Below are 60,948 nucleotides of genomic sequence, written 5' to 3'. Positions count from 1 at the left end.
CTTGCGGAGACGTTGCAGTCAGGAATTTCAAGTCTTCAAAAGAATTTCCAGATGCCAGGTACCTCAGTGTGATGGACAAGCGTTCACTTGGTGGTATAGATGAACGCATCACAGTGTCTTCTTTCAATATCAATGGCTTGACAAGGTCCAATAATTCATCGAAGGATGGGGCATCCATCCTAAGGAAATTACAGAAGTCCTCTGGTTCTTTGAGACGAAGTTCTCTGAGGAGGTTGACGTGACCGTACGTTCGCCGTTTCAAAAATCAGTCTTTCGACCATTTCCGTCGATGCCGAGGCGGTTCATTGTCCAAAGCGAACACAAGTGCTACGGCCACTGCTGCGTCCATGTCAAAGTTTTTGACAGTACTGAATTTTTGATAGAAAAAACATTGAATCGTGTGTGGACATTTTACATCAAAATTTTATCAAAATTTTGATATCAAAATTTTGACGACTTTTTTGAACGTGTATGGGGCCCTTAACCGCTCTGAACCAGGGAGGGCGAAGATGATCACATGCTTCCTCTGAGTCACATGACACAAACCCACCACATCTTTTCGAACTGCTGCTTATGCTGCAGTGAGTGGGCGGAGTAACACACTTGGAAGGAGGTGTTAGTTCTGTATGCATGAACTCGCAGATGTCCATGCTCTTTGTTTTTGCTGCGGCATCATCAGGATTTGAACTTGCACCCTCCCGCTGACTGAGCGAACGCTTTTCTGTTGCGCAACTCTGGAGCAAATTCGTGTGAAAGTGTGTGCGCATGGTGTCCTGCTTTGTGAGGCCAGTGTTCCCAGGATAAGCTTCAGCTCCACAGTGACTCTCGAACCATTAAAATGTTGGTGTGAACGCTCAGGGACGAAAAAAAAACCAACCCAAAACACCCTCGATACTCTCTCTCTCTCTGTATGTAATCCAAACCATGCACAATTGTCCTGCATGTCTCATCTCTAGTATACATGTCGAATTCGTCACATTAACACACAGAGATATTTCTGGTCTTGAAGAAATTTTATTAAGACTTTACATGGGAGCTGGTCTTCCTGTTCGAGTGACACTTTCAGCCTCCTCGACAATGGAAAAACGGCCAAAGGACACACCTTTCTCTCCATTATAATTACAATTGATATTTATCTCGGAGTTTGAAAAATAAATATTTGAATTTTGCATAAACAGACACTCTTTTTGTTGTCTGACACAAATTTACTGTCTCTGCATCCAGATTGAACAGGCAAGTCCGTAAAATGAATCAGTGATGCAACATGAACTGATGAATTCATAGTCAGGCAGTTTGTGTTTCTTTAATGGGCCATAAAAAAACAAACAAAAAAAATTATGGTCGTGGAACAAATCATAAAACCATCGGTTTGTGTAAGCAACAGAAACTTTCATTCACTCTGATCATGAAAGCTTTCTTCACTTAATTATTCATTGTAAAAGGAGTTTTTAAAGGACACAACGAGTGGATGTGAGGGTTTAAAAACTTGAAGAGGAAAAAAAAAAAAATCCCTGGGTCAGTTTTCTGTTTCTACACATCATCTGTCTGATCTCTCCTTGGATATTTTGTGAGTCGTCACTCCCCTCAGCTTGTGTTTCAAAGCTCCAAAGATGGACAGAATGAAGGAGGGAAGGACTCTGGACCTCAGCCTTGTCTACCACGCGCCTCCTTTTCCTCCCTTCTTCTTCTTCTGCTGGGTTTTTTTGCGCGTTGCTCCAGGAGCGGCAGGTTTCTGCTGCCGTGGTGGCACGATGTTGGGGTTGGAGCTGGTGCCAGACCCGGGACGAGGGGACGTCGGGGGGCTGCTTGCTGTTTTGCTGGCGTCTCTGAGTTACAGAAAATGGACAGTGAGGAAACGGAGAGTGCAACAAAACGCTGATGAAGCACAGTGGAATTTACATGATTAAAAATGAACAAATGGATTTGATGTCTGGTTCCGACTGAGATTAATTTTACTGGATCGGGCCTTCAGAGGTGCTGAAGTGACTCAGATCAGTCTTACGGTGTAGTGAATTGTTCCTTGTTTCACTCTACTCATGATATCCGCACACCACACATCCCTGCTTTCATGACTCAAGTATGGACATGGTCCAAACCTCACATACACACCATGATCTCTTTTCTCTCAGTGAAACAAGATGTGTTTAAGATTTTAAAAATCTAATATTTTCCACTGCGCTTTGTATTTGTGGCTGCGTTTAAACTCACAGTTCTGCCGTAGCTCCCGCCGTCGCTCCCTGAGTTCCTCTTCCCACCTGCTCCTTCTTCTTGCCCTTCTTCCTGCCGCGGTAATATGCTCGCTCTCGCATCGGCAGCCAGCGCTCGGGGTCAGGGGTCGATTTCGGGTCGTAGTTCTTGGGGAGTTTCCCTGTGAAAAGAAAAACGCAACATCGATACTGAACTCACCCTTTACAATCAATCCATAAACACCGAACAATTCTGATATACGACATGGAAACGTACCTTTCTTCTTTTTCTTCTTCTTCTTGACGTCCACTTGGCTAAAACAAATTTGAAAATCAATTCAGTTTAACTCAATATTTTGTCAACAATAACAAATGCCTGTTTGCGGCAGTATCTGAAAGATCACACTACGTACCCCTGCTCCTTCGGCGGGTTTTCCCCGACAACCTTGAGGGCTTTCTTTCTGACGTTTGTGGCTCCGTGAGAGTTCTCCAGCTCGTCCACGTCGATATTAAAGGACATGGTGTCAGGAGACGGCAAATGCTTGCTAAGCCTGAGAGACAAAGCAGTTCAGGAAAACCTGAGTGCACACTTGGAATTTAAAAACAAATAAAAAAAACAAAAAAACCCAGACCTTGAGAAAGACAAAAATATCACAAGACATACGATATGTATAATAATATGAGGTGAGATTATAGAGAAAAATATTTTTAGTGACCTTTAATAAATTGAGCTTCAGAGACATGGTGTCTCATGTCTCTATAACAGTGTTTCCCAACCTTTCTTGAGCCACGGCACATATTTTACATTGGAAAAATCCCACGGCACACCACCAAACAAAATTGTCACAAAAAGTATATGTAATGAAATATAATGACCATCTAGTCTCAATTTACTCACAATTTACTTACTCAGGTGTGAAACCTGGGCCTGTTTAGCTGAACACAAAGCTGATAAACTCGCAGGAATTGAAGAAAGACACACATGAAGATCTTCCTCAACAGCTCTGAGTCACTCTCCGTTTTAAGTTTTTATAGCAGTCATGCTTGAAAAGCCCAGCTCGCATAGATAGGTTGTGGAAAATCACTTTTTTTGCTTTCTTCTGACCTCTACTCATACTAGGGCCTTCATCTGCGTCAGAATTTTCTCCAGGACCCAGTTTGGATTGTGTACTTTTTCTTTTCAAATATTTATCCATCGCTATCACCGCTGTCACACCCGAAGCATTACTAATTCTATTGTTTGAATGGCAACAGGTAGATACACAGGTTAATTAGCTACCTGCTGCCATCTAGTGGAAGAGTATTTAATTGTTCTGCCTGTCACTATATGTCGCTGGCATAGACGAACAAAGACAAATTATTTGCAGTAAATAAATAATAATTTTCGGAACAATTAAGTGAAATTGGATAATTTCCCACGGTACACCTGATGATCTCTCATGGCACACTAATGTGCCGCGGCACAGTGGTTGGGAAACACTGCTCTATAAGATGAACAATGTTGTTTTGGGTTACACCGTTTTATCCTATGAAGCTATCCTAAGTGTGTCTACGTACAGAGATAGAACAGAAGATGCCCCCGACTGTGAAATGAGATAACAGGGGAACATCTGATGCGCCAGTTCTGCAAAACTGTATAAAACAGGGTGCATGAAAAAAGAGAATGCTTCTCTGGGTGGAACGTTTTTTCTTTTTGAAACCCTTTCACTGGGAAGCCTGCTTTTGCAAAGGTATAATAAACCCAGTTCTGTCTGCTTTTCCCTGACAAGTCTCGAGATTATTACGCTTCTCCACCACAGCCATTAAAAAAGTTCCAACACTGTTCCTGGTGTCAACGAACAGGATCCAAGTATGCACGTCCAGCAGGAGCAAGCAGTCACTCTCATGAATTGGTTATACCACGTGATGTCATCAGCGGGACCCGTGTTTTTTTTTTTTTCTGATCATGTGCAGGTGTGCATTTGCAATTTTAATTAGGACCAGAGAGTAAAACATCAAATTCCATGCCATGCATGTTTCAAGAGGGGCAGGACGTCACTGGAGGACGACGCTGTGCCCCTCTTGACGCGCCACGACAAACAAAAACACCTCACCGAGCTCATCGCGTCATTGCTTCAGGCAGTGGCATTTGACGTTTGCTCTCTGGTCCATCTTAAAAATTGGACACGTGCACATGAACGTCGTGACAAAAACCGACGTCCTGATGTTGACGCCGTGACATCACATGACATCCTGACTTGCTGCTCACTCCTGTTGCACGAGCATGACCTTTCTACGCAACATTCATAGTCCCAGAACCTTTTGATCGTATCTAGGGTTTGCTCCAAAACTGCCCATGTCAGAATAGCGTTGCAATTCTGAAAAAAAAAAAAAATGGTGAAAGACTGACCGAGTTCGATGCTCGTTTTAATTTCTGATGACAAAAATTTAATCCATTAAAATGGTTTGCCTGATGCTAGAGAGACTCATGTTTATATGCAGCGTCACAGTTTGTCTCAAAGGTGATGCGATCTGCCACCATGCAAGCACGATGATTTCTCTTTCTCTCCCTGAAAATACAATGTCCTTGATGTAAAGCATTATTTGCTCCCTTCCCCACCAGTACTCGTGGCATAAATATTGGTAAGGTGACAATTGGTAAATTGGACATGGTAAGGATACGCTTTGGCCTTGTCCTGATTCACCAGCGAGTAAGCGGAGATGAGCTGCGCCAGTGTGTGCACATCTTTAGGGTTTTGCTTCCACAGCTGCTCCAGGTCACTGATGCATTCTTTCTTTCGGCCATAACGGAGCTTAAAATTCGCCGCTTCACGGACAAGGGAAAGATGTAGCAGAGAGCCGGGCTGGGAAGAGAAGAGAGAAACCTTTTTCTTCATTCTGAAACGTCCAAATCTGAGTCCACAGGCAAGAAACAGGTTCCCCCCCATGCACGAGTTGTTCAATTTCATCAAGGATACAAAACTAGTTTTACTTGACTGAGAAATGATCACATCAAACCAAAGTTGATATTATAATTGCATTATATTTTCACCTAATTTCAGTCTGTCCGTTTGAGATACAACAATCCAATGTGACACAGAGGCCAGAACTGTCAACCGGAGTCCATTGCCATGTCAAATGAACAAGGTTTAAAGATACTGGTTGTTTTACAATCAGGGTACAAAGTTTGTGTCACAGGGGTCCAAAATTCAAATTGATTCAAACTGGTTCTTGTACCAGTTTTTAAGTGAAGGACAAGTTAAAGAACAGATTTCAGGTAATTTTTTGACATAATGTGTATGGTAGTTTTGTGTAATCTGCTATAAGATGGGAAAAACAAATGAAGTGATTCTCGGAGAGGACTTTTTTTTTGACAATTCAGAATCCGCTACTTCCATAGTGCTTTTAAATATAAGGCTGTAAGCTTTGTGTTAGTTGTCTCTAATATTTATGTCCCAATATCTTGACCACATTTTAGGATGAAAATAATCATTTTAGATATATGTTATTCATACCTGCAAACTCATGAGGGTTGAAAAAGGTGACAAACTACCGGTAACCCCCCGGCCCCCTTAAATAGCGCGCGATCAAGGAAAATAAAGGGAAAAGACAACATTTAAAACAAAGACAAGATTTATTCATTTTTAGCTTTGCAATTTTCAGTTTTGCATCTGACACCTCATTACATTACCATTAAGGAAGGAAAAGTATAAAAAGTAAAATTTGAATTTAAAAAAGTAATTTTTGAAGTGTGACACTGGAAACTTTCTTCAGCAGACCAGTTCATCATTTTTTAGACCTTTTGGCCCGAACAAGCTGTTCAAGGGCACGTTTATGCTGCTCTGCCATGTGCCTCTTTCGCGCCATGCTATCCTTCTTCACCACCTCTGCCCTATTACCAGCAGCACTGGTAGATGGCTGGACACCAAATTCAGCCCTCCTTTCCTTCAGTGCTGCCAAATTCATGGTGTGAGAGTGTGTGTGTGTGTGTGTGTGTGTGTGTGTGTGTGTGTGTGTGTAAGAGAGAAAGAGAGTGTGTGTGAGTGAGAGAGAGAATCTCTCTCTCTCACTCACACTCTCACACGCACAACTAACTGGTTCTCTGAATACAACCGAGATCAACACATATTACGTTATAATTTTGACAATCCCACCAATAGTTTCACATAAAAATGATTTCTCTTACCCAAAACACGCGTTTATAGATCCTTATGTTCAACAAAAAATGACTTTATTCAAACTGATTTGACATTTCTTTGTTTTTTTTCAGCCCACAGAAACATCTTCCGTGTCGCGCGTTCGGTTCAAACGTAACAGCCCCGCCCCTTGCGTCTTACGTCATAAAAACGCGACTCACAGACCACCAAATCACAGGTACCAAAAAAACCACCCTAAAGCCTCTTTAAATCGCACTCATCGTAACACAGCTTTCTCCGCATACTAAAAATGTTTTTCCGTCTCCAGATGTAATATAGAGTTCCGGAAAAAAATCAGAAAATATGATTCCGTGAGCTGTTTTCAAGACTCAGTGTCCCGTTCTGCATTGCGTTTGGATGATCTCTGCCATCCTCCTATACACACCCATATTCAAGAAAACCCCGCCTCTATTCAGTTACAATTCGCGGATACTGTCCAGCGTTCTGTAACACTATTGGCTCGTTGGAATGTCATCCAATCAGAGAGACGTTTGAAGTATGAAGAAGGCAGAAATGGTCTGAATGTGGGTGTGAGGAGAAAAGTAGTAGTACATTGAAACCAAATGTTCGGCAACGTAGCCTCGCGCGCACCCCCCCCCCAAAAAAAACCTTCGGATCTACACGATTCACACAAGTGACCTATTTTGGGATCAAAACGGCGAATTTCGCCGAAAGGTAACTAGTTTGCAGGTATGGTTATTTTATATTGAAAAATTAGCTGTCTCGGAGAGGACTTTTTTTTTTTGACACAATTACATACTAATTTGATCAAAATAGTCTGAAAACTTACTGCCATTCAACATTAAAACTTAACTATGTTTCCAATGATATGGAACCAAATATTTGTTTTATGGTATAAAGAATGATTTAAGTGCATCCCTTTTGGAGCCACCTGTGGTCAAAAAAGCACTTTTTCTAAATGACATGAGTAATTTTGCTAAAATATGACACATATTGCCATACATTCACCAAAAATAACGTTATCACCAAATTTTTTTTTGCATGGTAAATAGAGCTATCACAGGGCTACAATAAACAACCAAGTTTATTTAGTCAAGCCTTTTGATATTGAAGATAATAAGTGTTAAATGTGATTTTTAGCTTGCGTACCCTGATTGTAAAACAACCCATACATTTGTGAAAACAATGCATTTTTCCGAGAATCGGAGGAGTGGTCGTGACTGAGTGGACTGGGTATAACGTCAGGTCCTCAGTCTTACCTGTTCTGACTGATAATACTGGATGGCTTGAGTGAAGACATCAATAGCACTGTCAATGTCCTCCTCATGTGTGTACATTGTCACCAGGGCAGAAACCTGTATCACAGACACATGCATATACAACTTCACCCAAAAAAAAAAACCCCTGCCGCATTTGTACTGGAGCACAAAATTGGACTATTTCATCCAGCAGATCGTACCATTCCTTGTTTGTGCTTAAAATCTTCTATTGACCTCAGAATGTCACAGGCTTTAGTCACATGACCTGCAAGATGACAAAAGAATGGTAGAAACATCATAAAGTGCTTCATATGATTGTTTTTCAAAAAAAAAAATCCAACAAAACAAACACACCTTGAGTCAGATAGAGTTGTGCCATGGTCAGTTTGATTCCAGATGCACTTTCCGGATGCTTTTCTGAAAAACACTAGAGAGGGAGCGCGAGACTTACTGGCACTGCAATCTGACAATTATTTTTTAAGCCCATCGTTGGTTGGGTTGAGACAAAATAACACTTAAAAAAATTTAAACAGTTACATGTGATTGACCAATTACACCATTCTCAAAATCAACCAACATTGTGGGTAATTCTGGCAACGAACTGTACTCCCCGTGATTAAAACAGCTTGCCTCGTGTTCTCTAACTCGTTAGGGAGATAACCAAAATGTCCAAAACATTATGTACCATGTCAAGCAGAGGAAAATAAACAAACAAACAGATTTGCTCTCGCGTCAAATGATCGTGTGACACGACTTGTCATTTCAGCAAAATAAAGGACACGACAGTCAATTTATTCCGCCACACGGTGAAATAGAACGCTAGCTGGTCAGACGCATTTTCATTTACTGCCTTTCAAACTGCTCCTGTTGCAACTGTGATGCGCTACCGTTCAAAAGTTTGGGGTCACCCAGACAATTTTGTGTTTTCCATGAAAAGTCACACTTTTATTTACCACCATAAGTTGTAAAATGAATAGAAAATATAGTCAAGACATTTTTCTGGCCATTTAATCGACCCCACAAATGTGATGCTCCAGAAACTCAATCTGCTCAAAGGAAGGTCAGTTTTATAGCTTCTCTAAAGAGCTCAACTGTTTTCAGCTGTGCTAACATGATTGTACAAGGGTTTTCTAATCATCCATTAGCCTTCTGAGGCAATGAGCAAACACATTGTACCATTAGAACACTGGAGTGAGAGTTGCTGGAAATGGGCCTCTATACACCTATGGAGATATTGCACCAAAAACCAGACATTTGCAGCTAGAATAGTCATTTACCACATTAGCAATGTATAGAGTGGATTTCTGATTAGTTTAAAGCAGTGATTCTCAAACTGTGGTACGCGGGCTCCGTTCTAGTGGTACACCAAAGAATCACTTAATTAAATATAAATAAAATTTAAAAAATAAAATAAAACGTGAAATACTATCCATAATATTCGAATGGATGAAAATATCTTATCAACCGATGACAAGAAAATGAAAGGAGATACAAATTAAGTTAATAATTTTACAAAGTTTGCAAGTGCTTCTGGGTAGCCATACTTAGCGTACGTACGCATTCCCGTCGGTTTCGCTGACAGACAGTTATCCGCCATTGGTAGACTAGGCTGTGACGGGAAAAGGTGGAGGTGGCTTTGCTAATTATGACTAGTACGACCAGGGGCGCCGCTAGGGGGGGAAAGTTAGGACGATTCTAAGGGCCTGGCACTGACAGGGGGGAAATGGGCCTCTATACACCTATGGAGATATTGCACCAAAAACCAGACATTTGCAGCTAGAATAGTCATTTACCACATTAGCAATGTATAGAGTGGATTTCTGATTAGTTTAAAGTGATCTTCATTGAAAAGAACAGTGATTTTCTTTCAAAAATAAGAACATTTCAAAGTGACCCCAAACTTTTGAACGGTAGTGTATATTTGCAACCTTTGTTTTCGAAGGTGAAGTGAAAAAATGTTTGAGCGCAGAGAGACATGGTGATGTGATGCATGCATTTGTACCTGCAGCAGCTCCAAGGCCTTGCCGTGCTGTTTCTCTCGACAGAGCTGAGCCACCTGGATGAGAACTGGCCGTGGGTGTCCAGGGTTCTGTGACTGCAGAGCTGCTGACAACTTTCTGCACTGATCAGCCTACAAAAAAAAAACCCCGCACAACAGCCACAATTACAGATAATTACTGTGATAATTATAATAAATCATCACTATTTTTGTTTCTGTAGGTGTATGAAAAGACGTGGTGCGCATTGTGGGCAGACATGACCTGAAGGTTAGAGAAACGGCCTTGGGCCCAAAGGGTCTCCGGTTCGATTCCTGGAACCGGCAGGAAAAACGTGACGGGAGTTGACTGAATGAATAGCAGGCTTTTGTCTAAACCGGGGAACAGGGGCGCTGCGCCCTCTTACTCTCGGTGTGCACCCCCTTACCGAAATGCCGATTGAACCCCAAGTCACACTTAGGCCATGCACTTATATGCTACTGCACAACATGCAATCTTTCTCAAAATGATCGTTTCTCCGTGAAAACATCCCAGCAACACCACGTGACAATAGCCTGGGCCCGCCCATACTAAGCGTGACGCAACACGAGGGCCTGTTCCGAGCTTAGTCTGGCCAGGCAGGCTATCTACAGCATTTCCAAGCTCCCGAAAAATCGGGAACCAATCAACTTTGAGCATCTCCAACGGCCCTGGGTAGAGGCATGTTCAAGGCAGTGACGTAGTAGAACTGCGACGGGAAGCCATAGATTGTTTACAGAATCTATGCCGGAAGCGCTTCATTCACATCACGAACATGGAGCAGCGGCAAGCCTTTAACACAGCGGTAGATGCTGTATTGAAAGCATTCAACGGGAAGTTCTCATTGAAAACGGAGCAAAGAGCAGCCCTGGAGGTATTTATTGAAAGGAAGGACGTTTTCGCCTTGCTCCCGACCAGCTTCGGTAAGAGTTTAATCTACCAGTTAGCCCCGTCGCGTCGCATACGTCAGAGGAAAGAGTGATGCGATTGGTTTAAGCTTCATCACAGCCTTTTCTGGCTTCGACCAGTAGCAAACTGAGGCATTTCAGGGAGGCGGGTCAACCATGGGATCTGGGAAACGGTTTGGCTTAATAGCTTGGCCAGACCAAATGCTCGCAGAGCTTTGAAGTCGCGTTAGCCAGGCTAATGTGACAATGTGTCTGATCATCAAATACGTTATAATTACTCCAAAAATATTCCAATCATAGTAGATACACTGCCAGACGGTGCAAAAACAATCCGAATTGGCGTTTTCCAGACTGAGGCGCCATGTTGTTTAGTTGTTTACTTGTTGCGGCTGCTCTCGCAAGATTTGACATGGGTTACATACAAGGTCAGCTGACTTGTAGAGCGAGATTTCTCGAGACTGAATGACCTTTCACCCACCGGCGTGGGAGCTTTTGACAGAAGTAGTTCGCGAGTTGTTTTTGTTGACACTTCGGCATTTAAAGATGTCATCCTGCGGCACGAAACGGAAGAAAGCCAAAGACTGTCCGGGGCAAAAGAAGATTACTTCTTTCTTTTTCAATGTTGACAGACAATGTTACAATTTCCCTCTCAGATAGCCTCAGAATGTCCCATTGTAGCCTCAATTTTTCAAAGGCTTCGCATGGCGGGGGGGGACAGACAACCGGCACCATCCCCCTGCCCCCCATCGCTTTGCTCCCTCACCATGGTGAGCGCCCTCATACTAAATTTTTCTAGAAAAAACCCTGAATAGCACTTTCCCCTTCCTCTGCATCATGGCTGAAGTGCCCTTGAGCAAGGCACCTAACCCCCGACTGCTCCCCGGGTACTGGAGTGCAGCTGCCCACTGCTCTGGGTGTGTGTGTGTGCTCATGTGTGTTCAGAGGGGTTCAATGCAGAGGAGGAATTTCATTGTGCTCGAGTGTACATGTGACAAAGGCTTCTTGTGCGCTCAATGGGACACTGAAACACCTGCTGAAAGCTGATTGTCTGGCAACGGCCATCTCCCCCCCCAATAAGCCCTACATCCTTCGAAAACCACTTACAAATTAGCACAAGATGCCACACACACACACACACACACACTAAACGTCAGCTTCAGGAAACCATCGTTCCTGAGAAATAACTCTTTCGACTTCTTCATCCTGGATGTAATTTAGCAGCTCCAACACTGGCCCCATCTTCTATCCCAGTACAGGAAGTTTAAACCCCACTCCTATCAATTGAAAATTCAAGCGTTTTATCTGCACGTCACTTTGAGTCGTGTCAACACAGTGTGTGTACCTGGTTCGTATACATTGCCAGCAGTGCTTTGTTAAACTCGATGGCTTGCAGCTGCTTCTTGGCCAGTTTGTGTTCCACGCCCTCTGCGCTCATCAGCTTCACCTTCTTCTTGGAGTCGAACACGTTTTGGTCCTGTCGGATCACAGAGAACACACAGAAGCCATGAGTCTGACAATATCGTGATGGCGTCCAGACACGAACGGCGTTTAAATAAGACGTGTTTGTGCTTCGTTGTTTTCTGCAAAAAGGTTGATACTTTTGAGAAAGTTCTTCTCTCAAAGCCAGAGCGACAATATGGAGAACACTGGGAAACTCGAGAACCCACACGCACAGCCACAGGAGTGCATAATTAAACATCTCAGACGTATTACCTTGTTGATGGTGATGATGTTATTGGCAGTGACTGCTAGCAGACCCACATCAGATGGCCTGAGGAGGAGGAGAGTTATCACAACGGTTATAAAAACCGGCTTTTTGATGTTCATGTTTTGTTTGATTTATTTATTTATCTTTTAAATATACCATAGCATTCTTAGAATTACTGATTCTGATTGGTTACAACACAACGGCTAAATTGTTGTGGTGTAAAAACACTTCAAGAAATGCTGCTTCCCAGCAGCATGACCCCAGGGGCGCAGACATGTTTTTTGAACTGGGGGGGACAAAGCTGCCAGCAAACCAACCCCCCCCCCACGTGCTGACTTTCTAACTATGCCTGTGTGTTGCGTGAGCGGCAGTCAGTCAACAACTCTTTGCAAAGTTTCCTTATGAAACAATATGCTCGCTGAAATTATGGCAGGGAACGTCAGATTAAACATTAAAACTGCCTTCTGAGCACTGTATCTACAGGCTACCACCGAAAGAAGGAGGCTACCAGAAAGGCATCTCTACTCCGTACGATTTTACTTTCACTACGACATTACTTTGAACAGACTATCAAAAAATTGCAAGGTGATATGATAAAGTAAGGCACAGTTTACTTACACTCTTTGTTTTTTGAAAAAACGATGCAATCGTTTTCTGCCTTTTCGGTTTGGCACCCTTCATCATGCCATGTTGGGGTCCTGAACTAGGAGCTGTCCCCGATATGCCTGTCAAACTTGTTGTGGGTAACCATAGCAACCAAGCTCGAGCTCGCAACCTGTGCAGTCTGTGCAGTTCAACCAACCGAATATCAGTCTTTGTTTTGTTTTATGTGAGTTGTTGCAACTATGTATGTACTGCTGTGCACCTCAATAAACCGAATGGTAATTAGTCTTTTGATTTTTCCGTGAGGTTTGCCTTATGCAAAGAAAGACAGCATAGACGTTTTTTCCTCCCTATAAGTGGGGGGGACCGAACGAGGTGAATTTAAATCTGGGTGGCACGAATCCCACCCGTCCAACCCTCTATCTGCGCCCGTGCATGACCCGTTACATAAATAAGCCTCTTCAAAACAGTGAGGATGCATCTTCCTTTAAAAACGAAAACCGCTCAACAGTTCGTGTCCTTACTTCAGTTTGATGACTTGGTTATAAAGCTGCAGTGCGTCTTCTGTCCTGCCTTGGAGCTGCATGATGTAGGCCATCTGAGAGTGGATCACTGCCAGCTCAGCGTCGACATCCTCCTCCGTCACGTCCTGCGCAACACACAGTTACCGGTAAATCCAAACCACACATCCGTAACGTTCTTATCCATCATATGTTTTCCATTTCTTTGGGGTGCACTTGGAACTTCAACAGGCTTAGAACAGATTCTACCTTAAAATTGTGTTGTAAATTGTCTTGGATTCAAGCGTGAAAAGCCAAATGAAGAACCGCAAAATGGGGAAAAAAAAGTGCTGTGTTTGAAAGGAACATGAAACAAAGAAAAAAAAAAAAAAGAGACACTCACTGAGTCTTCTGCCAGAGAGATCCTGCAGAGCTCTGGAATTCAAGAAAAGACAGAATCAGACAGGGGAGAGGAAAAAAAATAATCACCATAATCAAATCCATAGTCTTACAAGGCCTTGAACAGAGACATTCCAGTTATTCTCGCCACATTCACTGGATATGAGCAACTGTGCGTTACTCTACTGCTAGGCTATCAGCTCATATACCTTGAGAAAATGGTGCAGCGTGTTGCTGAACCAACCGAGGACGAGATAAAAACTACTTGAAAGCAAACCCCCCCCCCCAAAAAAAGCAACAAACTTTGCAAGAAAAGTATTTGATGATAAGAACACATTTTTTTTTCAAGAATTATTATAGCATTTTTCATAAACTGCGACTATCGTTTCGCCGCTTTGTGTACATTCCAAGCGGAAATGACTGTCAGATGTTTTGTATCTTGTTTTTATTGATCCAAATTTCAAAAAGAAAAATGCTCCGTTTATCAAAATCCAGCGAACGTGGAGAGAAACAGTCATTCCACTCAATTTCATCGTACATGGCTTACACGCCGTGATCAGCTCCTGCACGACTCAATTTTGTGGAATAACTGTGAAACGTACACCTTGTAGAACTTTCTTCAAGTGTCATGAATGTGCTCTTAAGCATCCAAGATGGTGCCGCAGACGGCTGCCATGGGACTTTGCTCTCTCGTACTTTCTATGTTTTTGTGTAATTGTTGTGTTAATTCTTCTCCGTGCTTCATGGAATGCTGCGCTGAGGGTTTTTTTAATGCCCACGCATTCCGGTCCTGATAGGAGCGAAATGTGTGAGTGTTTTTTCCTCTCATCTCTCAGCCTCTCCCTTCCTGACAAGCCTCTCTCCTGCTTTGCTTCTGCGGACTCGTCTTGTCTGAGAGACCCTTCCTGCACTGTTCTCCGAATCGAAATTATGGATTTGATCAACTGGTCACTTCACGCAATTGACACACGACCTGGGTTCAGGGGAACCTGCCTGTCCTGCTGGAACGTTTACAGCCGGATACACCATGGATGCCTGGGAGAAGTGGCATGTGGTGTGCTTGGCGATGCTGATTGGACTTGGCATTGCCCTGGTGTATCGAGGAAATCAGATAACGGTGGCAGCTGTTCAAAGCCCCACAAAGCTGCCCGACATGATTGAGGTGGTGGGCAGAGCTGTTGGCACTCAGACTGTGGCTGTTAGAACTTGAGTCGCAACATTGATAACATCATGGAGAAGTTGATGGCTTTGCAGAGAGAAATGGATCATTTTGGTGGCCAGAATGGACAAGCGGGTTAAGCGAAAAAGGACACGTCTACCCATCTTAAGTCTAAACAAATTCCAATCTTATCTTGGCTCTCCCAGCCAGCACTGCCTTCAAGGCCGTCACTGTAGAAACGCAATTCTCCCCCTGGAGTTCACTGCAGTGAGACTCTCTCTGTGTGTGTGGTTTTTTTTCTTTTTTTTCTATACTTTCTGTCTGTACTATGAAAGCTAAGTCAAACCGGAGTCAAATTCCTCGTGTGTGTAACATACCTGGCAATAAAGTGCTTCTGATTCTGATTAATAAAAAAAAAAAAGCGATAATCCACGGGATGTGGGGGGGGGGGCAAAAAAAGTGGACAGGAACAATATCAGTCAGACACTCAGGATAAACATGGGATGCTCTCTTCTATCTTTTCTCTTTATAAAACAAGTATACATTATAAATGTTTTCTAAAGGCTCACGAATGCGACTGATACAACACATTATATGGATGTGTCATATTGTGCTGTATAAGAAACGAATTATATATATAAAAAGTCAACTTAATATTTACAAATACTGACACCTGAAAATACACAGGAAAAAAGTGTGTTATGAAGAATCTTTATCCTTCCAAAACCCGAATCTCATCACATGCATGAAACCCATCACTGCTGGAGGGTCAGAGCAGAGACTTTTCTCTTTCAGTGCACCACTATAAAGGCCTCAGTGATGAGCTGAGATGTGAAAGTCTGCACTGTGTGGTCCTCCAGCTCTGGAGTCCGACACCCTGTTCGAAATTAAATCACATGACCCACGTGACCCCTGACCTTCAGCTTCTTGAAGTTTTTTCATCGCTTGAGCGAGCTGGCCTCCACCGATCAGACTGCATGCTGTGTTGTAGCAAAGCTCATACGTGCTCTCGGGCAGCCCCAGGTCCTCCTGCACACAGTGACCAAGGGAGGAAAGTCAAGTGCAAGTGAAAGTACAGCCATCACTGCTGATTTTTAAAATGCATTGTGACCTCAAAGTCCTCTTGCTTGTGTGTTTTGAGTTTTGACTCATGTGATGTGAAGGATTCTAACTGGTACATGTGTGTGTTGTCATGCTCTCAAAATTGCAGGTGTTTGGACTCACAGGTGTTGCTCTTTCCCAGGTGCTCCGTGCAGCCTGCACTGCGGCGAGGTTCGTCTTTCTCTCCTCCTCGTATTCATCTTGGGAGTTTCTGATCAGGTCTTTATACACAACTTCACACTCGGTGTACCGCTCCAGCCTGTAGAGCTACACACACACACACACACAGTGAGCACTAAATTATTGACTCATTTTCCTCGTTTGTGCCCCATGAACTTCGAGCGAACCTGTCTGAACAAAAAGTGACTTTGAATCTTAACCATGTTGCGTAATTACAAACCGGTCGTTATCGCATACTCGACGCATTTCCAAGCCTGTCAGGACGTACCCAAGGCTGCAATTTTATCGTGCGAGAGTACAAGCGTTCTCACCACTTGGCCGTAGAGCTCTTTGAGTTTGTCGGTCTGTTCGGAGATTCCCTCGATGGTCTTCAGTGCGCTCTCCACTCGGTTCAGCCGGTACTCGCAGTATGCCTTCTCGAACCCGATCATGTCACTGTGTACATATGGGGGGGGTTTAAAAAAAAAAAAAAGAGGCGTGATAAAATCTTTCAGTGCTGCTGAATTTTTGCCCACAACAACGCCAACATACAGTAATTGGTTCACTTCCTGCCGTTAAGTCAATTCAGGATCAGGTGGTTTGCCTCCTGTAATCTAACCCCGCAAGGGATCACCAGAGCTCCAGCTGGAACAATGACGACATGCTGTTTACCTTGTGAGCGACTTGGTGTGGGTGTTGATGACATTGAGAGCCTCCTTGAAACCGCCAGTCTGGATGAGACACACGATTTTACAGCGGAGTGCTGTCACGTCATCCTTATTCTCATGAAGAACTGGAGAGGGGAAAAAAAAAAAACACAAACCGTGAAGAACTGAAGTAGCACTGATCCTCTGTGAAAGAAAAGGAAAATCCATTCGTCTTTATCAGGAGCACGTGATACGATATCCAGGGCTCGACATTAAGGACTGCCCGAATGCCCGGGGCAAGTAAAACATGCATTCGGGCAAGTTGGAATGAGCACATATTACGAACGAGCACCACAAAAATTAGGCTTTTTGATCTTTTATTTAAGTTCCTAAAAGCGTCCCTCACGACGTATCCGCCATTACGTCTTGGTTCTTTTCTTGGTCTCTGTTTCATTTACTGCTTTGCTAGTTATTTTCTATACCCCCGCTGTTGTAGTATGGTACGCGTACTGCTGATAGACCCCTTGTACATGACGTCACGCACCACGTAATAATTACAGCTGGGGTCAGACAGACTCCGTCTTTCATGTAAGCAAGGCTTAATCTGTCTTCAATATGGTTAATTTTTGTGCCGTTTTTGCTTGTTCAAACAGAGAAATGGATAAAAGGCGTTACCGTCTCCCCACTATCAAGAAAAATGGTAACAAATAGAAGCAAATGCTTCCAGAACAACCAGGAAATGAGCGGTTAAAGAACATGGAGAGGACCTCAGCCTGAAAACGCCAGAGAAATTCACGATTATATTTAAAATGTATTTTACAAAAACAGAAAGTCAGAAGTGAGGACGGAAGAGTTTGCTTCAGAATCTCGTTTTTATTTTTATTTTTTCAGCTTGCATTTGAGTTAGCGCCTTCATGAAAGTGTTTGATTTTCTAAAAGGTGAAGCCGCTTCATTATTCAACACAGAAAACCCAGACTGGTTTCAAACAACTCGGGCATAAAAAACTCAAAGAGCGACATGCGCGATAAATCCTGAAAGAACAGAACAGATTAAGAGCAGAGAGAGCTGGAGCTTTGTTTCTGTTATCAGAGGAACACAGTCCTGTGCAAAATATCTTTTTTTTTTTATCATATCATCCACCTCCAGATAGATATAGAAAAGCACTCGGAGAGTGCAGACCTTCGCCAAGAATCCTTTAAAAAAATCCGGGATCCAGAAGGTGATCCGGATCAGCGCCAAAATTTAATGGATTGTTACTTGTGCCCAGTCACACCTCTGGAAAAAATTTCAGAGCAATCCCAGGCTTTCGTCTAAACAGGGGAACAGGGGCGCTGCGCCCTCTTACCCTCGGCGTGCGCCCCCTTACCGACTCCGTGAAAACATCCCAGCAACACTACGTGACAATGTGTCTGATCATCAAATACGTTATAATTGCTCCAAAAATATTCCAATCATAGTAGATACACCGCCAGACGGTGCAAAAACAATCCGAATTGGCGTTTTCCAGACTGAGGCGCCATGTTGTTTAGTTGTTTACTTGTCGCGGCTGCTCTCGCGAGATTTGACATGGGTTGCATACAAGGTCAGCTGACTTGTAGAGCAAGATTTCTCGAGACTGAATGACCTTTCACCCACCGGCACGGGAGTTTTTGACAGAAGTAGTTCGCGAGTTGTTTTTGTTGACACTTGGGCATTTAAAGATGTCATCCCGCGGCACGAAACGGAAGAAAGCCAAAGACTGTCCAGGACAGAAGAAGATTACTTCTTTCTTTTTCAATGTTGACAGACAATTTGTTACAATTTCCCTCTCAGATAGCCTCAGAATGTCCCATTGGAGCATTTTTCAAAGGCTTTGCACAGTGGGGGGGACAACCGGCACAACCCCCCGCTTCGCTCCCTCGCCATGGTGAGCGCCCTCATACTAAATTTTTCTAGAAAAAACCCTGAATCCCGTTCATAACTTTTTCCGTAATGTTGCTAACAGACAAACCAACAAACAAACCAATGCTACCGAAAACATAACCTCCTTGGCAGAGGTTAAAAAAAAAAAAAACGGCTGCACTAATTCAGTTACAGGTTGCCAGATCTGTATAAAAACACCCACAACCTCCACACTAAACTATAATTTTAAACTCTAACATTACCCTGTCTGTCATGATGCAGCGCATTTTTTTTTAAAACCTAGAGGTGGATGATAACAAAAAAAACAATATAGAAATATTCTCAAACACAGTCCTATTCAAAAGTCTTGGCACCCTATTTTCTTCATACAAACTTTGTTAAAAATTTATATTTTATGATTTCTACATTATCGAGTCATGAACCTACAGTCTCAGAGTTCTACACAAACACACTGAACTTGACAACAGCTGCATGCATGTGAAATGGAAATAAACTGACTAAGGCAGGAAAAACTATTTTGGATAAAATTGTTTTTATGTCCGTTACAAGGAAAAAGTAACCAATAACCAAACTTAATAATAAACTTAACCAATAACCAAACTTGAACTCAATGTGTGATCTTCATTTTATGTTGCAATTCACAACCATTCTATGGTTTTCCTCAAAAAAAAAAAGTAGTACTTGCAAAATAGGGGGCAAGTGGAAATTTGTCCCCCAAGGGCAAGTGGGTTTAAAAGTTAACGTCGAGCCCTGATATCCATCTTCATCTTGGGTTTAAACTTCTTTCATGGACATGATGGTCTATTTTCACATCTCCTTTAAATCTCAAGGATGAAACGTAACCAAAACCAGTAGCACTGTGAGAGCACAGTGGAGCAGTGGTCATCACTGTCACCTCACAGCAAGAAGGTTCCAGGTTTGAACCTCACGGCCGACAAGGGGCTTTCGGTGTGGAATTTGCATGTTCTCCCCATGTCTGTGTGGGTTTCCTCCAGAGTCCAAAGACATGCAGGTTAGATAAAATATCCAGTCACTGGGGTTGCACAAGCCAGTATGTACTTAGTGCCAGTCCCAAGCCCGGATGGACAGGGGAGGGTTGCGTCAGGAAGGGCATCTGGTGTAAAACCGATGCCAAATCAAATACGCAGAACAGATCTGCTGTGGCGACCCCAAACGGGAGCAGCCAGAAGAAGAAAACCAGTAGCAAATCAGACCAGCCTTTATCAGTTCCAAGCATGCCAAACATACATTTCGACCACTACAACTCCTCACTCACAACTTCAGTTCCTTTCAGCAATTATTTCCCATCTAATATTTGATGCAGACAAGTTGAAGATACCACTGTTTGAACCTATAACCTCTTGTTATGCAGAAATAGATTACAAAGAAATTAAAATAATAAAGCTGGTAAAGCCAGTATCTCACTGGGCTGCGACAACCTGTGACTAGTTGGAGACACAACAATTGCGATAAAATATGCGAATTAGCAAACAATTTTCACTTGGAATCACACTGAATTGATATTCGCATATTTCACCGCAATTGTTGTGTCTCCAACTAGTCGCAGGCTGTCGCAGCCCGGCTTTCCCTCGGCAGGAAGGGAAGTAGAGGAAGCCTCACGGAAACCGACTTGAGAAGGGTTCGCGACGGCTTTGCGACGCGTTTGCAGCTATTTTGAGAGAAATTTTGTCGCACAAATTTTTTGAACACGTTCAGAATTTCAGCGACGAAGGAGCGACACTTTGCGACTCATGCGAGGAAATTGAGAAGCCCGGCGAATGTTTCAAGACACTTTTGAAACTCTCTCGCGAATGACGTTCGCAAGCTGTCGCAGCCCAGTGAGATACTGGCTTAACAGAGACAAACTACAAGCGATAGGGGTTGTTTTACAATCAGGGTACGCAAGCTAAAAATCACATTTAACACTTATTACTATCTTCAATATCAAAAGGCTTGACTAAATAAACTTGGTTGTTTATTGTAGCCCTGTGATAGCTCTATTTACTATGCAAAAAAAAAATTTGGTGATAACGTTATTTTTGGTGAATGTATGGCAATATGTGTCATATTTAGCACAATTACTCGTGTCATTTAGAAAAAGTGCTTTTTTGGAGCAGGTAGCTCCAAAAGGGATGCACTTACATCATTCTTTATACCATAAAACAAATATTTGGTTCCATATCATTGGAAACATAGTTAAGTTTTAATGTTGAATGCCAGTAAGTTTTCAGACTATTTTGATCAAATTAGTATGTAATTGTGTAAAAAAAAAAAAAACCATCCTCTCCAAGACAGCTAATTTTTCAATATAAAATAACATATCTAAAATGATTATTTTCATCCTAAAATGTGGTCAAGATATTGGGACATAAATATTAGAGACAACTAACACAAAGCTTACAGCCTTATATTTAAAAGCACTATGGAAGTAGCGGATTCTGAATTGTCAAAAAAAAGTCCTCTCTGAGAATCACTTCATTTGTTTTTCCCATCTTATAGCAGATTACACAAAACTACCATACACATTATGTCAAAAAATTACCTGAAATCTGTTCTTTAACTTGTCCTTCACTTAAAAACTGGTACAAGAACCAGTTTGAATCAATTTGAATTTTGGACCCCTGTGACACAAACTTTGTACCCTGATTGTAAAACAACCCATAACATGTTTCTTCATGTGTCTGTAGGACTCTCTTACCCTGTCCACACTAGGGATTTTGTACCGATACGATACTACTTTCGTACCGCAACACCTGTCCCAGCGGTCTCAAAAGTAGCCGGTCACCGGCGGCAAATCGCCGGCTATGGCTTGTTATGCTGCCGGCTATTGTCAGTCGAGTCACAAAATTTAATATTAAATATTTCTGACAGCAAAAAAAAAGTTGTGAACGTAAATTACATCGACTATGCAGGGGCTTCAAAGTTTGGGAGAATAGCAGGGTACAAATAATTTACAGCAGGGTGCAAAATGGTAAAATGTCTGCCAGCGGCAGACATAATGCACGCAAAGCGTGCAGGGATGGATGGATGGATGGATAGATGCAAGTATGAATTTTTCATGGGGCGGGATGGTTTGGAACAGGCCATCGAAAATTGGGATAACATTTACCCGGGACGGATATTTGAGGCGGGTCGTCTAGCTTAAGCTTGATTAGCGTTGTTACGCACGCCAGTGTTTCCCACAGAAATTTTGGAGACTATGGGGGCAGCCCATGGGGGGGGGTTAAAATTGAGTGGCATGTTAAATATTAAGTTATTACTGAAAAACTCTTGATTAAAAAAACAGACACTGAGAAATGGTCCTATAAACAACTTTACCAATATAAAAGATTACCAGGACTACAAAAATGCAGAAAAATAGGCTTTACTTATCCAAATGCTCCTGTTGGTTCAAAAGTTAAAGTGCAGAGAACCTCACAGCACAACATGAAGTTACCTTAAAATATAATATAAATGCCTCAGCTTTCATGTAAGAAAAAAAAACTATTAATACTAGTACTGTGTGCAGGCAGTCTCTCCTGAAGACTAAATTAAACAATAATTATAAACTAATAAAATAAATGGCTCAGGCTTCATAGAAGAAAAAAAACTATTTGAACAGAATCTCACAGTATGATGCTGAAGCTGCCTAAACAATGGAAAATAAAATACCATTTTGGCAAAAACGCTGGCATCCATTAATTTCTTGTATTAAGTAAAAAAACATGTTTCCAGATACTGCTGACGTTTTACAGCCCAAAATATGTTCAAAACCCGCCAAAATGCACTTAAAACCGCCCAAATTGGGCAGGAAAACGCGCAATCTGGCAACACAGGGGCAGTAATGGCTGCACTCATGTCGAGGATGTAGGGCTGACGGCAAACAATCGATTAATCGTTGGTCGACCAAAAAATTATTCGCCGACCAAAATTCCATTGGTCGATTGGTCGCAGGGAAAAAAAAGCCGCGTCTTGTCAAAGGGCTGAAGGGCTTTCAATTTGACGGGCATGATAAAGGAAGTCGTCCACACCATCGGAGCGCATCTTCTCCAAGGCCAGCTTCATTGTAAGCAAGATGCGGAGTTCACTTCTCCCAGACAATGTGGACAAATTGGTCTTCCTTTCTCACAATTTGAGAAAACTCAGAGCCAAGGAGAAATCACTGTGAGTTTTTATATCATGCAAGGCTACCTCGTGTGTCTGTAAATCTGCACTGTTTCAGTTAGGCTAGACCTATTTATTCGTTTATTTATGTTATTTTAGGCCTATTCATTGAGTTTTTATTTCATCAGGGCTGCCGTTGGTCTGTTTATTTGCACTAAGACTTTCAAAAAAGTGTTTCAGATTTGTCGATTGCCGGTTGTTAATTATTATCTAATTTTAATAATTTTTATTATCTAATTTTAATAATTAATTTTAATATCTTCATTTTCAAAAGAAACGAAAATATATTTTTTTATTAGTTTAAGGCTGTATTTTGTTTTATTTTGTTACAATCATCTTTCATGAACAATGTGTGTGTGGCACGTGTTTTAAATAAATATTCATCAGAATGTTCAGAGTCCGTCAGTCTTTCTGATTATTTTTGTGACACATTCAAACATTTTGTTAGTTACACATCCCTGTACGTCCCCTATTTCAGGCAAGCAGACAACATAACCATTTTAAAATGCCTGCATGGCTGAAAATTGCATGAAGGTTACCCCCGCCGTTAGTGGTAAATGAGCATAGATACGGCAGCCCGGCATTACAGGTAAAGCCTCACAGATGTGCATCCCGGTAAAAATGGGCAGGTTTTTTTTTTTTGGGGGGGGGGGGGGGGGGCGCGATTAGTCGGAGTGAATGCACGACCACTGGTCGACCAAGAAAATCCTTGGTCGGGGACAGCCCTACGAGGATGTAAACACAATCTGGAAACACAGGGGCAGTAATGGCTGCACTCATGTCGAGGATGTAAACACAATCTGGCAACACAGGGCAGTAATGGCTGCACTCGTGTCGAGGATGTAAACAAAGTTGACGCGGCAACGGACATACATGACATAGTGGATGTAATTTACGTTCACAACTTTTTTTGCAGTCAGAAATATTTAATATGAAATTTTGTGACTCGACTGACAATAGCCGGCGGCATAACAAGCCATAGCCGGCGATTTGCCGCCGGTGACCGGCTACTTTTGAGACCGCTGCTGTCATGTATGTCCGTTGCCGCGTCAACTGTGTTTACGTCCTCGACACGAGTGCAGCCATTACTGCCGCCTGTGTTGCCAGATTGGGCGGTTTCCCTCCCAATTTGGGCGGTTTTAAGTGCATTTTGGCGGGTTTTGAACATATTTTGGGCTGTAAAACGTCAGCAGTATCTGGAAACATATTTTTTTACTTAATACAAGAAATTAATGGATGCCAACGTTTTTGTCAAAATGGTATTTTATTTTCCATTGTTTAAGCAGCTTCAGCATCATACTGTGAGATTCTGTTCAAATTGTTTTTTTTCTTCTATGAAGCCTGAGCCATTTATTTTATTAGTTTATAATTGTTTAATTTAGTCTTCAGGAGAGACTGCCTGCACACAGTACTAGTATTAATAGTTTTTTTTTCTTACATGAAAGCTGAGGCATTTATATTATATTTTAAGGTAACTTCATGTTGTGCTGTGAGGTTCTCTGCACTTTAACTTTTGAACCAACAGGTGCATTTGGATAAGTAAAGCCTATTTTTCTGCATTTTTGTAGTCCTGGTAATCTTTTATATTGGTCAAGTTGTTTATAGGACCATTTCTCAGTGTCTGTTTTTTTAATCAATAGTTTTTCAGTAATAACTTAATATTTAACATATCACTCAATTTTAAACAACCCCCGCGCCTCCCCCATGGCTTGCCCCCATAGTCTCCAAAATTTCTGTGGGAAACACTGGCGTGCGTAACAACGCTAATCAAGCTTAAGCTAGACGACCCGCCTCAAATACCTGTCCCAGGTAAATGTTATCCCAATTTTCGATGGCCTGTTCCAAACCATCCCGCCCCATGAAAAATTCGTACTTGCATATCTATCTATCTATCTATCTATCTATCTATCTATCTATCTATCTATCTATCTATCCCTGCACGCTTTGCGTGCATTATGTCTGCCGCTGGCAGACATTTTACCATTTTGCACCCTGCTGTAAATGATTTGTACCCTGCTATTCTCCCAAACTTTGAAGCCCCTGCTGTCCACATTAGCAACTATACCGGTACAGTAGCGGTATAACTGTATCGGTACGAAACCCACAAATGTTTGGGTTTCGTACCGGTACAGTATCGGTATTGTTGCGCTTCGCTGTAGTGTGGACAGATGAAGAGGTTCTGTAGCGATACAAATATAATGCGCAAAGTCACACACCTCAATCGATGCCTTCGCTGAATAAAATAGTGAAGAACGGAGATTCGTTTGTTTCTTTCTTTCTCTCTCTCTCTCTCTCTACTGCCTCGCGCGTTTTATACGATTCCACTGAATAAATGACCACCAGAAATACAGACTGTACACGGACAACAAAAAGCACACACACGTTGTTTCATCCGCCATATTCTCGGAAGGAAGTTACTCGGTAACCACGGAAACATTTCGCGCACGCGCATTTCAACTACCGTGAAAGAAAACCGCAAACATTTCTCGCTAGTGTGGACAGATGCACTAAACTGTACCGGTATACTTTGTATCGATACAGTTATACCACTTTCGTACCGGTATATATGTGAACACAGCATCTGTCTGTGTATGAGATGTTGAAACAGTTTTCTCTGATTTAACGCCAGTGGAAAAACGCAGGGCAATGTCCCCCTGTGACGTCATCACGGGACAGCCGTGAACTTATACTGGGAATAACGGAAATACAAGACCAGCTAGCAAGACAGAAACTGCATCGCTCAACGTATCACGGATTTCTGAATAAAAATATATTTGCTGTAATTCCTGGTGGACTTTCCCCTTAATACAGCACTGTATTCATGAACAAGCCTCAGCTGCTGGCTGCAAAGATTTGGACACGTAATCATTCATTCCCTTCACATTACACTCACTCACTCATTTACAGAAAAAAAAACTAGTTTAGCTTAAACACTTCAGAAACGCACCATTACTATAAAACTATTTTTTTTAATTTATTTTCCGAAGCGAAGCAAAGCAAAATAACCAGCTGAGTCACAACAGAACGTTTACCGGCGGCTCCTGCTGAGCTCTATTAGCTTAGCACACTACATGCTAATAACATGCTAACAAGCTAACAGCTGCCAGAAACCCAAGTGTCAGTCAGAAAATTGAGGGGAAAAAAAAGATTTTCTGATAGTTACTCTTATTGACAGCCTTGAGGGCCCTCGTGAAGTCGCCATTTTGTCCGCAGCGGTTGATTTCCGTCCACAGCGCCGCTACGAACCCCGCGCCGCTCGCCATCTTCACCAACGAGGACCAACTCCGGTGGGTTTACTTTCTCCCGACCACGTTCCCCACCCGTAATAGTACAACCAACACCTCCTTTGCGTTGCGTTTCCTGCGCTGCTGCTCTGTGATTGGCTAACCGTCTGCGTTGGCCAATCTCAGCAAAGAAGGTGGGATTTGTGGAAGGAAGACAGGAAATGACATCACGTTTTTTTCCGGGCACTGGGAAACTTCCATAAAAAAAGTGTCGTGCTTTGAGGAGTCAGTCCGCCCAGAAACTCAATTATTGGCACCCTTTATGAAAATGAGCACAAGTTAATAATACATGCAATCAGCGTTTATATTTCGAGCTCAGTAATTTTTTTGAAAATCTATAGATTTACGACAACACATTTTTTAAATCAACGCATAAAAAAAAAAAAAAAACATCTGCAAAACACTGGTTTTACAATTATTGGCACCCTCACATGGGTAGACCGATTGTCTTTAATAGATTTCTTTAAACCAATATGGAATAAAATTATTTGATGGTAAAAATGTATCTTTTTAAAAATTATTTTCAAGAATTATTATTATAGCATTTTTCAGAAATTGCTACTGTCATTTCACCAGTTTGTTTACATTGTAAGCAGAAATTATTTTGTCAGATGTTTTGTATAAAGTTTTTATTTTTTGAATTTGCAAAAAAAAATGCTCTGTTTCTTAAAATCCATTGAATGTGGACAAAATAATTCCACTTAATCTCGTTGCACCTCGTCGACTATCAACTCATGTACAACTCGATTTCGTGGAATAACTTAAAAAAATCTATCTATCTATCTATCTATCTATCTATCTATCTATCTATCTATCTATCTATCTATCTATCTATCTAAAGTTTAATTCGTTGCAAGTGGTATGCTGATATGTTTCCAAGTTTGTTTCTTTTAAACTGGGCTTTTTTCTGAGAAAATTGTGCATTCAGGCAGCACGGTGGTGTAGTGGTTAGCGCTGTTGCCTCACAGCAAGAAGGTCCGGGTTCGAGCCCCGTGGCCGGTGAGGGCCTTTCTGTGTGGAGTTTGCATGTTCTCCCCGTGTCCGTGTGGGTTTCCTCCGGGTGCTCCGGTTTCCCCCACAGTCCAAAGACATGCAGGTTAGGTTAACTGGTGACTCTAAATTGACCGTAGGTGTGAATGGTTGTCTGTGTCTATGTGTCAGCCCTGTGATGACCTGGTGACTTGTCCAGGGTGTACCCTGCCTTTCACCCGTAGTCAGCTGGGATAGGCTCCAGCTTGCCTGCGACCCTGTAGAACAGGATAAAGCGGCTAGAGATGATGAGAAATTGTGCATTCTTTTCTGCAAAAGATGTAAATTTGGAGACTTTGTAAAACTAAAAATCTACTCTTTGAATTATGGAATGAAATTAAACGAATTAAAAGGTTCCTTTCAATGTCTGCACAATCTTCAGAGAAAGAATCTCATCTCATCTCATTATCTCTAGCCACTTTATCCTTCTACAGGGTCACAGGCAAGCTGGAGCCTATCCCAGCTGACTACGGGCGAAAGGCGGGGTACACCCTGGACAAGTCGCCAGGTCATCACAGGGCTGACACATAGACACAGACAACCATTCACACCTACGGTCAATTTAGAGTCGCCAGTTAACCTAACCTGCATGTCTTTGGACTGTGGGGGAAACCGGAGCACCCGGAGGAAACCCACGCGGACACGGGGAGAACATGCAAACTCCACACAGAAAGGCCCTTGCCGGCCACGGGGCTTGAACCCGGACCTTCTTGCTGTGAGGCGACAGTGCTAACCACTACACCACCGTGCTGCCCCAGAGAAAGAATTACAAACCAATTTGGTGGATCAATCTTTTATTTCTCAGTGAATTGTCATATTTTTTTCTGGCATTATTCCTTCTAATTTCATCCTCTGCACGTTTGCTGTTTCAGGATCCTCTTCAAGATGAGCAACGAGACATCTGACAAATCTGAGATTTTAAGATCCAGAAAAACTCAAAGTAACCTTCCAAAACCAAATTCCCCAAAATGGTAGTTTGTGAATGTTAATATAACGATGATACCAATGATCATCACAGAGAGGAGTGACTCTGGATCTCACAAATTCGACATCTATGATGCAAAGGGGAACAATCAAGGCAATTTTAATCTCCACCTGAACACTGCAGGTAGAACCACACAACCACGAATACCATCCCGCATCACACCACGACCTTTGTTACTCTAAGTGATTGGCTAAATTTATAGAATATACTGTATATTCTTTTCATTCCTCACTTTGACGCCTTTTACAAGTTTTACTTACACAGTAGGATGTCTAGATTCCAATATTCTTCACAGCGATAACATGATACCATTTTTATTACAAGTACAAATCCAGATATGGATTTCACCAAACTGTGGCGTCCTTCTTTTGTGATGCTTTTCCAGGCTGGTACTCCATGGTGTTTCTGGCCATCCGCTTTAGATTCTGGATTTTGGATTACTGTGTTTGGAAATAAACCTCCTGTGTGGATCTTCACACATGTCCCGAGTCCTGTACCTTCGAGTCACATGGAACCTGTGGCTCCAAAAGCACTCTTTCACACAACGCTGGTCACAACAGAATTCATTTTGCCAAAGATTTACATTCTAGTTGATTTAGCTTTCAAGGAAAACAGAAATAAGTGCACGAGCAGTTAAAGGACGAAAAATGAACAAAAGAACTTAAAATCCTCATGTGATCTTGTTTTTTTTTAACCCCAAATCTTGAACACCGGACCATAGACTGTTAGAGACATACAGTCTATTTTAGTAAAGATAATCAGATCAAAATCAGTTATCGAGCCTGTGTTCCATATAAATCAACTTCTTGTTCTTGGTATACTACTTCTACTTCGAGCGGGGGGCATTTTGTGGCGTTTGCATGTTCTGCCCATGTCTGCGTGGGTTTCCTGTAGGTGCTCTGGTTTCCCCCACAGCTCAAAGACATGCGGTGAGGTTAACATATGGGCAGCCATGGCCTGAGGTTGGCTGAAGTGCCCTTGGGCAAGGCACCTAACCCCTCACTGCTCCCTGGGCACTGAAGCGTAGCTGCCTACTGCTCTGGGTATGTGTATGCGCTCATTGCCCACTTCTGTGTGCATGTGTGTGTTCACTGCTTCAGACGGGTTCAACGCAGAGGAGGAATTTCACTGTGTGCTTAAGTCTGTGCTTGAGTGTACATGTGATAAATAAAGGCTTCTTGATTTCTTGGCTTGCTCGAACAATCCTGACTATTTTCCCCCCCAAGTGTCCCTCTCTTCCGTTGCTGCCGGGAGCTGATCTTTGCTAAGATTGCTATCTCTCTCGTTGCTCGATGTATGTTATAGAAAGCCTTCCTACACTCCTTTTTCCATGCAATGGTTCTCATATGAGTACTTTGGATATAATTTCCTTTTTGCAACCCCATCAGTGACCCATGAATCTCAGCCTTCTTTCTTTTATAGTCTCAGAGAGTTGAGGAATATTCCCATATCGTTCTTTATTTGTGACATGGTCTCTCCAACTAACATTTAATACAGTTCGTAACATGCGTGCATAACAGCCATTCAGACAGTGTTCAAGCATGTCCGGCGTTCTGAGCTGTCCAACAGCACACTTTCAACTGGAACTCTAAAACATCTCGTCTTTAGGTCCGTCTTTAGTTTGGATTTCCAAATCACTCTGATTTTATGCGTGGCCGCCCGCCCCTTTGAGATTCTCGTTGATATATCTTTCTCACTACTGTCGATCCATGAGCTGAGGTATTTGAAGTCAGTTATTCTCTTCAATTCATATTCATCTTGAGTGATGTTCTTGTATTGTTGGTTAAAAAGAATGCAGTCTGTCATTTTTATCCCCCACTGACCGAAAGGCCCGAAGGGGGATTATGTCGTGGCGATTTCTGTCCATCCGTCCCAGGAAGGGTGCTCTCATCTCATCTCATCTCATTATCTCTAGCCGCTTTATCCTTCTACAGGGTCGCAGGCAAGCTGGAGCCTATCCCAGCTGACTACGGGCGAAAGGCGGGGTACACCCTGGACAAGTCGCCAGGTCATCACAGGGCTGACACACAGACACAGACAACCATTCACACTCACATTCACACCTACGGTCAATTTAGAGTCACCAGTTAACCTAACCTGCATGTCTTTGGACTGTGGGGGAAACCGGAGCACCCGGAGGAAACCCACGCGGACACGGGGAGAACATGCAAACTCCGCACAGAAAGGCCCTCGCCGGCCACGGGGATCGAACCCGGACCTTCTTGCTGTGAGGCGACAGCGCTAACCACTACACCACCGTGGTGCCCGGAAGGGTGCTCACCTTCTGAAATCAACTCCTCTCACAATTTTTGGAGGAATTTCATGAAACTTGGCAGGATTCTTTGACGTTTGTCGTTAATACGCATATCGTAAATGCGTTAAATTCAGTCACATTTTACCAGAGTTACAGCCCTTGATTCACAAAATTATAATTTGACAATTTCATGAGAGTGTGTTTTCCTTCTGAAATCAACTCCTCTCACAATTTGTGGAGGAATTTCATGAAACTTGGCAAAAGGCCTTATTATATGTCGGTAGTACGCATATTGTTATTTTGTTCAATTCAGTCGCATTTTACCAAAGTTACTGCCCTTGATTAACAACCTTGTACTTTCACAATTTCATGAAGGTGTGCTTGCCTTCTGACATCAACTCCTCTCACAATTTTTGGACAAATTTCTCGAAACTTGGCAAAAGGCCTTGTTATATGATGGTAGTACGCATATTATGATTTAATTTTGTTTGTGAAAACATTACCAGAGTTTTGACCCTTGATTAAATAACTTGTACTTTGACAATTTCACGAGGGTGTACGTTTTTCTGAAATCGACTCTTCACACAGTTTGTGGAGGAATTTCACCAAACTTGGCAAAAGGCTTTGTTATATGACCGTTATACGCATATTGAAATTTCGTTTAATTTGGGCAAATTTTACCAGAGTTATGCCCTCGATTATGAACAAACTTGTACTTTGGCAGTTTCATCAAGCTGTGCTTGCTTTCTGAAATCAACTTCCCTCAGAATTTTTATTTTCCCCCACTGGTTGAAAGGCCTGAAGGGGGATAATGTCATGGCGATGTCTGTCCGTCCGTCTGTCTGTCCTGGGAAGGCTACTCACCTTCTGGAATGGACTCCTCTCACAATTTTTGGAGGAATTTAAAGAAACTTGACAGGATTCTTTGTTATATGTCGGCAATACGCATATTGCAATTTCATTCGATTCAGTCACATTTTGTCATAGTTATGGCATAGTTTCCAGCGGGGAGGATAGTGTGCTCTCAGAGCGCTCTTGTTTTTCATTAAGATGCAAACCAGTCAGTTTTGCAGCTTTCTCAATGCTGTGAAGGAGCAATTGTTCATCTTCTGCAGTGTTTAATAACACAGCAAATACTTCTTTTTGCAACAGTAGACCCACAACATTCAAAGTCTGTCATGGATGATCGCATTACATAATCTAATGTTCGAACAAAAAGGTATGGGGAAAGTGTGTTGCCTTGAAGTACACCAATGAGGATTTAGAAAAACTCAGCATCTCCGTCTGACGAATGCACTTGGGGAATGGTGTTTTCGGATATGGTACCTAGTGCACTGAAAGTAAAATGTGGTATTCCATATGTTTTCATTTTCATTGTCTCTAGCATCTTCCCAGAATGAATGGAATCAAATCCATCCATTATCCATAACCGCTTATCCTGTGCAGGGTCGCTGGCAAAAGCTGTCGTTTCATCCAGCTGTTGCTCGACTCTCTGCCTGTCTGTATGGCGGAGTTCAGCCGTCACCGTCATGTCTTCAGTTAGTTTGAAAAAAAGAACAGCTTTGAGACTTCTCACTGGAGAAATAGTTCCCTCAAAACTGGTCTCGCCCTTCACTGTTCTCCCTGTTCAATATTTTATTCATCGTCTACATTACTTTTTTCATACAATAAACCTATCCTTTGTACAACATAATTCAAAGGACAGGTTCACAACAATGCACTTGGTCTTAACTGTTATTGTTTCTACAGGAACAACTTACACAGGGACTTGAATGGTGGATTCTCCTCATAATGAGAATACAAATCAAAATTGTCTTTGAACAAGAAAAAACTGCAATCGTTGATGCACTGACGCTTTCTGTAAAACTTTTGTGAAGGAGTCTAGTCTGCTCACCGAGTTCGCCTTTTGCCTTACTGATGTCAAAAGGAGAGAAAAAAGGAGATGTTGTTTTTATTTCTTATCTGCCATCATGCCAGTCATACAGGAACTTGCCTCAGCAGCATTACACAACATCGAATGCAATGGATAAAAAGCTCAAATTGTGAAAAATGCAATCAAATGCTTTGGTGTTCGAGGAGTAGCACACTCAAACATGTTGTTCGAAGAAAGTCATCTACTTTGGGGTGGTAACAGTAACTCTGCTTCATCACACCACTCTAACATTGATTATTTTCTGAGAACAGCATGCTCCATAGGGCGGCACGGTGGTGTAGTGGTTAGCGCTGTCGCCTCACAGCAAGAAGGTCCGGGTTCGAGCCCCGTGGCCGGTGAGGGCCTTTCTGTGTGGAGTTTGCATGTTCTCCCCGTGTCCGCGTGGGTTTCCTCCAGGTGCTCCGGTTTCCCCCACAGTCCAAAGACATGCAGGTTAGGTTAACTGGTGACTCTAAATTGACCGTAGGTGTGAATGTGAGTGTGAATGGTTGTCTGTGTCTATGTGTCAGCCCTGTGATGACCTGGCAACTTGTCCAGGGTGTACCCCGCCTTTCGCCCGTAGTCAGCTGGGATAGGCTCCAGCTTGCCTGCGACCCTGTAGAACAGGATAAAGCGGCTACAGATGAGCATGCTCCATAGGGCGGCACGGTGGTGTAGTGGTTAGCGCTGTTGCCTCACAGCAAGAAGGTCCGGGTTCGAGCCCCGTGGCCGGCGAGGGCCTTTCTGTGTGGAGTTTGCATGTTCTCCCCGTGTCCGGGTGCTCCGGTTTCCCCCACAGTCCAAAGACATGCAGGTTAGGTTAACTGGTGACTCTAAATTGACCGTAGGTGTGAATGGTTGTCTGTGTCTATGTGTCAGCCCTGTGATGATCTGGCGACTTGTCCAGGGTGTACCCCGCCTTTCGCCCGTAGTCAGCTGGGATAGGCTCCAGCTTGCCTGCGACCCTGTAGAACAGGATAAAGCGGCTAGAGATAATGAGATGAGATGAGATAATAAACAGAAGGGAACCATCAGGGCCTTTTAGACCTTCAAAGAGGGCCAAAAATTATCAGCAGTTCAAATGTTATCTGTAATTTCTTTCATTCTGATTATTCTCTTCTAATTGTAATTCAACCTCATTTTCAATCAAATTTGCTTCAGAAATGAAAGGGTTGCTGTTCTGAAAACATTAAAATCGAGTTATTCGATGAAGTTTTTTTTGTTTGTTGTCTCTAGGCTGAGAAGAGTTTCGAGCTGGCTCACTCATTGGTTAGGACTTCATTGCCGGGACAGAAGGCCACGGCAGTGTATGTTTATGTAGGAAGTGACAGATGAATTAACCAATCAGATTTTGATTTTTGTGGGAGGGACCAAAAATGTATCGCCCTAGGCCTACTCGAAGGCCAACGCGAGTTTAACCGCGATTCGGCGCCGTCAGTGCAGCAGTGAAGTCACCTTCCAGCCGGTGTAGCGTTCATCGGTAGTGTTAGCGAATGCTAATAAAGCGGTCAAGCCAGTGCTATGGACAGCAAGTAGCACAGGCTAACGACCGAGAAACTAAGATTTCCGTCTCCAGACTCTTCTTCTACGTACGCTCGCTACAGGATTTTTCACTTTAGTATGCATTTCGCTGTGTAATTTACTTAGTTATTTTTAAAATCAACATCGACAGCTACACACAACAGCATGAGCTGGCACCTTGCCGCTAATCCCTTGCAAAATCCTTTGCCCTGTTGCTTTTTGGTGTTTGGCTAAGTTTTGGCTAAGCTCAAGTCCCAGCTCTAATAGTAACAGTTTGCCATTGGTTGAGACACTTATTAAAGAAGAATGTATCTGTTTCCTGAAATGAAATACGAAGCTCTATTTCTTTCGCAAGTACTGAAACCACTTGTAACATTCTGTCCATTTCTTTAAGTCAGAAAACAGGAAGTTGGCCACTGCAAAAATGTGATTCTATTTCCTCACAAGAATGCTATTTGTTGTGTGAAACCATATCAACAGCTTCACCCTGTCTGGAGTGTTTCTGAGAGCAAAGGCCGTGTGTGTGTGTGTGTGTGCGTCCGTGCGAGGGTGAAAATCTTCAGCGAGAACGACACTGTGTTCATTTCCCTTCTGTTGATTTGTGGGCTTCTGGACATGAGGGAAAAAATGCAGGTCATCTTTGGGATCTTGCTGATGTCCATGGGAGCTGCCTTAGGTAGGTTTCCTCCAGAAACATGATTTATTGATGCTTAGAGTGAAATAGTGTTGTGGTTTTTTTTTAAATGGTGATTCGCTGTACTGTTTGACTCAAACACACTTTTGTCTGAACGGTTTTCCCAACCTTCACTGCAACTACGGATATTATTCAGATTAAAAAGTGAAATGTATTAATCTTGGAGGAAATTATCAAAAAATAACATTTCCTGAGGTTGTGTATATACTATGCTACATGCTCTCATCGACGTCATGCTGGTATATAAATACATCAACTCCAGAAGGACAGTGAGATATTTTTTCCTGCCTTTAATCTGTGAATTAAAAGATAAAATTTGACACGGTTATCCCCAGTGAATTTTCTGTTTGCCAGGCTGGACAACATTGTTCATCACGTTGTTTACGATTCTTTGCTTTTCAACTCAACATTAATCTTATGCCTTTCACGATGCACTTTCAGTTTTTAGTCCGGTTTCCTCTCAAATTGATCTCCCATCATCTTATTTAAGGAGTTGTTGTCTTACCCCAAGCACGACACACTTTTAACATTGACAGCTCATCCTAAAAATACAGAAGTTCATGTGACAGTTTGAGGAACATCATGAAGAAACAGCGACTTTCATCATACATTTAGTCATGGTCTGGAATTATTTTTAATTCTTTAGGAAAGCTTCTCGATGTTTTTTTTTTTTCTTTTTCATAACTTGAGACCGTCTTCACATTTTGGCTAATTTGCAACTAAGTTTTCATTAGCTCAGTGTTTTCACAGAGGCTTTGCGAAGTATTATTATGATCACTGTTACATTTGTTTCTCGCCATGTTTATAACGCTGTTTAAATACTCTGCTTTATGATTCTGCTTTCTGTTTTGCTTTGTTTTTGTGATTATCACGCCTGCTAATAAACACTCTTCCTGCACTTGGATCCGTCTACCGCCGTCTATCTTGTAGTGTCCTGATCCCCAGATCTTTAACCCAGCCACATATAAAAAGTTGTTCTCCTCCATGCTCTTCCAGGTTTTCATCTGTTTGTCCGCGTAGAACGATGTCTGCAGCACGAGGCAGTTTGAGGTGTCGGGGAACTCAATGGATGGATAATTTTCCAATTTGTAGGAAAAATCCTTCTTTGTTAGCGTGTAAGGATCTAATCCCATTGAGTGGTTTCGATATCCACTTCTTTTGAGTGTACTTGTTGGTTTTAATAACTTGCTTGTTTTCTGGACACAAACATGGCAATAAGTTCTTGTGTTAATGGACCAGACTCCGCTTTTGGATCATTAATCCCTTTTGACTGAGAATGCCCTGCATGCATGGTTTTATGTTGGCTTCTGGTACAGCCATACAGTTTTAAATACAATACTGGAAATTCAAAAGAGTTTGTTTTTATTGCATTTATTTAATTCCTGGGCTTCCATCGGTAACAGGGAGTGATGTTGCATTCCAGTAGATTATTAGATTCTGAAAGAACAGATGAGCCAAAATAATTGGGAATCTTTTTGAATGGGCCCTGATGCGTTACACGTATGAATAGGTGGGCCTTACGGTGGAAAAGGTTGAGAACCCCTGCATTAGCTCACACGGCCATAGGCCGATAAGCTATTGCCATCACGCGACATCCGTCGTCCATCCACAATTCAGAAAAATCGCGATTCCTCCTTTAGTTTTCAATGGATTTTGATTCTGATTGTTTTGTTTGGAAGAGCGAATCAGTCTGCGCAATAGTTACTCCCTGGTTTTGTGATTTCTCATTACCAAGTTGCCAATTAACGAACTTTTCGGAAAATCACTCCTCCTTCCTGAGTTTTTCATGCATTTTGATTGTGATTGTTTTCTTCTGAAAATCTAATTGTTCTTCATAAAAATTACTCTTTCATTTGTTGATTTCTCAATCAGAAATTGCTAATTAGCCTGTGTGATGAACTTTCTGGAAATTTGCTTTTCCTTGCAGAGTTCTCAGTGGGATTTTATTTAGATTGTGTGATTTGGATGATTGTCAGTCTTCACAAAAGTTACGACTGGGTTTGTTGAATTTTCATTTACAAGTTGCTCATTTAGGGTGGCACGGTGGCGTAGTGGTTAGCACTCTCGCCTCACAGCAAGAAAGTTCTGGGTTTGAGCTCAGTGGCTGACGAGGGCTTTTCTGTGTGGAGTTTGCATGTTCTCCTTGTGTCTGCGTGGGTTTCCTCCGGGTGCTCCGGTATCAGTCCAAAGACATGCAGGTTAGGCTAATTGGTGGCTCTAAATTGACCGTAGGTGCAAATGTGAGTGTGAACAGTTGTGTGTCTCTATATGTCAGCCCTGCGATGATCTGGCGGCTTGTCCAGGGTGTACCCCGCCTCTCGCCCATAGTCAGCTGGGATAGACTCCAGCTTGCCTGCGACCCTGCACAGGATAAGAAATTGCTAATTTATTACTTAGCAGTCATCCATGGCGGGCGGCACGGTGGTGTAGTGGTTAGCGCTGTCGCCTCACAGCAAGAAGGTCTAGGTTAACTGGTGACTCTAAATTGACCGTAGGTGTGAATGTGAGTGTGAATGGTTGTCTGTGTCTATGTGTCAGCCCTGTGATGACCTGGCGACTTGTCCAGGGTGTACCCCACCTTTTGCCCGTAGTCAGCTGGGATAGGCTCCAGCTTGCCTGCGACCCTGTAGAACAGGATAAAGCGGCTAGAGATAATGAGATGAGAAGAAATGAGTCATCCATGGCTGTATATTCTCCTGCTGACAAGATTTTCGCATGCTACATGGATATATTTTTGTTAGTTCACCATCAGTGAGCTTGCCATCACCGGCATCTGCCTGTCATCCGTCGTCCATCCACAATTCACAAAAATCATGACTGCTCCTTGAGTTTTCAATGGATTTTGATTCTGATTGTTTTGTTTGGGAGATCTAATCAGCCTGCGCAATAGTTACCCTCTGGTTTTGTGATTGGCATGACAGTGTGAGCTACTGCGTCGCTGATGCTTTGGTTCGACTGTGAAACTAATAAACTTTTGGCCAAATTTGGTCTTTGTTGAAGCAGATTATTCACCATGAACACACAGGGACACATTATTTCTGTATTGAGAAATTTCAGCTCTCCTGTGATAACAGACTGAAGTTTCCAACGATCAGATGAGTGTTTCAGTGTGTCATAATATTCACAAAATGCTGCTGATTTTTTTTTCTTCCTCTGCAGGTTTGCTGTTTCAGGATCCTGTTGTCTGTAGATTTACTGAGACTAAGCAGTGTTATGTGGCTCTGAGACAACAACTACACCTGCAAATGCCCCTGGAGGAAAGGCTTGATCTTCAGTTCAAAAGTGAGACATCTGGTGCTCTTCGAATTTTAACCTATAGAAAAAGGGATAGTCTCCCACCAAAACCACTTCTCCCAAGATGGCAGTTTGTTAAGGATAATAAAACTATGATACTAAGCCATGCAGAGAGGAGCGACTCTGGAAAATACACTTTATCCACCTTTGATGCAAAAGGGACTACTAAAGGCGAATATAATCTCCAGCTGATCATTGAAGGTAGGACCACACAGCCTATCATATAAATCTTTATATCATTTTAAATTGCACTTTAACATTCATCTCTTTGAATTAATTCTTGAAATATAAAGCTGTGGTGCAAATGAATGAATTCTGCTGAGTTCTCAAATCTGATTGGTCAGAAGCTCTTTTCTCGAACAGCGGCTCTGACGGCTATTTCAGTCGTCATTCAGATCACTTGTTCCAATGTGCGAGCATCTCTGTCGTAACATCTAACTCACAGGAATGTACACGGCAGATGCTCAACGTCATCTAAAAAAATACAAAAAGTCAAAAATTTGACTTAAAAAACTGTTACCAAGAAAAACGTAAAATCGTCAATATGGTGCTGTTTTCTGGAAGAGAGCATTTATTTAACGTTCATGGAAGGAGTCAAAGGGCCATCACTTTTTTTTTAATCACACATTTTTGTCTTTGTAACCTCGAGAGAGATTAAATAAAAAAAACAGACGTTGTTGAGGGAACCACTGTTTTATAGTTGCTGCAACAGAAGTGAGCAGGAACCAAGTTGTTTTGCAGATGTTGCAACTTATTAAATATGATGATAAATAGATAAAAAAAGAAGTGCAATATGTTGTTTTTACATTCATAATGAAAAAGGGAATCGTTGGAAAAATCGTGACCGTATCAGAAGAATAAGACACTTCAGGATGTGCTGCGATAGGAAAATAATCACCTTTGAGGTAGTACTCGTCACCACCCTTGTACTTGATTATTTTCTGATTACAGCATGCCCTGAAGTGTTTTATTCCTGACGTGAAGTAGCTTAATTGCAGGTCCACCTCTCACTGCGAATCTATTTCCATTTCCCTTTATGTGCTCATGAAACATCAAGTGAAACTCATGAACGATGTGCTTAATTCTGTAGCTGTGTAGAAATTCAGCCAGAGTTTAGTCACGTTAAGTGAATCTGTTCAGCCATTCTGGTACATGTTGTCAAGCCTGATCAAATTATCAGGGAGAAATTATCATCATACTGGAGGAATATCCATCGTCAAGGTTCGAGTTAAACGTCCAGGTTAGAGAACCAGGGAGCTCAGGGCTCTGATCTGCAGTATTAATGCGTGCATGATGTTGTAAAGTCCACAGGCAAACAATATATAACCAGAACATCAAGGACCCACGTGGGTTTCCTCCGGGTGCTCCGGTTTCCCCCACAGTCCAAAGACATGCAGGTTAGGTTAACTGGTGACTCTAAATTGACCGTAGGTGTGAATGTGAGTGTGAATGGTTGTCTGTGACTATGTGTCAGCCCTGTGATGACCTGGCGACTTGTCCAGGGTGTACCCCGCCTTTCGCCCGTCATCAGCTGGGATAGGCTCCAGCTTGCCTGCGACCCTGTAGAACAGGATAAAGCGGCTAGAGATAATGAGATGAGACATCAAGGACGTCGTAGCTCATCTGGCCTGCCATCAAAACAACTGTGACGACCAAAACATTAAACAGAACTGAAGTGTGACAATGTGAGAGAGGACCAACGTCCATGACAAATTGTTTATGACAGGAAAATCAATAAACGACCAGGTTTTGTTCCTCATGGGAAGATCTACCCAAAACATCGATCAGAACTGAAATCGGATGAGAACTGCGAGAAGAGTTCTAATTCTAATGAGAAGTCTCAAAATTCATGAAGTTGGCCTAATTAGCAGTTCGTTCACAAAGATTTGACAATACAATGACCAAGTGTTGTACAGAATGATGAGTTCTTTCAAATGAAAAAAAAAAGAACTGAAATCCTTTGAGAATTCAGGGAGGAGATACGATTTAACTGAAAATAAACAAACTTGTAAACAAATTGTTTACAACAGGAAAATCAACAAAGGAATAAATTTTGTTCCCCGAGGGAAGATCTACCCAAAACATCGATCAGAACTGAAATTGGATAAGAACTGCGAGAAGAGATACAATTCTTGTAAAAAGTCTGAAAACTCGTTAAGGTGACCTAATTAGCAGATGGTTAGCAAAAATTTAACAATCCGATGACCAGGTGTTGTGCAGGGTCAAGTTCTTTCAAACGAAACACTCAGAACTGAAATCCATTGAGAATTCAGGGAGAGGATACGATTTAACTGAAAATAAACAAAGTTGTAAACAAATTGTTTCCAACAGGAAAATCAATTAACAAACGACCAAGTTTTGTTTGTCATGGGAAGATCTACCCAAACCATCGATCAGAACTGAAATCGGATGAGAAATGAGAAGAGATACAATTGTCGTGAAAAGTCCAAAAACTTGTGAAGTTGACCTAATTACCAGGGTTGGGTTTCCCAAAAGCCTCTTAACGCTAAGAGCATCTTAATGAGGAGAGAGAGTGTTCATTGTGCTGCTCGCTCGACCATTTAGCGATGATCTTTGAGCTACGATGCTTTTGGGAAACTTGGCACAGTTCATTCGCAAAAATTTGACAATGATCAAGTTTCGTGCAGAAGGTCTAGTTCTTTCAAACGAAACAATCCGAACTGAAATCCATTGAGAATTCAGGGAGGAGATACTCTACGATTTCACTAAAAATCAACAAAGTTGTCAACAAATTGTTTACGACAGGAACAATCAACAAACAAATGACCAAGTTTTGTTCCTTATGGGAAGATCGACCCAAAACATCGATCAGAACTGAAATCGGATGAGAAATGAGAGAGATAAAATTCTAGTGTGAGGTCTGGAAAATTTGTAAATTTGGCCCGATTACTCACTCATTAGCAAAAAATTTGACAAAACAACGACCAAATTTTATGCAAAGTGATGAGTTGTTTCAAACAAAACACTCGGAACGTAAATCCGTGGAGAATTGACGGAGGAGATACGATTTAACTGAATTGTGGACGACGGACGCCACGCCATGGCAACGACTCATCAGCCTTATGGCCAGATTTGCTCATAAGACTCAGTAACAAGATGAGCTTCGAGCACTGACAGGAAAGAAGCATGAATGAGGAAATCAGGAAGCAGCGTTCTTTAACGACACTTATTTTATTTCTACATTCTGTCATCTCTGATCTTTAGCTGAGGTGACCTCAGTGAAAGTTTCAGACAGCTGCTTGTTCCCTGCGGTCAGGAAAGTGTACTGTTTTGCTTCTGGAGACAGCCTGCTCTTCAAGTGGACTTCTGCATCAGCCACCCAGTTGGAGAACGGGAACAGAACTCTCATACTGGAGAAAACCCAGAATGAAAACGTCACCTGTCATGTCGAAAATCACGTCAGCCGTGCTTACAGTTCCATTCAACTCGACGACTGTCCTGGTGAGTCCGGCTTTTTTTTTTTGAAACAATAAATTAAACAGTCACAGCAATGATGAAGCGTTAGCATGACTGTCACAACTCATGCTTTCTGAAAAAAAAAAAAACAGACCCTCAGATCATTTACATGTGACGTAACGTGATGCAAGCATCCCTCGCCATGCTTACGTTAAAATCTTGTTCTAATCATCCACTTCTCATCAGAATTTATTTGACCCTGACATCTTTTCTTTAATACACAGGAAGGATTTTATATTTTGGACAGATTGGCAAGAAAAGTGCACTTGTGTAGGATACTCAGAAAGGGCCACAACTAACGATATTCCAGCATTCGTGTTATTTGACATTACATCTGGTGTTTTTTCACATATTGTAGATTAAAAAGCCATGATATTGAGTATATTCTATTGAATTAAGCCTCATAAGTTTGGGGAACATTTCTCGTTGTGACTAATTGTGAACCCTCAGAGTCAAAATTCCAAGACCATGCTTACGGTGCTGGCGTTTCCCATGATATTTCAAAAATAAATAAATAAACGAAGAAAATTTTATGACGAAAACAATATGCAAAATTTATTTTTCTTTTTATCAACTTAAATATTTCTTTTGTTAAATAAGAAGAATTATAAAAAACTTTCATTTTATTAATCACCGACAATAATTATTTGCCCACATTTGTAAAGGTTGGAGTTAAATATGATAGTCTGTAAACGAAAATATTCTTTTTATTAAAAATGAAAAAAGTTAAAAAGAAACTGGCTTTTTCTGAAGAAATGTTGATCAACATTTGTACTCCCTCCATTTGCTTCTCTTTTCTCGAAAAAGGCTGGTAAAGAGAGCTATGATTTCTCATTTTAGAGTTGTGTGTGTGTTTAAGTGGCATTAGAGCTGTGTTACTTCAGCCCAGGGTGAAGTCACGCATATTCCTGCAATTTTACAGTTATTCCACGAAATCGAGTCATCCATGAGCTGATAGCCGACGAGCCGTGCGGCGCCGAGTCGACTGTAAGCCGTGTACTAGAGCCCTGCACTCCCGCGGGAGTCCCGTGGGACCAGCGGGACCCAACGCAAAACAGTGCGGCGCAGGACAAGTTTTGAAAGCTCATTGCGGGTGCGGGCGGGAGGGGGAGTGCACAATGCGGGAGCGGGCGGGAGAGGTGATAAGCTGCAGTCCCGCTAACTAAAAACGTGTTTAAAATAAAATTTATAAATTATTAATTTATGTCTGTCATATATAATTTGTGCTGGATATTTTATTTGGCATTAATAAAAACATTTTAAGATGCCTAAATTTGCGTACGTTTTCGATTCCTTTCCGCTCTTCCGTGTTTGAGATCTCAGATTATGGCAGAAGAGCAGAGCTCCTCTAGTGAAGCTCACAGTGCTTCAGAAGTAAGTGCTGCTTTAAAAAGAGGTACATTTACCATTAAAAAGTCAAGGGTCCTGAAATCAGACATTTGGAAGTCGTTCTCACTCGTGTACAACGCAGAGGGAAATCAGCTGCCCTTTGCTTGTTGTGATAAGTGCCAAAAGGTTCTGACATACAACGGCCATAAATCAGGTACATCAGGCCTGAATCGCCATGTAAGTAGGGGGCGGGGCACCATCACGCTGTGTCTTTAAATTATATTAATTTCTTATAGGCCTACTTGTATTTCCTAGAATGTAAATGTGAGGAGTGACATATAAGCTATGTGCAATGTACAATATTCTTAATATCCACTGTAGATTTTGGTAGGTGTGTTGGATATCTCTGTAAAGCCTCAGCTGCACATGCCGCCTGGCAACGCGCACCCTCGCTACATGCGCTAGGTGAAGGATCAGTCAGTGGAGAGCTCAGCTAAGCTCAGCATGTTTAATTCCCCAAGCCAATGACAAGAACTTTCGTGAGAAATAACGCGAACGTCTGCATCATGCGGGATTTGCGGGCGGGAGCGGGACAAAATATGGCAGGCGCGGGCGGGAGCGGGACTGAAAATCATAATTCTTTGCGGGAGCGGGCGGAAGCGGGACTACACAATGCGGGAGCGGGACTGAAAATTCTGTCCCGCGCAGACCTCTACCGTGTACGACGAGATTGAGTGGAATAACTGCTTTATTCTATCCACATTCACTGGATTTTGAGAATCGGAGCATTTTTATTTTTTTCAAATTCGATCAATAAAAACTTTGTACAAAATGTCCGACAAAATAATTTCTGCTGAGAATGTAAACAAACTGGTGAAATGACAGTCACAGTTTTTGAAAAATGTGACAAGAATAATGATTGAAAAACATTCTTACCATCAAATACTTTCATTCCATGTTTTGTTGCTATTTTTGTATTTTTTGGGGTTTTGTTTTCGAGTAGTTTTTATTTCATCCCCGGTTGGTTCAGCAACACGCTCTGCCATTTTGTTTTTCTCTACTCATGGTATATGAGCTGATAGCCTCGTCAAGGTGCAGCCAATCAGAGCGCATGATTGCTCATATCCAGTGAATGTGGATAGAATATTTATGTTATTATAAATAACATTGCTGTCTCAACAACGCAATTACTGGGAGGAAGAACCAAGAGATTTCATTTTACAGCCTGATTATAATTGTAATTAATTTTTTATTTCATCGATTTGAATCGTCATAAATTTGTATTGTGATTTATCGTTGCATGATATATTGTTACATGCCTGATATATCATATCAATCATGTATGTTTGGTGCATGCGTAGCCCAGGCTTACTAATGACACCCCTCTGTCATATTATTTCTCTTAAAACATTCTTTTTTGTGTTAAACGAGCATACTCGTTTAATGAAGGCTCAACTCATGTTAAAATACTCCAGAAATCCCTTTTACGATCCTTTTCACAGTATGTTTACAAAAGGGGAATGACTAAGACATAAAAAACTATGGTGTTATCTGGTTGTCTGATCAAGTAACCACAAAGGGTTCATTTTATATGGGCGTTGTTTGTTCAGTGGATGGATTTATAAATGAGGCGATCGTTAATGCCAAGATCCCCAGCCAACCAATCAGCTAGCAGTAGGTTCCACTGGTAACTTTCGCTCTGTTTTCATTTTGTCTTTTCGCTGCTGTTTCTGGTGCAGGAAAGTTGTGTCCGTTTTCTACCTGCGTTTTCATTTTGTCTGTCGCTGCCATCCTCAAATTAGGGTGTTTCCTTCATTGTCGTTCGCTTGAACAGCACGAGAACCGTCGAGGCATTCACCAGGGTCGCCGAGTGAAACGCTGTAAAACACACTCAGCGGTCAGGTTTTGGTATATGGTAAGGGTTGGAACCACATCTAATGCCTTGAAGAGGATCTGAAGCCAGAAGTCCACTTCACTGAGCGATCCAGACTTGGACGAGGTTGCAAGACCTCCAGATTCAGAGATTCCCAGTGTGAGCCAGGTGGCAAGCCAGATTGAACACTGACTGTGTAACAGATTCCCTTCCCCTCATCTGGCGTGGTTGGACAAACACTGGTACAAATTCGAACAGGCCCCAACGCAAAACTGAACTTTGCTAGAAAAAGGGGGTTTTGTTTATGTGCACACTTTATTGTTTGACGTTCATTCTCTGGCTCATAACAATCTGGGTTCTTCTGATACTGGTCCTCATCGAAATTGTCGACTACTTGATTACTATTATACTGTAATCTATGACAAGATTGTAAAAATGGTTACACGTGGTATATTTGGTCCCTCTGAGCGAAAATTCTTTTGTTTGCATTCTCACTGCCGGCATTGTTATTGTTAACGTCACGGCCTGAATTTCTCTTTCCTCCTTGAAAGCTAACTCGACTGTAAATGACTGAAATGTTTTTGTTTGTCAATCTTCTTGTAGATTTAACTCTGGTCATCCTGAGCGTGGTTTGTGTGCTTCTCATTGTGCTATCTGTCTTCACATTCTACATCTTCAAGAAGAGACATAACCTTTGGAACAAAGAAGATCAGATAGGTGACAAGGATTTTAACTTTCGATCTGCAAAGAAGATTAATGATATGATGTCCACCCACTGGCCACTTTTTATGAGGAACACTTGTACATCTGCACATTCATGCAGCTATCCAGTCAGCCAGTCATGTGGCAGGAAAGCAATGCATAGAATCATCCAGATACGGGACGAGAGTTTCAGTTAACGTTCAGAAATGGACTGACATAAGAAGGGGGAAAATTCTGATCTCAGTGACTGTGATATAATTGTTGGTGCCATGGATTGTTTGAGAATTTGAAAAATTTGTGATCTCCTGGGATTTCCATACACAGCAGTCTCTTGAATTAATCCAAAAGACTCTTGACAAAAAGTCACTGAGATCACATTTTTATTTTCTGTGGTGAATATTTAATAGTTATTCCACAAAATCGAGTCGTACATGAGCTGATGGCTGACGAGGCACGTAGCACCGAGTTGGCTATAAGCCACTTACGACGAGATTGAGCGGAATAACTTTTTTGTTTCTTTTTTAAAAAATTCTATCCAAATTCACTGGATTTTGAGAAACGGAGCACTTTTAGTTTTATTTTTTGCAAATTCGGAAAATCAAAACTTGACACAAAGTGTCTGACAAAATAATTTCTGCATAGAATGCAAACGAACCGGCAAAATGACAGTCGCAATTTGTGAAAAATGCGATAATAATAATTATTGAAAAATTAAAAAAGATACGTTCTTCCAGTCAAATCCTTTCATTCCATATTCTGTTGCTTTTTTTGTATTTTTTGGGGTTTTCTTTTCGAGTAGAGTTTTTATTTCGTCCTCGGTTGGTTCAGCAACACGCGCTGCCATTTTGTTTTTCTCTCCTCACGGTATACGAGCTGATATCCTTGTAGTAGAGTAGCCAGTCAAAGCGTGCAATTGCTCATATCCAGTGAATAGAATCATAACTCTTCGCTCTTGACCTGTATCTGCATGATCTTATTATTTTTTGTTATTCCTAATTGGATAATTGCTAATCATGTGGCAGGTGGACAGGAATTTCTCATAAAGTGGACAAAGAGTGTATTTCTCAATCTGTTGGATTTTTTGAAGTTGAATAGATGTGCGGGTGTGGTTTGTTGACAGCCCCTTCTCAGGATGGCAAGGAGCTTGTGTACTCGCAGGTCACCCACTTTCCCACGAACACGACAAAGACAAGACCCAGAACAAGTAAGAATTTAACGCACTTTAATAATGTATACAAGGGATTCATCCAATCACCTTGAATAGATTTAATACACTTTTGTACAAAAAGTAGGGATGGGTTGATCAGTATGGAGGCAAACGACAGGAAGGAAATCTCAAGATTTTCCATGTTGTGGGCTTTAATAATGGAACACTTTCAAGTGTTTTTTGTGATATTAGTGATAAGATATTGATCTATCCAATGATACACCCTTAAAGAGGACATATGAAGAAAAACTCACTTTTTCAGCGCTTGTGCATATCCATTTGGGTATCTGGTGTGCCTACCAACTGACAAACTTTGAAATAGGACACCCAGTCAGTTTCTTTTGTGCTGCCAATTTCAGAAAACATGCGCCTTAACAAGCCATTCAGATTTGGCTCCTTTTTCCATGTCACAAGTGGAACTTATTAGAATTATTCTGCCCCCTCATCTGAGTATCTCAACTCCTGGTTTGAGAACTGCCTTTGTGAATGAATATTCATGAAGAAATTGCTACCTGATTGGATAGTGGAAAAGGGGGTGTGGTGAGCAGTGGCTCATCATCATTTAAAGGAACAGGCACTCAAACCGGCCATTTTGAACAGGGCCGTTGAGACAGATACCCCTTTTCCACCAAATCAGTTCCAGGGCTGGTTCGGAGCCAGTGCTGGTGCTGGTTCACAACTCGTTCAACTTGCGAGCCAGCTGAGAACCAGTTTGCTTTTCCATCGCTCGCGGTGCTAAGAGAAGACACGTCATTATGTCGCTGTATACATCAGTTATGTTGTTGTATACGTCATTACGTCGCTGTATACGTCAGTTACGTCGCTACGTTTGCATAAACCTTGGCGCGAATATTGAAGCAAAAACAATGGGGAAGAAGCAGCAGCAGCAACAACAATAATAATAATAAATGACTTCGCGTTTGTACAGCTGCTGCTTCTCGTCGCTTAAAAATGGCGATCTTTCACGGTCTTGTTATTGTTGTCGGGCTTAACAACTCCGCCCCCTGCTGACGTAAGCGGTTCTTTCCTCTGGCCCAGCAGAGAGTTGGTGCTAGCCTGGAACCAGTTTTTCTGGCCCCAGAGCCAGTTCTTTGTCAGTGGAAACAGAAAACCTGGTTCCAAACTAAGCACTAGCCCCGAACCAGCCCTGGAACTGCTTTGGTGGAAAAGGGGCAAGAGTGAGTAAGGAGCTGTGGTGTTTTATCCTTGTGGTATTTTGACCAAATTGTGTCACGGACATTTTAATAAGACCTCAGAGAACTGTGTCAACTTGCAGAAAAGGGGTATAATATGTCACTTTTTCAATCAGCTAAAGTAACCCTGTCTGATTAGATCTTTTACATTCCAAATCATAAAGTTGTCCAATTATTCTGAGCTGGGGAACTGAAAATCTGCAGATTATATCGGCTTAATAGTCAAAGTCACTGTGCCAGGATCTGGTCTTCCCAGGCAGTCTCCTGTCCCAGTACGACCCAACTCTTTAAGGTGTATGGGTGTGGCGCCGATCTCCATTTCAGGAGCCCTCGGCCTCTCACCTATTATATAGCTAGGGTTACAGCGGGGGGCTAGTCCTCTGGTAACCGCGAGAATTTGACTCCCCACTCACATTTGTATTGCGGCGTGCCTTGCCAGATGGCAGTAGGTACCATTTTTATGATGGTTTTGGTCTGACCCGACCGCGAGTAGAACTTGCGATCTCCCGGCCGAGAGGCGGACACGCTAACCACTAGGCCGATTCTCGGTCTCAGATTAGTCATAATTAATCAAATTAGTAATCAATGGGGGGCAGCATGGTGGTGTAGTGGTTAGCACTGTCGCCTCACAGCAAGAAGGTCCGGGTTCAAGCCCCGTGGCCGGCGAGGGCCTTTCTGTGTGGAGTTTGCATGTTCTCCCCGTGTCCGCGTGGGTTTCCTCCGGGTGCTCCGGTTTCCCCCACAGTCCAAAGACATGCAGGTTAGGTTAACTGGTGACTCTAAATTGACCGTAGGTGTGAATGTGAGTGTGAATGGTTGTCTGTGTCTATGTGTCAGCCCTGTGATGACCTGGCGACTTGTCCAGGGTGTACCCCGCCTTTCGCCCGTAGTCAGCTGGGATAGGCTCCAGCTTGCCTGCGACCCTGTAGAACAGGATAAAGCGGCTAGAGATAATGAGATGAGATGAGTAATCAATGAATATCCATCCATCCATCCATCCATCCATCCATCCATCCATCCATCCATCCATCCATCCATCCATTATCTGTAGCCGCTTGTCCTGTTCTACAGGGTTGCAGGCAAGCTGGAGCCTATCCCAGCTGACTATGGGCGAGAGGTGGGGTACGCCCTGGACAAGTTGCCAGGTCATCGCAGGGCTTACACAGAGACAAACAACCATTCATACTCACATTCACACCTACGGTCAATTTAGAGCCACTAATTAACCTAACCTGCATGTCTTTGGACTGTGGGGGGAAACCAGAGCACCCGAAGGAAACCCACACAGACAACATGCAAACTCCACACAGAAAGGCCCTCGCCAGCCGCTGGGCTCGAACTCAGGACCTTCTTGCTGTGAGGCGACAGTGCTAACTACGACATGACCGTGCTGCCCAATCAATGAATATATGTAAAAAAAATGCAGTTGAAGATAAAACAAATTTGCTTTCATTCCAAATTAGCTCAGATGGTCTTCTGCTGTGGTTGAGCATCTGCCTTGGAGTTTCACAACGAATAGCGTGTTGTGGTTTCTGAAATGCTTTTCTGCTCCCCATGGCTGAAAAAAAAAAGTTACTTTTTTATCGCAGCTTTCCTGTCAGCTTGAACCAGTCTGGCCATTGTCCTCTGAACTCCTGTTTCAAAAATGTTTCCACCCACAGGCTCCATCCTCTGTAAACTCCAGAGACTCTTGTGTGTGGAAAATCCCAGGAGATCAGCAGTTTTTGAAATACTCAGTCACTGAAATGACATCCTTCTGATGTTTGATGTGAAGATCAATTTGAACCTCTTGACCTTAATTTACAGAACTTTGCTGCCACTTGATTAGATAATTGCATCAATGAGCAAGATTAGATTAGATTAGATTAGATTAGATTAGATTAGATAAAACTTTATTGATCCCTTTGGGAGGGTTCCCTCAGGGAAATTATGATTCCAGCAGCATCATTACAGATAAACAGAGAAAAGAAATAGAGAAAACTTCTAGATAAATTAAAATAAATTAAGTATTTACATATACAAATATAAAAGAATAAGATATGGGGAAGAGAGGAAGGGGGAGGGGAAAGGGGGGCGCAGCAGGAAAGATATTGCACTTTATATTGCACATTGTTGGTATTGCTTATTGTTAGGTTCGGCTACTGCTCCTTCCTGTCCTCTGTCCTTCTGTTACCCCTCCTCCCCCCCAGAGAGGAGTTGTACAGTCTGATGGCGTGAGGGACAAAGGAGTTATTGATGTGTTTTGAGCAAAGAGGTGTTCTTAATTCAGTTGATTGAGTGCATTCGAATAGAGAGAGAGAGAGAGAGAGAGAGAGTGAGTCATCAAAAGTTTGTGCACCCCTGGTCAAAATTGCTGTTACTGTGAACAGTTCAGCAAGTTGAAGATGAAATGATCTCCAAAAGGCATAAAGTTAAAGATGACTCATTCCCTTTATATTTTCAACAAAAACATTTTTTTATTTTCATCTTTTACATTTTCTAAATGACAAAAAAGGAAAAGGGCCCGAAGCAAAAGTTTGGGCACCCTGCATTGTTAGTACCTAGTAACACCCCCTTTGGCAAGGATCACAGTTTATAAACACTTTTTGTAACCAGCTAATAATCTTTCAGTTCTTACCTGGGGGATTTTTGTGCATTCGTCCTTGCAAAAGGCTTCCAGTTCAACAAGTTTCTTGGGCTGTCTTGCATGCACTGCTCTTTTGAGATCTAGCCACAGATTTTCACTGATGTTTAGATCAGGGGACTGTGAGGGCCAGGGCAAAACCTTCAGCTTGTGCCTCTTGAAGTATTCCATTGTAGATTTTGAGGTGTGTTTTGGATCATCGTCTTATTGTAGGACCCGTCCTCTTTTTAACTTCAACTTTTTTACAGATGGTGTGATGTTTGCTTCCAGAGTTTGCTGGTATTTATTCAAATCCATGCTTCCCTTGACTAATGAAATGTGCCCTGTGCCACTGGCTGCAACACAACCCCAAAGCATGATCGATCCACACCCATGCTTCAGAGTCGGAGAGGTGTTCTTTTCCTGGAATTTGGCACCATTTTTTCTCCAAACATACCTTTGCACATTGTGGCCAAAAAGTTCTATTTTGATTTCATCAGTCCACAAGACTTGTTTCCAAAATGCATCAGGCTGATTTAGATGTTCATTTGCAAACTTCAGACGCTGAATTTTGTGGCTAGGACATAGAAAAGGTTTCGTCTGATGACTCTTCCATGAAGGTCATATTTGTTCAGGTGTCGCTGCATAGTAGAACAGTGCACCACCACTCCGGGGTCTACTAGATCTTTCTGAAGGTCTTTTGCAGTCAAACAAGGGTTTTTATTTGCCTTTCTAGCAATCCAACAAGCAGTTCTTTCAGAAAGTTTTCTTCATCTTCCAGACCTCACCTTGATCTCCACCGTTTCTGTTAACTGCCATTCCTTAATAACATTACGATCTGAGGAAACATCTACCTGAAAACACTTTGCTATGTTCTCGTAGCCTTCTCCTGCTTTGTAAGCATCAATTATTTTATTATTCAGAATGCGAGGGAGTTGCTTAGAGGAGCCCATGGCTGTTGATTTTAGGGACAAGTTTGAGGAGTCAGAGAATTTATACAGCTTTGAAATCTGCATCATCTGACCTTTCCTAACGAAGAATTTGAACAAGCCACGGCTCAATAAGCTAATTAAGTTATGGAACCTTGGTAAAAGTGACCTGAGAACTCAAATGTATTGGGGTGCCCAAACTTTCATATGGTGTTCCTTTTCTTTTTTCACTTTCCAATTGTACAAAACAAAAATAATACACAAATCTTGTAGAAAACGCTGAAAAGAAATGTGTCGTCTTTACTTTTATGCCTTTTGGTGATCAGTTCATCTTCTGCTCACTTAACTATTCACAGTAACAGACATTTTCAGTAAGGGTGCCCAAACTTTTGCATGCCACTGTACGCTATGTACAGAAACAAAACCAAGATCACGGATTTCTTTGTGTGGTTTCCCTGTCTTGTGTCTCCAGCTCAAGAAGCTCAGGATGAGCGTGTGGAGTATGCCACGGTGGCCGCTTGTCCCAGTCAGAGGAAACAAAAGAAGAAAGAGGATGAGGTGCAGTACGGTGAGCTGGTGTTTAACACTCCTGCCCAAAAAAAGAGCAAGATACCCAAAGTGCAAGAGGAGTGTGTGTACTCCGATGTCCAGCATGGTCAATGAGGGACACACTCCCAGCCAGTCTCAGCACGTATCTGGGACACTGCTGTATTTTTTTACATATTGTATCAGTGCGAGTAGAAATGGAATCTGAATGCAATATTTTTTTATCAATTGCTTGGTTGCAAGATCATTGACTACAATAAAGTGGCATCTAAAGAGGTTCCATCCATCCACCCATTATCTGTAGCCGCTTATCCTGTACAGGGTCATAGGCAAGCTGGAGCCTATCCCAGCTGACTATGGGCAAGCTGACAACCATTCACACCTACAGTCAATTTAGAGCCACCAATTAGCCAAACCTGCATGTCTTTGGACTGTGGGGGAAACCGGAGCACCTGGAGGAAACCCACGCAGACACAGGGAGAACATACAAACTCCACACAGTAAGGCCCTTGCCAGCCACTGCGCTCGAACCAAGGACCTTCTTGCTGTGAGGTGACAGTGCTAACCACTACACCACCGTGCCACCCCTATTTAAAGAGGTTATTACCGTACATTTACAGTAAATGTAATGCTTTAGTTCTGCTTCTCTGTTGAAAAAAAAAAGTATGCCTGTGGTCAAGTGCTGTACATAAGAAGCAAGGAAATTATTTTATGTTGTTGTTTTCTACAATTTAAAGCAAGACTGCCTTTCAGATTTTTCAAGTGTAGGTCATAAAAAGAAGTTTCCCTGACACCCAGTTATTTTTGTTTAGTGGACCGAAAGCTGCTGAATTCGAATCACAGACTTCCAATTTTATTCATTTTTTTAAAAAATAGAACAATTAATGAATTTAGGGCCATGTGTCCCTAAATTCTCCGCTAATTTTTCCTGCTTCACCATGACCCAGTTCAAGATACTATGTCATCATGTATCACATGGTGGGCTTTCACTATTCGCACGAGGCATTGTGAGATACAAATTTGAAACAGGAGAGAAAAATGGAGGATGTGAGTGTCCGAATGAAATGTGAAAGAGTAACGACAGTAACGGAAAGCGAGAAGAAAAGATGTTATCTTATATCCGAAGGAAAGGAAAGGCAGGATCAAACTAATAAATATCGGCGCTCAGCGAGCACCTCGGTGTGATCAGCTGTTTGTTTAGCGACAGAATGATGGAACTGTCCGTGCATGGTCAAAAGTAAACCTGTAGACAGCAGTAATGCAACACTGGATGCCAGCTGCGGTAAAACAGAAAAGAAGAAGAAGGTAAACCTGCACATGCGCACACGGACTTCCTCTGTCTGCTTGACTGCGTGAAGCGAGCGATTTCATGCACATTATTTGCTTTAATCCCCTCAAATTAAATAACTTCCCAGCCACAGAATACCGTTTTTTGTTGTTTTTTTTTAGATATTACAGAAATAAACATATATCACAATGACCAAATTTCAGAGGGAACTAAATTTCACCGATTTTCTGAAATCGAAAGGCCATCTTGCTTTAAATAAATGATTAAAATATCAAATATTGTTCAGCTTTCAGTTTGTGAAATCATGTCTTAAAAATGGATGCCTGAGGCTTAACATGTGCAGAAAAAATTCTCTTTTCTGCTGTTGAAATCAGAACAATTAATGAATTGCCAAGTCAAAGTGTTTTTTTTTTAAAGCTTGAAATGTGTACATACAGTATGGATGTATGATATTTCACATGGCCTTGGTTGTACTGTCAATTTCAATCTTGTAGCTTTGTGTAATATTGTAATAATTAACGTGCAGAAAGTTCTCTTTTCTGCTGTTGAGATCAGAACAATTAATGAATTGCCAAGTCAAAGATTTTTTTTTTTTAAAGCTTGAAATGTGTACATACAGTATGGATGTATGATATTTCACATGGCCTTGGTTGTATTGTCAATTTCAATCTTGTAGCTTTGTGTAATATTGTAATAATTAATGGAAAACATTTCTGTCACTCTGCATTATCTTATTACATATTTTATGTCACTGTTATTATATTTGCTCTTGAATAAAGTGTTGCTGTTTTACAATGTTGTGGTACAGTGGAGGACTTAGTGGTGAGTTACATGCTCTGGAAAAGGAGAAGAGGAGAAAGACAATCGCCTTCATCTGCAAACACGTCCATGCAGATCATTCATCAGTCATCATCAGTCTCCCAGTTTGTGAGGTTGGTGAAGAGCAACTGCAGTGCTTGGTTCTGAAAGGAAAAAAAAGCAACACTGCAGTGTCTGGCATTAAGATTAATATCTGAAATCAGCATAAAAGTATCACAATTTGAGATATAAAAAAGTATATACCCGTCAGGGTGCAGGCACTTACAGATGTAAGTGCAGGGGAGAGCGGGTGAAGCAAACTGTTGACTAAGCCTTGTGGTCAGAGAAACGGGCAGGGGTCGGTTGATCGGCAAACAGAACAACGAAGGCAAGACAAGAAGGCGAAGTCGAGGTTAACGTGATTACGGTTGAGATAACGAGAGGACAAGCAGAAAGTAAACACTGAACGATATTTCACATCTAGCGTGAGTGAGAGAGGGGTTTAAATAGCGGAGCTGACTGATGAGGAAACAAGTGACAGGTGTAATTAATAGACAGAGGGCACTGTGATATGTGGGAAGTGTAGTTTCGTGGCCATGTTTGGAGGCTGTTTCGACCTTGCGCTCTCAACGCTGTGACTGACAATACCATTTCTGTGAATTAGACTATTTGCTGACACACTTTTTATGACTTGATGATAAAATTGTTCCTCTGTTTTTGTCGAACCGATCTACATGATAATTTAATGGCACAGTTTAAGTTTTTAAAACTGTCCTGAATTTTTACATCAAATACCAGTTGTTAGTCCTTAAAGCAGTATTATACGAGACCTTATTTTTTGCTCCTGGGCTCGCCCTACAGTTGCAGAGTGTAATTTCACTATGTGCGTTTACATGCACATAGAGAAAATCGAATTTCTGCCATAGCTCGACTGAAATCGAAGTTCTAAATGCCATGGAAACACCTTAGCTCAGCTGAAATCGAACCGAACTGGATTTCTCGTAATCGAGCTACACGACCTAGATGATGCGATTGTAGCCGAGCTACTTAGTGCATGTAAACCCTATCGAGCTACGTAGTCAAGCTACTTACTTCAGCACTGCCCCTTCCGGAAGTGACGAGTGACGAGACCACAAGCGGGAAACACAACAGCCTCGGTTGGCATGACAACAGTAGTAGAAACGTGCACTTCTGGAGCAATGATGAGATAGAGTTCATGCTCATTCAGCTTAAGGAGTTGAATAATATATATATATAAAAAAAAAATCTCCTTCTCACCCCCGGCGGGGGGGTGGTATCCATGTCATCCTCAAGCTCGGGTCCTCTACCAGAGGCCTGGGAGTTTGAGGGTTCTGCGCAGTATCTTCGATGTTCCTAGGACTGCGCTCTTCTGGACTGAGGCTTCAGATGTTGTTCCTGGGATTTGCTGGAGCCACTCTCCCAGTTTGGGGGTTACTGCCCCAAGTGCCCCCACTACCACGGGGACCACGCAACCCTTGACCTTCCACATCCGTTCCAGCTGCTCTTTCAACCCTTGATACTTCTCAAGTTTCTCATGTTCCTTCTTCCTGATGTTGGCGTCAGCTGGGATCGCCACATCTATCACCACCACCCTCTTCTGCTCTTTGTCCACCACCACTATGTCCGGTTGGTTAGCCAGGATCTGTTTGTCAGTCTGGAAGCTGAAGTCCCACAGAACCTTGGCCCTGTTGTTCTCAGCCACCTTCTGTGGTATGGCCCATTGGGACTTGGGTACTTCTATTCCATACTGGTTGCAGATGTTCCTGTATACTATCCCAGCCACTTGGTTGTGCCTCTCCATGTACGCTGATCCAGCTAGCATCTTACACCCTGCTACTATGTGCTGGACTGTTTCAGGGGCTTCTTTGCACAGTCTGCATCTTGGGTCTGATCTACTCTGGTAGATCCTGGCCTCTATGGCTCTTGTGCTTATAGCCTGTTCTTGTGCTGCCATGATTAGTGCCTCTGTGCTGTCTGTCAGTCCTGCATTATCCAGCCACTGGTAGGATTTCTTGATATCAGCCACTTCCTCTATCTGACGGTGGTACATGCCATGTAGGGGTTTGTCTCTCCAGGTTGTCTGTTCCTCCTCCTCCTCTGCACTCTCATCAGGGTTCTGCTGCCTGAGACATTCACTTAGCAGTTCATCCTTTTGGGCCATCTTTCTGATGTATTCTCGGATTTTCGATGTTTCATCCTGGACCGTGGTCTTGATGCTCACTAGCCCTCGGCCTCCCTCTTTCCGCTTAGTGTATAGTCTCAGGGTGCTGGACTTGGGGTGGAACCCTCCATGCATGGTGAGGAGCTTTCTAGTCTTGATATCTGTGGCTTCTATTTCCTCCTTTGGCCAGTTTATGATACCAGCGGGGTATCTGATGACTGGTAGTGCGTACATGTTGATGGCTCGGACCTTGTTCTTACCATTCAGCTGACTTTTCAGGACCTGCCTTACTCTCTGGAGGTATTTGGCTGTGGTTGACTTCCTTGTGGCCTCTTCATGGTTTCCATTAGCCTGTGGGATGCCAAGGTACATGTAGCTGTCTTGGATATCACCTATGTTGCCCTCTGGTAGGTCAATCCCCTCAGTCCGGATCATCTTGCCTCTCTTTGAGACCATCCGGCCACACTTGTCCAATCCGAATGACATCCCTATGTCATCGCTGTAGATCCGGGTGGTGTGGATCAGCGAGTCTATTTCTCGCTCGTTCCTGGCATACAGCTTGATGTCATCCATGTAGAGCAGGTGGCTGATTGTTGCCCCACTACGGAATCAGTACCCATAGCCGCTCTTCGTGATGATCCAACTGAGGGGGTTCAGGCCTATGCAGAACAGCAGTGGTGATAGCGCATCTCCTTGGTATATGCCGCACTTGATGTTGACTTGGGCAATGGGTTTTGAGTTGGCCTCTAGGGTTGTCTTCCACATTTCCATTGAGTTCTGGATGAAGGTCCTTAGGTTCCTGTTGATCTTATACAGTTCCAGACATTCCAGTATCCATGTGTGTGGCATTGAGTCGTAGGCTTTCTTGTAGTCAATCCAGGCAGTGCACAGGTTGGTCTGTCTCTTCTTACAGTCTCGGGCAACTGTTCTATCGACCAGTAGCTGGTGCTTGGCTCCTCTGGTGTTACTGCCAATTCCTTTCTGTGCCTCGCTCATGTATTGAGCCACATGCTTACTCATTTTTGCCGCAATGATGCCTGACAGGGCCTTCCATGTTGTGCAGAGACAGGTAATTGGCCGGTAGTTGGATGGGATGGTAGTTGGATACACCTTGGCTGGTTCAGTGGAGAACATTCTCCTGGCCTCTCCCTCCTTGGTGTATCTCTTCAACCGGGTGGCCAGAGCTGTTAGTCGTTGTTTGGCAGTTTCGAGTGGAGAGTGAGTTGTACTCTCTGGTATGGAGAGTGAGTTGTACTTCCTGGGTGCCCCTTTATTCACCATGTTCCCTTTCTGTAGTTCAGCTAACTGGCTAACTTCTCTCCGTGCTGCCTTTATCTTGGCCTCTAATGTTTGTTATGTCCCGAGCCCACCTTGTGTCCAAGCATCTCCATGATTACTGTTGCTGTACTGTGTATCAGCTTGTTGGTTTCAGTGATGGTTCTTGTGGAGATTGTCTTCAGAGCAGCATTCACTTCTTCTGAAGGTACTTGGCAACTCAGCTTCGGTATTCGTCGGGGGCTCCAGGTTTCCATCTTCCTTCTCAGGTCAGCAGCTCTTGTATTGAGGCTGTTAGCTGTTGGGGCTTGGTACCCAATCTCTGGTTGTGGGGATGATGACATCTCCCCGCTGACCTGTCTTCCTGGCTCGTTGTTGTATTTCATTAATCTCTAGTTGTGATAGTAGATTTCGATTACGGATGTTGTTTTTTTGTTAGCCTTGATTGTGGGTTTCGAAGTATCCCCTCTCTCCCCTCTACATTCGCTGCATGTATCCCCTCTCTCTGGGATTGCTTGTATAGTAGCATTCCAGCAAATCCGTATTTTCTGTCCTCGTCCATCGATGTCTTGTTCCAGTAGCCCATTTCTCATCAGTTTGCTCTGGTTCCCTAGCAACTGACGCAGACCTTGTTGACCCGGGCGACGTCTGAGCCGGTATGACTCTATCAGTTATGTCTTCACTCATTCCTGAGGTAGGCTGATATATCATGAGGGGTTTTGCCTAAGGACCCTTACTGGATGATGTTTTGCCCCGACCGGGATTCGAACCCCGATCTCCTGCGTCGTAGTCAGTGAGCATTACCACTGTACTATCCAGCTGATATATATATACACACACACACACACTGTATATACAGTTAGGTCCATAAATATTTGGACAGATGCAACATTTTTCTAATTTTGGTTCTGTACATTACCACAATTAATTTTGAACAAAACAATTCAGATGCAGTTGAAGTTCAGACTTTCAGCTTTAATTCAGTGGGTTGAACAAAATGATTGCATAAAAATGTGAGGAACTAAAGCATTTTTTAAACACAATCCCTTAATTTCAGGGGCTCAAAAGTAATTGGACAAATTAAATAATTGTAAATAAAATTTCATTTCTAATACTTGGTTGAAAACCCTTTGTTGGCAATGACTGCCTGAAGTCTTGAACTCATAGACATCACCAGACGCTGTGTTTCCTCCTTTTTAATGCTCTGCCAGGCCTTTACTGCAGCGGTTTTCAGTTGCTGTCTGTTTGTGGGCCTTTTCTGTCTGAAGTTTAGTCTTTAACAAGTGAAATGCATGCTCAATTGGTTTGAGATCAGGTGACTGACTTGGTCATTCAAGAATATTCCACTTCTTTGCTTTAATAAACTCCTGGGTTGCTTTGGCTTTATGTTTTGGGTCATTGTCCATCTGTATTATGAAACGCCGACCAATCAGTTTGGCTGCATTTGGCTGGATTTGAGCACACAGTATGTCTCTGAATACCTCAGAATTCATTTGGCTGCTTCTGTCCTGTGTCACATCATCAATAAACACTAGTGACCCAGTGCCACTGGCAGCCATGCATGCCCAAGCCATCACACTGCCTCCGCCGTGTTTTACAGATGATGTGGTATGCTTTGGATCATGAGCTGTACCACACCTTCGCCATACTTTTTTCTTTCCATCATTCTGGTAGAGGCTGATCTTGGTTTCATCTGTCCAAAGAATGTTCTTCCAGAACTGTGCTGGCTTTTTTAGATGTTTTTTAGCAAAGTCCAATCTAGCCTTTTTATTCTTGAGGCTTATGAGTGGCTTGCACTGTGCAGTGAACCCTCTGTATTTACTTTCATGCAGTCTTCTCTTTATGGTAGATTTGGATATTGATACGCCTACCTCCTGGAGAGTGTTGTTCACTTGGTTGGCTGTTGTGAAGGGGTTTCTCTTCACCATGGAAATTATTCTGCGATCATCCACCACTGTTGTCTTCTGTGAGTGTCCAGGTCTTTTTGCATTGATGAGTTCACCAGTGCTTTCTTTCCTTCTCAGGATGTACCAAACTGTAGATTTTGCCACTCCTAATATTGTAGCAATTTCTCGAATGGGTTTTTTCTGTTTTCGCAGCTTAAGGATGGCTTGTTTCACCTGCATGGAGAGCTCCTTTGACCGTATGTTTTCTTCACAGCAAAATCTTCCAAATGCAAGGACCACACCTCAAATCAACTCCAGGCCTTTTATCTGCTTAATTGAGAATGACATAACGAAGGAATTTCCCACACCTGCCCATGAAATAGCCTTTGAGTCAATTGTCCAATTACTTTTGGTCCCTTTAAAAACAGGGTGGCACATGTTAAGGAGCTGAAACTCCTAAACCCTTCATCCAATTTTAATGTGGATACCCTCAAATGAAAGCTGAAAGTCTGGACTTTATGTCCATGTCCATTATATAACTATAACTTGAATATGTTTCAGTAAACAGGTAAAAAAAGAAAATTTGTGTCAGTGTCCAAATATATATGGACCTAACTGTATATATAATATAATATATCTCGATGTTGCTGTCCTCGTCGTCGTTCTTCTTGTGAACACGGAACTGATAACTTTGTTTATACTCTTGAATAGCTCTTCTTCCTGATGACAACCAGAAGTGTACCAACACGATGGGACATGTAGCGCCATCTATGGCTCGGGTGCACAATGTACCTCACACAATAGCTCGATTTCCTTGTGTGCATGTAGGATTGGATTTCTCTGGCACCCCTGCTGGGACCCTTAGCTCGATTACCAACAGTAGCTCGATTTGGATGTGCATGTAAACGCACTGACTGTTGTCAGTACAAAATGTGCTTTGAGCTCCCCTCATGTCCAGCTGTACACATGCATTTGTTGACAAGATGAAGGATAGGCCGTCCATCTCTCATGATGTTGACTGCTTAATGAGGATGCGTAGAAACGCAGATGGGCTGCGAGGCCCGCACCAGAGTGCAGACTTATTCTCCTCTCCTAAGGAAGCACCTTGCACAGGAAGGTAAGACAAATGATGTCGTGCCCCCATCATCTCGTCTCTCTGGACCTCCAGACCTGATGCCAAGTGGTGCACAAAAAGTGCCACAGACCTGATGGGTATGGAAGTTGCCCCGCAGTGACAACTGACTTGCCGAGTGATGCCATCCATTGGCCATTTGACTGGCTCTTCTGCATGCCATCAGGTAGTGTGCCATTGACCCTGGTGGGTTCATCTGTCACACTGCACCAAAAAGCACCCTGCTGCCAGCACCTTATTGGTGATGTACTATTTAACCCATAGCTGGAACCCAGGCAGGTGCTACCACGCCGAGTCAGAGCGGACCTGGGAGCAATGGTGATTAAAAGGTAGCTCCACATATTATCCACGGAATAGGTAGTCATGACAATACAGTAGAAAAAAAAAGAAGGGAACATGTCAAAATAGAACAGAATAGATTCTGATAGAATAGAAAGCATTATGGTGGTATGGAACAGAACACAACAAAAATAATATCCAGATTCTATATAGAGTAGGATCGACAGTTCCGATAATAGAATATAAGAGAACATCAGGGAATTTGACAGAAGAGAGTAGAATGAAATGCATTATGATAGAATAGAAAAGAAAGCAGAGAATATGAGAAGACACACACACACACACACACACACACATAGTGCTCTCAGTGTAAATGAGTACACCCTCTTTGAAAAGTAACATTTTCAACAATATCTCAATGAACACAAACAATTTCCAAAATGTTGACAAG

General features: G+C 42.4%; 2 protein-coding genes across 3 annotated transcripts; one reads left to right on the top strand and one right to left on the bottom strand.

The window, feature by feature from the left end:
• Window positions 1–994: 994 nt before the first annotated feature.
• srp72 (signal recognition particle 72) lies at window positions 995–26,141 on the bottom strand. Its single transcript, XM_060901197.1, has 18 exons — window positions 25,990–26,141; window positions 16,806–16,926; window positions 16,466–16,589; window positions 16,098–16,241; window positions 15,791–15,902; window positions 13,719–13,750; window positions 13,340–13,464; window positions 12,218–12,275; window positions 11,847–11,978; window positions 9,584–9,712; window positions 7,936–8,008; window positions 7,782–7,846; window positions 7,582–7,677; window positions 4,848–5,029; window positions 2,600–2,737; window positions 2,464–2,501; window positions 2,209–2,368; window positions 995–1,826 (listed from the first exon to the last, which is right to left on the bottom strand). Exons 1-18 carry the CDS (start codon window positions 26,087–26,089, stop codon window positions 1,655–1,657), a joined length of 2,001 nt encoding a protein of 666 aa, XP_060757180.1. The 5' UTR covers window positions 26,090–26,141; the 3' UTR covers window positions 995–1,654.
• An 8,138-nt stretch (window positions 26,142–34,279) lies between these two features.
• LOC132869169 (uncharacterized) lies at window positions 34,280–53,664 on the top strand. 2 transcript variants are annotated; one of them, XM_060902501.1, is made up of 6 exons: window positions 34,280–34,487; window positions 37,665–38,000; window positions 41,025–41,261; window positions 45,082–45,195; window positions 46,301–46,384; window positions 51,584–53,664. In XM_060902501.1, the coding sequence occupies exons 1-6, from the start codon at window positions 34,427–34,429 to the stop codon at window positions 51,772–51,774; spliced, it is 1,023 nt and encodes a 340-aa protein (XP_060758484.1). In that variant the 5' UTR covers window positions 34,280–34,426; the 3' UTR covers window positions 51,775–53,664. The 2 variants fall into 2 exon arrangements, with proteins under 2 accessions (XP_060758484.1, XP_060758485.1); XM_060902502.1 differs by lacking the exon at window positions 45,082–45,195.
• The last annotated feature ends 7,284 nt before the right edge of the window (window positions 53,665–60,948 follow it).

The sequence above is a fragment of the Neoarius graeffei genome, chromosome 20 (genome assembly GCF_027579695.1).
Source record: "Neoarius graeffei isolate fNeoGra1 chromosome 20, fNeoGra1.pri, whole genome shotgun sequence".
NCBI classification, from domain to species: Eukaryota; Metazoa; Chordata; class Actinopteri; order Siluriformes; family Ariidae; genus Neoarius; species Neoarius graeffei.
This window is presented reverse-complemented; position numbering and strand designations above follow the sequence as displayed.

Coding starts and splice junctions, on each gene's coding strand:
- srp72 (XM_060901197.1), bottom strand. CDS start 26,089: ATGGCGAGCGGCGCGGGGTTCGTAGCGGCGCTGTGGACGGAAATCAAC. Junction 16,590..16,805: donor CACACCAAGTCGCTCACAAG/GTAAACAGCATG, acceptor ATATGTACACAG/TGACATGATCGGGTTCGAGA. Junction 16,242..16,465: donor AAGAGCTCTACGGCCAAGTG/GTGAGAACGCTT, acceptor GTGTGTGTGTAG/CTCTACAGGCTGGAGCGGTA.
- LOC132869169 (XM_060902501.1), top strand. CDS start 34,427: ATGAGGGAAAAAATGCAGGTCATCTTTGGGATCTTGCTGATGTCCATG. Junction 45,196..46,300: donor GAACAAAGAAGATCAGATAG/GTGACAAGGATT, acceptor GTTTGTTGACAG/CCCCTTCTCAGGATGGCAAG. Junction 46,385..51,583: donor AAAGACAAGACCCAGAACAA/GTAAGAATTTAA, acceptor TTGTGTCTCCAG/CTCAAGAAGCTCAGGATGAG.